Source organism: Sebastes umbrosus, chromosome 2 (genome assembly GCF_015220745.1).
Source record: "Sebastes umbrosus isolate fSebUmb1 chromosome 2, fSebUmb1.pri, whole genome shotgun sequence".
NCBI lineage: Eukaryota > Metazoa > Chordata > Actinopteri > Perciformes > Sebastidae > Sebastes > Sebastes umbrosus.
Genome location: NC_051270.1, coordinates 11,836,158 through 11,908,246, shown reverse-complemented (window position 1 = coordinate 11,908,246; position 72,089 = coordinate 11,836,158). Strand labels below are relative to the sequence as shown.

At 42.3% G+C, this 72,089-nt stretch overlaps 1 long non-coding RNA gene across 1 annotated transcript; it reads right to left on the bottom strand.

Annotated features, from left to right (window-relative positions):
• Nucleotides 1–39,980: 39,980 nt before the first annotated feature.
• LOC119479977 lies at nt 39,981–57,085 on the bottom strand. The gene is made up of 3 exons (XR_005204790.1): nt 57,015–57,085; nt 52,918–52,923; nt 39,981–39,992 (listed from the first exon to the last, which is right to left on the bottom strand). It is a non-coding gene; the product is annotated as an uncharacterized LOC119479977 (long non-coding RNA).
• Between the last annotated feature and the right edge of the window lie 15,004 nt (nt 57,086–72,089).

The following is a 72,089-nucleotide window of genomic DNA, read 5'->3' as shown; positions in this document are numbered from 1 at the left end:
TTTTGAATTATATTGCATCATCTATTTGAAATAGTACACAGAATGTTGAAACATAGAGGAAATCACTAGTTGGTTTCATCTGGGTTTAACTGCAGGATACCTCATGCAGTCGGGGCTTAGGCGTCTGAGGTCAAAACCAGCATGGGAAGACTTTGACACACCGATGCACAGGGTCGCTCCAACAGGAAAGGCTTTGAGAGGTGTCTGAACGCCAAAAAAGGCATTTTACAGTGCCACATCAGAGAGGTGAAATAAAGACAATATTGACCTATGACCTGAGCCATTTTCACCTCGGCGCAGACCACCTGGAAAAGCAATGAGTTAACGTTAACTACCATTTATGCAACTTCCCCCCGCTGCCCATTAACTTAGGAGCATTTCTGCTGTCACTCAACTCTCAAACAAACCTCAGTGTTTGTAGAGATTTACAGTGGGCATGCATAAAGTCCATTTTATTAATAAGGCACACAAGTAGCTGTTTTAGAATTTCTGTGCTGTACTACACCTACAGTACATTGTTGGCTTGGATTTTAAAGAGTTGCTAAATTCAAATGTTATTTTTTCATGAGCTGAACATAATACTGCTAATCAAAAATACTGACACTCACAGTTGTGATTTTTAGTTGTTTATTCAGCTTCAAAATATGCGTGCAGATGCCAACCTACTGTGTAAAGTCACTCAGTAGAATATACACCGATCAGCCATAACATTAGGACAGCATGGGCACCCTGACCGGTCTGCGGCTACGCAGCCCCATACGCAACAAACTGCGATGCACTGTGTTCTGACAACTTTCTATCAGAACCAGCATTAACTTTCTCAGCAATTTGATCTACAGTAGCTCTTTTATTGGATCAGACAACACGGGCCAGCCTTCGCTTCCCACGTGCATCAATGAGCCTTGGGTCTCTACCCTGTCGCCAGTTCACAGTTTTTCCTTCCTTGGACCACTATTGGTAGGTCCTGACCACTGCAGACCGGGAACATCCCACAAGGGCTGCAGTTTTGGAGATGCTCTGACCCAGTCGTCTAGCCATCACAATTTGGCCCTTGTCAAAGTCACTCAATTCCTTACGTTGCCCATTTTTTCTGCTTCCAACACAAAGTTCAAAGTTCAAAAATGTTTACTTGCTGTCTAATATATCCCATACACTGCCAGGTGCCATTGTAACGAGATAGTCAATGTTATTCACTTCACCTCTCAGTGGTCTTAATGTTATGGCTGATCGGTTTATTGTACAAGTCAGTTGTATAAGGGATTATTAGTTCTTTACAAACTAGCTGAGAAGAAACTTATTTGCCTTATCATTAGGGCTGTCAATCGATTAAAATATTTAATTGCATGATTGTCCATGATTAATCGTGATTATTATTTTTATCTGTTCAAAGTGCACCTTAAAGGCAGATTTGTCAAGTATTTAATACTTTTATCAACATGGGAGTGGACAAATATGCTTGCTTTATTATATATATTATCGCGTTAACTTTGATAGCCCTACTTTTAATACATTAGCTTGATTTTGCTCAGTGGCATTCAAGAGAAAGAATATAGTTATATATTTTAACAACCCTGTTATCTTTCCCCATATTGACCATTTGACAATGAAAGAATTTACAACAGTAACGTTCCATCTACTTTGACCCCCTTTAGTCCTAGCATATTGAACATTGCCGAGGAGTACAGTATCAATGCAAAAACAGCCCAGTACCTGGACATGATGAAATTCAGATTAGTCATCATCTAGTCCCCCATCCTGACTTGTGTTGACTTGAAGTTTGGCTCACAGGCTGGTGGCAGGGCCAGCAGTTTGAGGTTCTGCTGTGGGGCTGCGAGGCTTTTGAGTGTGACCTCATGTTCCATTCTGTTTCTGTGCCGCTGTGCCTCGGCTCTCTGTCCTCCTGGGCTGACACTTCACTGTAGCTCCAACAACTGCTGTGGGACACTGAACATCTGTAAGCCACCGCTCCTACTCAGCCGCCTCTGCACTGGGCACATGCTCTTTGTGCTGCTGCTGCGTGTGTGTGTATTTCCAGCACAGCTTGTGAGGCAGTGTGCAGCATACTTTGATGCTGGTCATATTTGGTACGAGTTGTGAGCCAGTGTGTCCGCGTGTGTGCACAGCATGTCATTGCAACGGGGACTTTTTATGTGACTGTGAGAGTAAACAAATTAGCAAACTAGTGTGTCAACTACAAATAGATTTGAGTTTGCCATATGTGTGACGTGTGTTCATATGCTGGCAACAAATCTCCTTCATGCGCACTGCACTGTTGCCTTCAGTTGCCCTCGCATTTCCACAATCTGCAGGGCAAGCCCATCCCGACAGAAAATGACTGGACTGTTACAACTCTTCTCAGTCAATCATGTGACTCAACAGTTCTCGCCTTTTTATTTTTGTTGTGTCGTGCAAGAGGAAAAAACTGAAAACCTTTGTAGTGAATTCAGCAAAAAAAAAAATGTTTTATTAAACGCCTTATGTTTATTGACTTCTCTTTCATGTCAGTTCTTTTGTTCTGCCTTTGTAGTGGCAAAAGATCTCTGTGCATCATCATTTGTGAGCAATCTGAGATGTCAGAGGTGTCCTTTTGATGTGGAGTGCAGACCTCATACGAGGCACCACCTGTGCAGCTCTCGTAACGCGCCCGTGAATGTTTCAGTGTGCTCGCAGCCTCGCATATGTGTGAATAGCTGCATGTGGGTGTAGATCTTTGTGTGTGTTTGGGAGCCTGCATGCACGTGTAATTATGAGTATGTGCGGGCAATCAGTCACCTCCAGCTCCTGTTCCTGAGGGAGCAGACTTGGTGTTGAAACATCACAGTTCTTCTTCCCTTACCTTACCTCCAGTAATTGCAACAGTCTCATGCTCATTGGCAGTGTGTGTCGCTGCCTTTGATCCCAGTAATACCACACACAAGTTCAGCAAACGCACAGTTTGTGACGCATTAACACAGATGAACACAATTTCACAAAGGTTTTTTGTTTTTTGGAGTCCCTGCAGCTCTGTGCTGTTGCCCTGTGTGTCATCATGCAGCAGATGACCTCAGTGGTTGTCGATGATGGAGAGAGAGAATGGAATCAATGTCAGCGAAGCTCACTTATGCAAGTCTGAGTCATGTTTTCAGTGTAGAGTCTGAGCAAAATCTCAATTTGCATAAACCAACAAATCTTATTTCTTAAAAATATGCTGTTGATTAAATGATGTCTTGTTTAGCTGTTGAATTTGTCCTCATATATTAGAAGCTTATTTCATTGACGAGAAGTGTGCTCAATCACATATTACCTTAAAGCTGCAGTCGGTAACTTTGGGCAAATATGATAAAAAAGTTATTTTTATTAAACTGTATTAGTGCATGAGACAGATAATATGAAAAATATCATGTTCCTCTGTGCCTCAGAGCAGAGCAGCCGTTGGCAGCTGTCAATCACTGCTCGCAAAACTTGCAACTCAAATCCGATCAAACTATCAAACTAGGCAGTGCTGATCAAATATGAATCACGGTTCTGTTACTCTAATGCCTATTTCTCGCATACAATGTTTTCAGAAACATGTTGTGTACTGTTTAGCTGTAAAATGAGAAAGTTTGTGACCCGGCCGCCATGTTGAAAACAGTCGAGACAAAACCAAGCACCGCCCACTTGCTAGAGCAAACTCTCAGTTTACAACTAAACAGTACGCAAAAATATGTTTTTGAAAACATTTGATGTGAGAAATAGGCATTATAGTAACATTTTGCCAGTTTCGAAAGCAGTGATTCACAGCTGCCCAGAGACTCCTCGGCTCTGATTGGTTGTTTTTTCTTCGGCCTTGAAATGTGAAAATCTCATTAGTATGTAATATCAGAGGACGAGGAACCTATAGATTTTCTTAATGAGTTTTTTGAGTGTCTCTTTCCAACCCTACTATCTGTTGGTTATGATCTAAATGCTAAGGTACGGTTAAACACATTCACACCTACTGTGTAGTCTCCAGTTCACATAAACCTGCACGTTTTTTGACTGTAGGAGTGAACTGGAGACGTTCACAACACAGTAAGAGCAAGACCTGTGAGGTGACAAACTACTGCCCTTCTGTGTTTATTATAATGCTACATGGAAATTATAGAGAAAAAATTCAACATTGTACGAAAAAATCAATTTGAATTAAAGCCATGTTTTACATGTAATCATTCTTCCTTGCAACGTTTTGCTGTTGCCACCATGATAAATGATAAATATTTCAAACTCAAGAGAGATGCCATCCATCTCTCAGTAACATTTGACAAGTTTGTTTCCCTTGAAGATTGTTTTTTATATATATATCTGGGTCAGCCTTTGACTCCCCCTCCTCCTTCAATGTCATCTGGAAAGAGGCAAGGCGACAGCTTTTTCCCTCACTTATTAATGCTTGTTAACTAATTACTTTTAATTATCTAAGAAAATCCCAGATTAATAAGAATACTCATATATTTATAACATGTTTACGCCACCATGTTTACTCAAATGCAAACAAGCCCCACAAATGAACTATGCCTTAACATTTTAAATGAGGCTGGTTTGTTTGTGTTGAATATCTACAAATGATCTTTTAAACATGCCATTGGTACAGCAGAACTTCTCTAAAGTCACTCCAGAAAACAACCAGAAAGAGGCTACCTGGGGACAATTCCTCGAGTGCTGCTAATGAACAGAGGACGGGAGACAACAAACATGTTTTCTTCTTTAAATCTCCCGGCCTTCGCTGTTTGATATAAGATGTATGCCAAGACCTCTTGTGGTTTGGTGCAGTGCAGAGGGGAGACTATAAAAAGAGCAGCTATTAGACAGGGCTTTTTGTCTCTAGTATGCATGCTAAAGTAACACAAGAACGCAAACAAGAACGGGGACACATAGGGTCAACAAGCCATACCCCTATTTGTTTGACGTTTATCAAAAAGCAAAAAAAAAAAACAACAAAAACATGCATCATAAATCTATTCAAGTTTCTCACCCAAAACTGTATTTTACAAGATTACATTTGAACACATCATGGAAACATAACGTAAGAATTTACTTTCGCCCCAATATTCATCAATACTCATTTTGTTTTTACTATTTTTACTGAATAAAAACACTCATAATGTAAATCAATGGCACCTCCAGTTAACGTTAGCTCTGTGGACTGTGCTGCTTACTGGCTGCTAACAGCTAACGCTAACTAGTTCTCGTCCTGACGATTTCTTCTCAATGTAGCATTATCAGGGAAAAATAGGATGCATCCCCTGGATGCGTCAAGAGTGTGTTTATTGCTTCCCAAATACATTTTCTATTGTCCCCAGGACGGCGTTAGTCTCGAGCCCTGGCGGTACCTCTGGTACCTGCGGTACTGTAGAAAAATGAGTACCGTCACGTTTTCAGAATTATCGACTTGATATTGAAGTATCGGTTCTAATGACATCCCTACATCATACACTAGCCAGTCCTTATTGCCTTCATCTTCCCTTTTGCTCTCTGTAAATATTTGGCTTTTTTGTGTATTGTTCTTGTCTGTATCCTTTACTGTCTCTTGCAACCTGCTCAGTTTGAGGGTGACTGTTAAAAGATTAAATCTGTGTAATTTGCCCTTGTATCCGTGTGTATGTACATGTGTTTATTGAGGTTGTGTAATCTCTTTTTGACTTTTTGTTGTGAGAACTTCCTCTTGTCATTTGTCAGATTTAGCCTTTATGACATGTCAATTATCTCTCCCCTCATCATCATCATCTCTTATCGTCTCTCTCGGTATGTTGCTTTATTGCTCTCGTTGTCTGTCTCCATCTACTGTTTGTGGTGTTCTGTTAGAGACATGCTCTACAGACTCTCGGAAATGCAAGGGACCTCCCAAATACACACACATACACTCGCACACTCCTCCTCTGCCGTCAATCAGCCTTCCCCATCCTCTCTACTGCCACCTCCTCTACCGCGGGGAAAAGGTCCTGCTGATTAGAACAGGCCTCTCACTGAGTGCCATCCATCATCATCTAACCTACCGGTCCTCCCTTCTGATTACTACGAGTCTCACACACACTCACACGGGCGCACACATACAAGTAGCGCAAACACACACGCAGAGACACACACACAATATGTGAATAGTTCACATTGATTGAATCAGGATTAATTAGCTATGAGGTAATCATTGGCTGCAAACAAGGCTGTATGTCAGGAGAGTTGACATTTAGTCGACACAAGAGGGAAAGAGGGGAGGGTGTGTGTGCATGTGTTGGTATTGAGGAGCAGTGTTGCTGCTGTTTGAAGCGTTACACAGAGTCTGCTCCTTTTCCACTGTCAGAGAGAGGGTCTGACTGAGGCCTGTTTGGTTGTAAAAGCAAGCTGACAGCTTTGTTAACAAGTCCGAGCAGATGAGAGGGATTATTTTATTCCATGGCATGAGGACGGTATTGAGCAGACAGCCCTCAGTTAGCTTTGGATTTGTCGGCTTCCAGTGATTCACTTGTGATTTTTCATAAATTTGCCTGTTATACAGTACTAGGCAGTCCTAGCTGTCATTACTAGAATAGTCGTGTTAGGGTTGCAGTCATCTTGTTCAAAGTTGCATTTTGAAACATTAAAATAACAGTAATTTTAGATGTAATGGTTTTGTAAAATTACTTTTGTATAAGACATGGACTCCAACTAGCTTTGTTTACCCAGCATGCATCCCTTGAGAAGGAGTAGGGAGGCACTGTGGTAAATCTTTCTATGTATCTCATCCTCTTTGCAGCCTGGTGACTAGATATTTACTGTTGTTTCTGGAAGTGCTTCAATGATAGCAAATTAAAGGCACAGTGTGTAGTATTTGGCGGCATCTAGTGGTGTGGTTTCAGATTGCAACCAACTGAGTACCCCTCCATTTACTCCTCCCTTTCCAAGACTGCTGTAACGGGAGCCGACGAGTGCAAAACTGTGGTAACGCCGGTCGCCTTGCTCAGAGGCCATCCTTACCATAATAACACTACTTTAGGAGCAACGGAAGTCAGACAGCGACCGGCGGTATCACGGTATCGCACTCTGCGGCTCACGTTTCCGCAATTTCACAAGTGTGTCGGAGAACTATGGTGGCCTTCAGGTAACGGAAAACGCAAAAGGCTCTCGCTACCTGGCGGAGCAACATGGTGGACTCCATGAAGAGGACCTGCTCCTTATGTTGATATGAAGGGTTCATTCTAAGCTAACGAAAACACAACGTTTCTTAGTTCCAGTATATACTAATGAAAACCTAGTTATGAATATTTTATTCTATCTCTCCGAGTAGATCACCCAAAATGGCAATTACATGTAAAAACATTTCCACTATTGGTTTCGTCTTTGAACTTTTCCATTCACACTGAAATACCCTTCCGCAAAAAAAAAAAGAGTCAACACCATTTGGTTTCTCACTGCAAAACAAAAGTAACACTAGTGAGGAGAGAGCTGTCTGGGTTGGGAAAAGTCAATGAGTAACATGCATTTACCTCCCTTTCAACCAACAAGAAACCAATCTTGCCCAACATGACAAAACTGACATTTTGGTGGGCATTTGTTTTGAATAAATGTGTATGAATGCAAGTAAGGCTTTTTTGACTCCGAGCAAACCTTCCAGAATAAATTACACTTTTAAATTGGTTGTAAGGCAGCTGTGCTGACTGTCTGGTGAGGATTAATCAAACCACAACAACACTTGGAAAGCAATATGTGTATCTGTATACCAACGGTACTATATAGTATGCCTATGTGCCTGATCCTACCAACCCCTGTTCTAGTAACAATATCATAATCACGTATGGACAATGTAGTGTGTGGTTGTAGTTTATAATATCTTTGAGTGTGTTTCTGAATGAATTCCCACAAATACTTGCAAATCGTATTGATTTTATTCTACTTGCACATAAAATTCATTAAGAAAGCTGGTGTGTGTTCTACCCTTTACTGGTTTCTGTGAGTCACAGCAGTGTCTGAAGGTAAAAGATCGTCTTTTCAGTGAGCATAGACAAACAGTCTGAAATATCAGGTTCACTGTCTTCTACAGATGGTTCTTCCTGCTGTGCTTAAGGATAAAAAAACAGCCTTTTTTCATAATTATTTCATCACAGTATTGTTAACTGAACACGCAACACAAGGTCAGAAAAGCAATTTTTCTAATACATTTCAATTATACATCTTCAGAGATCTCTCTGTGCCTGTGTTTGACATTTTTCTTCATAGCAGAACATGCTTCGAGGATGTGTGGGAAACGTGCTAACACAATAGAGCACCAAGCTAATTATGTTGCTGTCAATTATTCATCGGTGACTCAGGTTCGCGAGCTCGCAGACACATACAGTTTCCTCTATACCCAGTGTGTCTTAAAGGCTTGCTCACAGGGACCACAGAAGAAGTTATAGGCATCAATATTTCATAGTTAATTACGACACCAAAGCCACTGACTTTAATATTCCTGGAGAGGCGCTTGTGGTGGGTTTCTGCTGCTCATTGTTGTTAGTGACACGCCGGGCTGGAGGAGTGTTGGATGAATTAATAAATATAGAAGGATATGGATAGTCAAACCACTCCTTCCCAACCACACGTACGCATACAAGTGAACACACACACAATACACACACACTCTCAGGGAAATTAGTTCATAACTTACTGGTTACGCCTTCAGAATAGTGTTCCTCACATTAAGACTTGATCTTGACAGACAGAAACATCTTTTTTCACTTTATTTAAAATAAATTTGGAGTTTCTTTAGCTATGATCTACTTGCCAGACAGTATAGTTTAGGGCTGCAACTAACAATTACTTTCATCGTTGATTAATCTGCCGATTATTTTATTGATTAGTTGTTTGGTCTATAAAATGTCAGGAAATTGTGAAAAATGTTGAGTGTTTCCCAAAGCCCAAGGTGATGTCCTCAAATATCAAACCGATTTATCGGTTATCAAAATATTTGGCGATTCATTTAATAGTTGACGACTAATCGATTAATTAATTAATTGTTGCAGCTCTAGTATAGTTTCCCTTCAGGAGATTTGCATTGTAGTATTTATTCTTCAACTAACTGCCAGGGGGAACAAACACTAATGTCAAATAAAAGATATAATTCATAATAGATAAAAAAATAAATGATTTCACAATATGTAACTGTGAACGATTAAGCCACCAAGCTGTTTGTCAAACTAGCATGCCCTGCTATTGTTTTTCTGTAACACTAATGTCAGAAAAATCTGCAAATGAAGTTATTTGAACACAGCCAAAAGGCAATAAAGTTTATTTTTTCTAACAATTCATACTAGAATGACAATTTCTCAATGTGTATTGGCTGTGTGCTAAAGTAGAGAAAAAAGCAAGGCAGTAATAGACAGCTGGCCTCAATTCATGCATCCCAGTTGAAAAAATGCAAACTACTTTGAGAGGGCAAACAAAATATACAAATGTCACCCCATTGTCTGTCTGCATGTATTGTACCCCCACCTGACTCCACCATTACCCCCCAGGGTCAAAGCTGGGTATTTGGAAGTGGGCAATGTTAGTTTAGTCCCGCCTCTGGGACTAATCACCTAATGAGGGCATTAGAGGAGTGTTAGGGTCACAGTGATTTGTATTAGCGTGTGTGTGTGTGTGTGTGTGTGTGTGTGCGTGTGCGTGTGCGTGTGTGTGTTTGGTGCAGGTGGTATCCCTTGACATAGAGGGACCCCAGGGAGATATTCAGGGGACCAGAACAGGCTTGAGGGCCTAAGCTGTGCCCAGTCAAAAACTGCTTGGACGGTGATGGATACCTTGCCCCAGGGAGAATGGCCACGAGAGCACTTAACCGTAAACACACACACGAATGCTCCACAGACAGAGCAAGATCCAAGTCCCAGACACGGAGCAGACACACAGCGCACAGCGAGGTGGAAATGAGATGTTTAGCTTGATGATGCGTGACATCTGTAATGCATTCTAATTCTCCCCATCGGAGCACTAGTCTTTAAGAATGATTGATGATGTTGTTTCATCGTCTCAGTAAACACAGCTTAATAAATGAAGACCATGTCTGATCATCCTTGAATGGAAACACCACTTCAATGATTCAAACTGAATTCAGCATTGTCCTAAAATTATAAAAGGATCATGTAAATTTCACTCATTTTTCATTGCTAGGAAATGCCGAATCCCCCCTTTCCTCTCCATGTTTGTTTGTGTGTAACAGCATTCATTCATACGAAGGAACATTGAATTTAATTTCCTTGTGACTACGTGTGTAAGCACTGTCAATGTGCGTCTCTGATGTGTGTCATTGTGTATGCCTTTGTGACCGGGTTGCTTGACAGTAAAACTGCTTGTTTGACTGTTCAGTAAACGGCGCAGAGAGTAGCAATTTCACAATCATCACATCACGCTTTGCAGACAACATTATTACAGATGCGGTGTGGCCAAGTCTGCTATTATCATTACTTAACCCCGGTGCAGTTGCCCCGAACATAAGCCTACCATTAACATTAAATGTTAATCAGCCATGCAACCAGCCAGCTTGCTGTCTAGGCCGGCTACAGTATCGTATTCCAATGTATTCTGCATATATTGGACAGCTACCGTGTAATTGGCTAATATATTTCAAACCCAGGTAGATACTGGATGGTGTTTAGAAAAAGGAAAGCATACCGGCTGCATGGAGCTGACACACTGCATGTTTGTGTGTGCGTGCGAGTGTGTCTCTGTATGAGTCCTTTGTTGAAAACATTTGCATTTTTGGGTTGTCGAAGCAGATTGTGTATTCGCAGCAGGCAGGCTTCTTAGCACAACTTCAGCTGCACTTTTGTATGCTAAATTCATAACATACTGTACACAACTCACCTCTGTGTATTTCCTCCACGGTATTGAACTGCTGTATTGCATGATGCTTTACCCATACAATATTATTCTCAAAGTATTGATGGATACAGGAGGCACTATGCACTGCAGTGCAGTAGCTATGTGTCAATACCCCGAGACGTGAGTTGACATACACACCAGTACAGTGAGCTGCTGTAATCCTCTGGGGAGGAGGGCATCGAATACATAACACCGCAGACCTAGCAGTCAGTGACATCAGAGGGTCTTGTGAGGTTCCTCCACAAGGGACCATCACCTCATGGGACACAGAGGATTAGAGTTGGGGTGTATCAGCTAGGGTGGAACTGTATTTTCTCCATATGCTGTATTTGGTATAAGAAGAGGTTTTGGCCGTCAGATGATTTTCAAGTCAGCTTTGCACAGAAAAACTATACCGGCCTATAGGAGGATCTGCTCTGGCTTAAATTACATAGAATGATAACATGCTGCTAAATATAATGTATTTGTACTTGTTATTAACATAACGGGAACAAAAACAACACTTTTTTTTCTTCAGCACCTTTCAAAACATGTATTATGTAATGCGCTGCTAATTTATTAACCTTTGAACTCTGCAATAGAAATGGTCTGCCAGTGCCTCCATTGGTAATTTTGCTTAGTGTGATGTCATCATCTTCAAAAGCTTCATATCCCTGAAATCTTTACAACCTAAGCTTAAAGATTATACAAGTCAATAAACCATAATAATTGATAAAAGTATTGAAATTGTGTCATAAATTTAAAAAAATACAACAATCTGACATGTTTTTTTAATAAAATGTTACGAAATAAAGACACCAAACATATTGATCCAAAAGATTTCTAAATGTAGAAACATGAACTAAATATTTATTAACACTCTATAAGTTATTTGACCTATGCATATTTTTTTAGTTTTTGAACTATGCTCATTTTTATAACCAGATTGAGTGCAAAGTTATTTTGGTAGTTCTCTTGAACGCATGTAACGTAGTGTAATGACATCATCATGAGCGTCGCAACGTGATGACACAAAAAGAAGCCATAGCTTTCTGCTGCAAAAAAAAATAATGCTTCAGCTATTACAATTTTTATTTTAGAGCGATTTAAACAGAATAATGAAAACAACAATTTCCCGCGATCACTCACTGGAGGTCTGTTTTTAAGGGGTAAAGGACGAAATTGATGTAACTTGGCACCTTATAGCAGTACTTTCTATTTCTCTGTGATCCTCTTCCTTCATCCATTTCATGTACTGTGGTTTCAATCAGCCTTCCCTAATACGGTGTTGACAAAGGCGTGGTCTGCTTCTGTTATTGTAAGCTTAAAAAAGGGAACTGTTTAGTATGGTGCTGACAGCCTTTAAACCCACATAAAATAACCATAAATAAACCAGTTCTACTGAGCTGCAATTCTGTGATGGCCATAACAGTGTGCTGCATCGCAAATTACAGTAAGAAAATAAAGTCTCTTGCATAATGCAAACAATAATTGGATGTAATTGCAGGTTCTGAATCACAAACTTTCTTCTTTCTATAATAAATTCATGTAAACTCCTATTGGTATTTTAAAAGGAAATGTGCCTTTCGACGTCTTTTCTTCTTCTCGCTCCACCTAAACCTTTAAACTATATTCTCAGTAAACATTAGATGAACTGTTATGCCGGGATGCAACTCCAGCATCAAAGTTTAACTTGCAGTAAAATTAGGCACTTCACTTACAGAATATGACAACTTTTAAATGTGCATTGAAAGTTAAATGTCCTCTGGTTATTGAAGTGAACACTAAACCTGTTACTGTCTTTGGGAAAAACCTGTGTAGGAAGCTGTGTAGTTCAAATGCTATAATGAAATCGTAATACTGTGAATGTGCAATGGCCTCACCCAGTACCAGCACAATGTTTTGACTGACTGAATAATTGTAGGATATGTAGTACTGGACTATTTCTTGGCCAGGCACAGTGATTTACTCGAGTCTCCAGTAGTTGCCTGGTAACCTCATGGTGATGACAAGAATCCAGGAAGATATTGTTTACCCAGCCAATAAATAGTCACATAACCCCCCGTAAATCACAACTTGTCATTTTCGCATTTCAGCGTTTTGTACAGGATTAAACAAAACATATATTGAATGTTAATAAGTGAGTTTTCGAGGTGCTGGTAGGATGATTTATTTTTACCTTTGGACAGAGCCAGGCTCGCAGGCTACCCACAATTTTCAGTCATTATGCTAAGCTAAGCTAAATGTCTCCTCGCTGTAGCTTCATACATACTGTAATGCACAGACAGAGAGTGGTATCAACCCTCTCATCGAACTCTTGGCAAGAAAGCATACTTCATAAAATGTTGATGTACTCTGTAATAACAATTTTGCAATCCTGCAACCTTTTGAGTAACATATTATAATTATTAGCTGTGTTTGTTCTCTTTTTTTTAGTAATGTATTCAGTATAGTTTTACTATTTGCACTATTTTACTAGTACAACATGGGAACCTCTGCCACATTTGTGGCAATCCTTTTGTGGTTACGCAAACATTAATCATTTATTGGTGGAAAATAATGAGCAGCATTTAATGTATCTTGTCAAATAATTAGTGTTCCAACATATGTTTACTTTTTTGTAATAAGATGTACCGGCCTGCAAAGGCTACTGACAAATGATATGAAGACACCATTAATACCCTTGGCTAAAAGCAAAGGAAACATGTACTGAAAGAACGCTATGACAGGAGCAGATAGTTGATGTGGTGTACAAAACTGACACGGTTTAAAAGAAATCTGCACTTGCCAGCCACTGGGACATTCTTCCCTACAAGGTTTACAGACTAACAAATTAAAGGAATAGAGAATGACAATGTGACTACACATGCTTGCCTTTAGTGTCAGTTTCTTGGCCCAAAGCCCAAAATGAAGAAAAACCAAGGAAAATGCACGACATGAAAGTTCAGGTTTCGCAGAACAGTGGGTAGCTTATTAAATCCTCTTTGATCCTGCTGTCTTTGATATCTGTGCTCTCATAAAGAATTCACTTTCAGTAGTAAATATAGGTAGTTCAGAGAGACATCATGACACACACCCCTCATTCCCTTACAGTCTCTTTAAATTATACAAAACAACCTGGGAAAATATGCAGGTCATATAAAAGAAAAATCACCAAAAAGGGATGGGAATATTCAGTTCCTTGACTTAGTTACATTTGGGATTTGGGGGGATTTGCAGGTTATGAGGGTACGGAGGTTTAGTGATAAGTTCAGAACAAGTTCACTTGAGCATTTGGGAGCGCTTTAGTGTTGCTTTGCACGTAATTCAAATAAATTAAATGAATGGGTCCTCATTAGGTCTTAATGTTTTGCTTAAAAATGTTAATATTTTCAGAATGTCCTGGTGGGTCAGATAAAAAGTAGGACTGTCAGTCAATTAAAATATTTAATTGCATGATTTTCCACAGTCAATTGTGATTAATTGCAAATTAATCGCATATTTTTTGTCTCTTCAAAAGGCACCTTAAAGGGAGATTTGTCAAGTATTTAATACTCTTATCAACATGGGAGTGGGAAAATATGCTTGCTTTATACAAACGTATGTATTTATTATTGGAAATAAATTAACAACACAAAACAATGACACATTTTGTCCAGAAACCCTCACAGGTACTGCATTTAGCATAAACAAATTAGTTCTTATCATGGCATGGCAAACTCAAGCCCAACAGGCAACAACAGTTGTCAGTGTGTCAGTGTGCTGACGACTTGCCCAAAACTACGTGATTATCATAAAGTGGGCATGTCTGTAAAGGGGAGACTGTTGGGTATCCATAGAACCCATTTTCAAGATCAGAGGTCAATGGACCCCTTTGAAAATGGCTGTTCCAGTTTTTCCTCTGCAAAATTGTTGCATACGTTTGGAGCGTTATTTATCCTCCTTCACGACAAGCTAGTATGACATGGTTGGTACCAATGGATTCATTAGGTTTTTCTAGCATTATATGATACCAGTATCTTCACTCTAGCTTCAGCCCGCTACAACCTCCAAAATATCAAATTGCTTCATTGCGTTAAAGAAATTAGTAGCATAAAACATTTTTTTCTTTATCGCGTTATCGCGTTAACTTTGACAGCCCTAATAAAAAAGCAAATACTGTTAGAGTATTTGTTTCATGTTCTTGTCATCCTGCCTCTCTTTACTTCTGCCTATGAAGAAAGCATATGCATCTGGTGTGTGTCACAGTCTAAACTTCTAAAATGTTTCTTGTGATTATAACACAGATACACTGCGACCATTGTGGTACTAAGCCCATAAAGTTTGTTGGTCAATCAAATGTTAGAAACTTTGCGTGTGTACTTGTATATTTGTGTCCGTGCGTGTGTGATCTTGAGTTGACATATATGGCTGGGTTAGCTCGGATGAAAAGCCCTCTGCCCGTGACCCCGCATCCCAGTTGCCATGGCATGTCTCTGTTTGTAATTGTCCCAGTTTTCTTGGGTGAAAATAATGAGCAGCATCTATCAGGGGCCTGCCATCCCGTCCTGTCCTGTCCAATGGCTATACCCTGACCTGACAATGCCACCCCGCTGAGCCCACCTTGCCCGGGGGGCCAGGCCTGTTTGTTTGCCCTGCCCAAAGGATGACACCGTGCTGCGGAGACGGAAAGGTCGTGGCTGCCCCTGACCTGACCTCTCACCCCTCCTTCTGCTTAATGCCAGGGCACTGGGGCGGTGATGACTGGATAAACACACATTTACTCACAGTTAAGATAAATGAGCTTGCACACATGTATTTCAGCACATAGATTCACACACACACACGCAGGAAAAGAAAGCACATTAACCCACACAGTCAAACAAACTTTAAGATGTGTTTCCGTTTCTCCCTCTGCTACATTTTTCAACTGTTTGATGGATATAGGTGTTCTAGTCGACATTTGTTGGTTTTTGTCTGGGAAAACCAACAACAAACACGGTTTCCACAACAAAGAGAGAACTACTTGATGTGTAAATGAAAGTTTACTTAATTTGAGCTGTAATCTGCCATGTTAGTGGTGCCAGAAAGATTCAGCCCCCGTGTCCTCATTAAAAAAAGTACAAACCTACTTTTGAACAGTAAGTTGGAGAATTGATTAAGGAGCTAACGCCTGTTGTGATATCCATTTCTTTCATTGTTCTCTGCTGGCTCAATACGGCAGGCATTTTCGCTGTGCATTCCAATTACCTCGGCGCAGATCAAGAAAGGTGCCAGATTAACTAGAGAAACCTTGCTAACACAAAGAGAATTCCTAACTTAACAAGATGTCATTTCTCATTGATAAGCCCTGTCAGAATTGCTGTGGCTTCCCTTTCTGAATAATTAGGAGGTTTGGATTTGAATACATATACAGAGACTTCGGGAATCGTTAGATACAGTGCGCAATGCTCTGTTTAATATTTCACAAATTTCTTTCTTCAGTCAAGTCCATGAATATTTGTAATGGGTTCTTTCAACTTCTTTTTTTCCCGAGCTCCTGCTCAAAAACATGCGAAGAGGAGAAAGTTGAAGCATATCCAGATTTGATGTAATGTACAGTGTGTTGCAACTGGTAGAACTCTTCTTGACATGCAACTTCATAATTAAGCTTAGTTCACATGTTGCTGTGGAGTCACTTAAATGGTGTGTCAACCCTTTTCTTTTCATGGGTGTTATTTAATGCTAATAAACCAGTACACGGTTAAGATTTTGTTCACAGTTCAAGTTTCACTAAGTAGTTTCTGCAAACTGCACTTCCTGTCTTATCCAGGTTTATGATTGTCCCTGCTTTGCTAACCATTGTACTTTATTATTGTCTTTTGTGGCCGCTAGTCTTTGTTAGCTGAGTTTAGACCTCTAATGGGCATCAGAAGCCTACAGAGGCAGAGGTCCACCTTATTTGGGCCACTTTCTTTAATGGGTTTCACCAAAGACTCGTCTACACGGAAGATTTGGCCTCACACAGTGCCTCACTAGTGTACATTTGCTGCGATTGTCTCATTTTTGTGGAGCTCCGGGGGCATTTTAAGTGTCATCATTTAGGCTTCAGCAGCCTCAGTCGAAACGAGGAGGGCCCTTATGATAATGACCATCACCCTTCCCTGTATGCTAAATGACATTACATCTTTTCCCCTCAATTTGAGATTTAAAATAGATTAGTTTCCCCCGAATAATGTCTGTAAGTAATGGAAACTCTTCAGAGGCTGGGCTGAAAATACACATTCACACATAGGCCCACACACACATACATCATGCTATTATCACACTCCAGGGGAAGTCTTATTAATCTTCAGAGTTTTTTTTTTTTTTTTTTTTTGCCCTTCCTCATTTGGAGGCAGCTCATGAACAATTCAGCTTCTGCCTGCTAATGGTGTTTCACAAGGCTCTGTGGGATATCTTTTATACATCAATAAGGGCAATTATCAGCTTAACTGAGAAAGCAGTGTCGCCAGCTCAGCCATGCCCTTCTCTTCTGTGCTCTACACCAGCGTACCGTCTTGACATGCTTTAGTAAAGCAATGCACCGGCACTGCCAGAATTAAGGGTTTCGCTTACCGCTGGGCCAATCCATTAAAAGCGAAGCATAATAAAATTTTTAGTTAGGCACTTACTTACAGGTTAAAAAGTGTAACAAATAGTAGCAAATTTAATTTAACAACTTTAACATGACATACTTGGCATGCCACCGTTAAGAGAATTTAAGCTTTGAGCGAATATATTGATTTGATGATAGATATAACTAAGGTGCCTTTGAGGCTGTTAGCTGTTTTGTTAGCTTTTTAACCAAATAGATATTTATGATTTACAAATTATTTTTGGTTTTATTTTTTATTGGATTGGATTAATCTATTATTTTAACGTTTCAATTATATTTTGTTGCCACTCTACTGAATAACAAGTTAAAGCACTTGGCACAAGAGGGCACTACAGCCACGCATACCCCCCGGGGATGCCACTCCACCCCATCCCAACTGTCCTGCCCACATGCCGCTCCATTGTTCAGAAGGGATTGGTGTGGAGGGGGCAGCTGCGCACAGCTGGCAGCATTATTGGCTTAACCCTTGATGCTAATGCTAATATAGGATTGGGCACGGAGCAGGCATTGTGAGCCATATGACCACTGGCAGGCAGGAGTTAAGAGGGGGCGAGGGGTTGCTGGTGGTGCGCTGATCCATGCATGGATTAGTGGGCACCATGGCGGAGTTAGTCCGCTGGAGAATGCCACCACTTGGGTTCAGCTCCGACTGCGCTAATTAGATCAAGTCTAGGAGGAGATGGCGTGTGTTTGGGATTCAAGACTGTTATCGCAGTCAAACTCTGCTCGGTTGGTTTGGTCAGCGTTGCTATCATCTATCAAGTTATCGAACTCAGACATTCTGGATATTATCTTTTCCTTTGGAAAGGACACATCCACTTCATTCCACTCTCCAAACTAAATCTGTTCTAAGTAATCCTCAAGCCTAATTTCTTTTAAACAGTGCACCAGTCAATTTGAAGCAGTGCCCTCCGGCCTCTCTCCGCTCCCATGCTCCAACCCTCATATCTCTGCCACCATCTCTTCCCAGTGCCAGCCGTTGCTTCATCCCTCTGTTCTGTCGTTCAGTCCTCTTATTGGCTGCCCAACTGTCCTCATCTGGTGAGACACCAGCAGCTGGCCAGACAAACCTGAGGTAGTATAGTGGCTGCGGAGCTCAGTTGCCCTCGGAGGCCCACAAGCCTTTGTGCTCAGTTCCCACAGCAGCTCCAAACCTCTGTTTATGAACAAGAGGGATCAGACCAGGGCTTATATTTATAACCACACCACCATGACCGCCGCCGCACCATCGCAGTAATCACCACTGTGCATTGAGCGTGAGTGGAGCAGACACTTGGCCCGCTCCAGATGGGCACCGGCCAGCTTGGCCCCTCAGCCCAGCAGCTCTGAACTGAAATCATAGATGGGCTTTGCCCCTGCCAGCTCTGAACTGGCAAACCAGTTGTTGTGATCTCTGGGTGGAAAAAAAAATAGGGAACATGATGATAATGTTTCAGCTTAATCATTTGAAAGGTCAGTTTTGCTTTGTTCGCTGCTGTGCTTTGTACGGTGATTTGTGAGTGCAAGGTTTCAAATAACTGGACTAATGTTCTCATGGAGAGCGTCTGTGTCATGCATTTTGGCAGACTGTATGATTTTGTTTTAGACTGATGAATTTAAACGACTGCCAGAAATGCTATTTATATTTCCAAACCAGAAAGATTAAAAGGCTTAGTGCTAGTCAGCTGTTTTTATTTTTACCTCCTTCTATGTAGAACTACTGATCTCTTCCTTTGTCAGCTAATTCTGGTTTTCTTTCTCTTTCCAAAATCTCTTTATCCAAGCCTTAGTTGAGTCAAACAATTTGTATCCAGACATGGGTATTTTACAAGGTCTTGGAAGAACATTTATTCTTTTTTTCCATTCAAACTAATGTCTTTTCCTGTCTTGACCCCTGGAAAGATGCCGTTGTGGTGGCTAGAAGTAGGGGGGGAAAGTGAGGACCAGTTTCACCACACAGCCCGCCACAACAACCTGACAATGCTACATTTCCTCACTCTTAGTGATGTAGAAGACACATCTGGCCATGGCGCATCAGCAAATACATCCCTTAAATCATCGCTATGCATGTCGAGGTCAGCTCCAGTGGTCCCGAGGTGCAGGAAAGTACACTCCACTATGCCAGTTTAAACTTAGCCCACACTGACATGCCCATTTGAGGTTTTAGGTTGCGTTTCAACGGTTTTCTGTGGATGCCTTAAAAAACGCCCATGGGGAGAATTAGTGGGAACTTTGGCAGTATAGCGGAGCCGCAAGTAGGTGAAAGGCAAACAGAGCTTGCGGATTGGCCTTGTCAGTCAAATGACTGTAGAGCACTAGCCATTAGCTCATTAGCAGACCCCAGGTCCACAGCAGGCTACATGCTGGGTTTGGCTAGTGTGCATAAATGGTGAGGGGATGATAGCTGTTTGCTGTCCAGACCATGGGAATAAGAAAAACTGGGACACTGGAAAAATAATGTCTATTCTTCTCAGAGTTCATACTGATGTCATTTTATAGGCTCATTGTTTCAATTATACATGGGCTACAACAGTGATCTCAACAATATTATCAATACTTAACCTTCCATTCACTCAGAGTTGGCATTTGTTCTCTGGACTCAGAGTGTAAAAACATTTTAGAGCGCAGACACAAGGCCTGTAAACCAAACCGGTTAAGGATTAGATCGAAGGCCTCAGCATAAATAGTAAATCCCCTGGGATTGACTGGCATCAGTCAGATTGTATTGCTGACTTTTTGGATCATTGTAGACACAGTTCACATTGACCATTGTCCATCTGACAGGTGGTGTCTATGTAGCTCAGCTCATAGCTTTCTTTGAGGAAAAGTTGGCTTGCGAGTACAACTTACATATTATGACTTTATATGGAGGATTTAATAGAACATTTTTCTGAAAGGTACAATTTAAGTAAGAGGTTAGTTTTGTTTAGATTTGATTAGATTTAGGTGCAAATATCTGGAGAACTGAATTCTGAATTCAGTTGAACCTTATGTGTCAATTGACTTGTAAAATCAAGGGGTGTATTATGCAATTCAAGTGTTACCAAAGGTCCTGACAGTGTTTAGTGAGAACAGCAGACCAGGTTTTGGAGAGCCAGACTTGAAAAGTGAGTTCATTTGAAAGTTAAAGTTTCAGCTACTAGGGATGTCACGAGAACTTCAGTACCAAGTCGATGTTGAAAGTCTTAAAACACGACCATACTCGTTTTTCTACAGTACCACAGCTACCGGCTCGAAACCAATGCCATCTCGGCATCCTGGGGACGATAGAAAAAGTGTTTGGGACGCAGTAAACTCACTATGGACGCAGTAAACTCACTATGGACGCATCCAATTTTTCACTGGTATTGGTATTGACTACTAAATTTCTGGTATTGTGACATCCCTGTCAGCAACAAAAGTGGTTGTTGACTGCAGGAAGAGTAGCCATCACCTCTGGCCCAAAACCCTAGTCTACAAAATCACTTTCCACAGTTCAGTTTGACATAAACTTGCCCCAGGCTTGGCTCTTCTCTGTTTTGTGTGTCTTGGATCAGTGTTTTTATTATCACAGCCCACTCATCATTCAATCATTGTCATTTATAGAAAATATGTTACCTGTAAGGAGATATTTGTTTGTGTGTGTGTGAACACATGCACATTTGAACATTTTATTGGACTTTTCAGTATAATAGCTCCATTAAAAAGGAGAAAAAACAATATAGCATTTAGAGAATGATTACAGGGATGCTAGCAGCTCAGTAGCAAGGCGCGTGGTGGCAGAGCTAGTGAAATGTGTGTGTGTGTGTGTATGCAAGCATGTGTTTACAATCATCTGTGCTTATAGTGTTTAGATTTTAATGTGCCTCATCATTGTCTGTCTGGGAATGACAAAGGCATGTACACGAATGCAGCCCAGTTGTCTTGTCATCTGTCTAGTGTATGTGTGTGTGTGTGTGTGTGTGTGTGTGTGTGTGTGTGTGTGTGTGTGTGTGTGTGTGTGTGTGTGTGTGTGTGTGTGTGCGTGTACCAGGTTTGGAAAGCTTGTAGTGTCAGCTCCTGGACGTAAGGGTGTGTGTGTGTGTGTGTTTGAGTGGAAGAGAATGAGATCAGGTTACGCTAGGGATAATCCTCCCAAAGCCGTTTTGTTCAGGCCTAAATCACTGGATATTACCCTTCCCATAAGTGATTTTAATTGGTTGTCTCATATAACACACGCTCCCGCCTAACGCTAATGCCGCCCTGTAATTGGCTGAAGGCTGCCTGTGCCTGTTAAGTTCATGGGACAATAATGGTTTAGGTGGCAAAGTTACTGGATATTGGAAGTGATCAAAGGATCAGACTCTTAACCATCTCACATTCATTGTCTGGCTCTGGTGCTGTTTTGGGCCTTGGAGGCTGAGGGTGTACAATATGTGTGTGTTTGCGTGCGTGCGTGTGTGAATTTTTACAGGGCATGCATGTGTGAATGTAAGCATGTTTGTGAAGCACTTGTGTCCATTGTTTAATTCACTGCTGTCCCGCCTGGACTGGAGATAACACATTATTGTCCTCTTGCCTCCCACCTCCGCTAATTGAAGACTTGGCTCTTCAGATGATTCCAGATCTCTCCGTTACCATAGTGATCATGGTTGCTTTGATAACCACGAATGGCTGTGATGCCGCCTCCTGCAGACTCCATTGACCACAGTTTGGCCAGCCATCTGGGGTTCTAGCTGGCTGGCGAGAGGGACTTTGGTGCATGCTGGTTGGCCGCTGGCATGTTCAACCTGCCACTTGGCCCGTCCATTATCATCTTTCAGCAGGGGGATTCCAACACAGTCTCATATAATTTAGTAATTTTGAGCACAAACTTTGAGGATGCGAATAATGTGAAGATTATATGTTTTTATATGTACTGTCTTGCTCTCATCATCTGATTTTGTTACAGCCTATTTTATATGTTGAGTAATTTTACCATAACTTCTTCCTAACCTTTGGGTGGGAGTATTGGGGCCGAGGACTCCTTAAAAACCAAACAGCCTGTTGTTTTATTGGGTGCAAACCAAATAATTCTTTTGTGTAGGCATTGTTTGTCTTCCTCACATCCGTGCACCGAGCTCCTGTTTTCCTTATTAGAGAAGCTCATTTAATGATACTAGTGCAGTGCCTGTTCGGAGCGTGTTCCCGTCTGGAACGGGCCGATGGCTTGGCCCCCAGAAGTGCTGCTTGCAGCGTTGTTGAGAACCACAGTATGGCTGCTTTTACCTGTCAAGTGTGAAGTTGAACAGCGCCACCTTATGGCCAAATGGTACCAAATTTACCAAGATCACTCAGACATCATATCTACACATGTCTACCAAATGTGGTTGCAATAGCACAAAGCGTTCAGGAGATATGATATTTTTTTGTAATATAACCCCTGTCCACAGCATTTGAGCTAACTTTGGGGGCCAGCTATAGCAAAACTATATGGAACATCAACAATCCCAAAAAGGATTTTTTTCCGGCTTGGTCTAGAGATGTTCTGTACCAAATTTGGTGACGATGGCTCAAAATGTGTAGAAGGAGCAGCAAAAACTTGGATTTGGACAACATTCAAAATGGTGGAAATCCTTTCTAGAAGCAAATGGGCGTGGCTTATATAGATAGATTTGCTGGACCCACAAAATCCACGCAAAAAGATTTTGTTTCTGAGATTTACAGTTCAAAAGTTACACGCCAAAATGTGAAGTTCATTATTATAGCACCACCTCTGGCCAATTTGCACCACATTCAACACTGTGCTCCATTGGATCCTGAGCTATATACCTGCCAAGTGTGAAGTCAATCGGATGAGCGGTTCTCGAGATATGTGAATAACACACAGAGGGACGGAAAAACAGACAGAGATTCCTTGCTTTGTAGTTAGATGTTGGAATGGTACGATGGAGTTGATGGTTGTTGAACACACAACATACTTTAAAATATATATTCCTAACATCTGAAAATTTAAAAAGGTTACAGTTCATCAAATCCCTCTCAGCAGTTAGTCACTTATGCTGAGACTCATGTTACTAAGGGCAAACAATGCCACAAGACAGTTCATCCCCTCCTCTCTTCCCACTTCTCTGCCTCTAGCCTTCACACCAAACCCTCTGTCTATTGTCATCTGTTTCAGACAAGGCTAAAAGCATCTATTTCTCTCTAATCCCCTTTAAGAGTGGTGCACAATTTATTTTTGCGAGGCCATTTGTCCCAGACAATATGCGCTAACAGGCTAGACTATGTTGCTCAATTGCTCCCCCATGCCACCCACCCACAAAACCTCCACCACCACCGCCACCGCACAGGTGCATGTGTGCCTGCCCTGACCTTGGGAGCAATGCAGAGCTTGTCTTTATGAGGCCTTGAGACATGGCATTTGTGGCATTTAACCCCCTCATCACTCTGTGACCCCCATTCACCCCCTCCCTCTGCTTTGTACTGTCATTCTCTCTCCACCCTCCTTCCTCTCTGCCCCTCTCCCTCACGTTCTACTCTTCCTGCATATTCATCCTCTTCCACCTTCCTCGCTTCCTTGTTAAATCTCCTTCTGTCACTGACTTCAGCCCTTTAACCTGGCAGGTAAACAGCTATGGTCCAAGTGTGTGTGTGTGTGTTTATGTGTGTGTTGGTGGTAACCAGACAGCCACAGACTGTACCCCCTCCTCCCATACACTGGGCTAGCTTGGAGAGGTTAGAGAGATCTTGACAAGGTCAGTGAGCTTTGTAGCTCATAATTACCCAGCCTGGGTCTACAGTAGATATGTCAAAGCAGCTGGACCATGCAGGGTTCACACAATATAGAAGGACCTGTGGGCCAAAAATGGTTAAAACGGATCTGTAGATAAATCTTAGGCTATACCCTGTGGGAAATTCTCTTTACACTGCTGGTAGTGTTTCCCCTTTGGTTTACAGTAAAAAAGAGTTGCTTTGTTAACCATGAAAGTCCACTGTACATCAGGTTAATTCAGATTATGAGTGGTCTTGTGTACAAAGCAGCAACTTAAATGAAGAAAATATGACGTTTGTATGCGCCTTCCAAAACTGTCACAAATTACAGTTGCAAAAAAATCTAAAACGGCTATGCTTGGTTAGGTTTCGGCTAAAAAACAACTTGGTTAGGGAAAGATCATGGTTTGGGTTAAAATAGATACTCGGTTTAGGTTTGGGTTGCTTTATTGTCATGGTTAAAGTAATAGCTACATGGTTAATTTTGGGGAACAATCGTGGTCATAGTTAAAAGAAACCAACATTGACTGTCAGTTGAAAACAGGAGTTTAAAAGCAGTCACCCATGTCAAAGTTTTGTTGACCTGTCCACCACCCCGACCTCCTCTTTCTGCAGACTTTGTGACTCTTTAATGATTTCATGCTACTTCGTCCTTTGCTCTCAATGGACAAGAGTCATAATTCCTACAGTTACTATAGGCCTTTGTCACTTGAACGCAAATATATCTTGTTTTGGGCATTTTCTAATGTTGTCATTTTTTGTTGATGGACAGTCTCTTAGACATTTTTGCCTAAAGCGCATAGAAAAGGACATGTCCACGGGTGTCTAAAACGGCAAGGGTTCACCATGTGGGAAATGTGTATCTGTCCTGTAAATGTAAAGACAATCTCCATATTTGGTTTTTGCATATATTGTGTACAATTTAAAAATGTGGATCTAGTATTGACTTGACTGTCTTAATAGTGCCAAAGTCGAAAAAAGGTCAGGAGGTCACCATTGTCATCACCATTAATGGGTAACTATGTAAAGTAGTTGTTGTTGAGATGTTGAGATATCTTGCTGCGGTCCAACGGGTTGAATGGACTTAAAGACAGACTGACAATCTTTGGCTCCCTCACATAGTGGAGCAAAACTCAAAACATAATAAATGCTAGCGAATGATTACTATGCTTCAGATGAATTTTTGATAGGTACATAGTAATTGCACAATCCACATATTGTAGTGTATACTGTACCTGCCTGCCATGATGGAATCTCGTTCTTTTCTTTACAATATTTCCCCCATTACAAAGTCCGTACATAATTTATCTTTTATATTTATTTTTACCAAGAAGACATAGAGCTTTCAATTGCAGATTAGGGGAAATAACCATAAAATCCTCATAGTCAGAGAGATCTGTATCTGATTGTTGCACACACCTTCACTTGCTGCTGTCCTCTGTGGATTCCCGGTAAAGCAGCCCTCACTCACCTGATGATTAACAAGATTTAAGATGGAGGAAGCCACATGGGGCCTCATTACCATCGTAAATACTTATCCCAGTGTTCCATTTTTTTTCCCAGTTTTCCATTTTTCTATGGCATAGTGAGAAGAGGAAACGGTAGAGAGAGTTAATAAAAGTACACAAGACGATGTAAGAGGAGGGGAGGTTATGGTGTTTGGGGAATGCAGACCCACCCTTCTCCTCCTCTCTCCTCCAAGGTTGATTCCCAAGATGTGGTCTTTCCCTCCTCTACAGGTTCCTCTGTGGGCCCCTACAGTGGCCCCTTGGCCCACTATTTCCCAGCTCCCTCTCCCTGGGCTTAGACTCAGGTTTTTACAGCAAATGCAATTACGGTCATCATCCACAGACACAACCACTAATGAGGAACTATGGAGGCAGCAGAAGGGGAGGAAGAGTATGAGAGAGAGACTGATTGAGAGACCCTGAGCTAATCATAAAACCTCTTTGAATCAGTGGCAAATAGTGAAGTATAATTTAATAGTTTACACTTCTTTCACAGTTTTATACCACATTTCATTTGATTTAAACTTTGCCAAGCTACAAAGCAAAAAAAAAGTTATTTCTCAGCACAACTTTTAAAAACTATCTTACTGTCATATATTGTTTGAATGAGGACCGAAACATCCTGCTTTTACCCCGTAGTTTTGCAGACTTCTGATTTTATGTCACAGTCCTGTAACTGTAACAGCACAAAAAGGGAACAGCTTGAACAAGCTGACATGAAAAAAAAGTGTACGAAACAGATGGGTGAAACAATAGAACTTTAACGACATGTGATACATAGTCTCCTGACTTCTTCTGTGATTTCACAAGATGCCAGTTCTCCGCTTTTCAAAGGGAATACTCAAAATGGTTATATCAGGATGAATCAAGACAAAGGTACGACATGACTCCTGTATCCAGTATGCCACTTTATAGACATGCCTGGTGTTTTGATCTCTGCTTGCATCTATGTCTAAAAAAAAAAAAAAAGATAAGAAAAAGGGGATATGTTTCATTTTAGTGTTGCTGATAGATTCAACAGACAACCCTCATTAGACCAATCCTTTCAGTTGCAGGTCACCCGGGAGTCAAAATACGTCGGATGGATGTTTTTTTTCTCTATTTTTTGGTCATCTCTCCATTGGAAAACATGTTTCTTTTCCTAAGTATTTTTTTATACATACCTTGTCATGTTGTAGGTCAACTCATGAAATCCCTCCCAGAAGTAATATTAGGTGACAGCACACATATAAAAATGACACTTACCTAGAACATCTTATTTCTTGTTACACTTTCTTAATGATATGCTGCAAGGCTATAGCTCAGGCTTGTGTGTGTGGATTCGTGTGACACACCAACGCAGTCATCAGCTTCAAAGGACCTACATCCACAGTCATGTCATCCAAGAGAGCAGTCGAGAGATAGCACATTTAAAAGAAGGTTCAATCTGCCTATTGATGATTTTAATACACTGGCATTACAAACCCACAGTATCATGTCATATTTTAATAAAACAACCTGCCTGTTAGACATACATGTCGAATCTTTTTGTCAACGTCTTCACCCCAATACACTCTTGTTGAAAAGTGTGATATAAGATGGATGCTCTCCTTCACTGATACCAGTGCAATGCAAACATTTCATCTCTTTGGGGGATAGAGAGCCTACGGCTGCATCCTGTTTTGGCAGCTGTAAAGATAGAAGTGCCTCTTCTTCGTTCTTCTGGCACTTTGCCTTCTGGGGGAAGAAGCTAGGGGACAGGTGGGGACCGACTGGCCCACGCCAGCTGACCTGTCAGCTTTAGACCCTGTGTGTTTGAATAAAATGAGGGGGGGGGGGAGTTTGGTGAGAGGATGATGGGCCTTGGTAGTGTATGCGTTCAGCGTCTGCTGTGTGTGTGTGTGAGAGGAAAAGAGATGGAGGAACAGAGGATGACAAGAGAGGGAGACAGAACAGGATGGTACTGCTGATGGAGATGGGATGTGACAGTTCTCCCTGGGATTGTGTGATTAATTGGGATCAGGTCACCTCTTCAATGTCTGGACAGTAATGCTATGCAGTCTCATATGGCTATTTACATACAGTGGGCTCCCCGGGCTCCACACACACACATGGATGCGCGGCGGGGAAACAAAACACACACTCCTCTATGTGGAATACTGTCATTATTTTAAGCTCAGATACTAGTCCAAGTTGTTGTAGTAGCAGCAGTGGAGCTTGTTGGTTTCCATGTTGTATTCAGATACAACTTTTTTTCCCCTTGTTTTTCTTTTTCATATTTTCCTTGTGCCGGAACAAATATATGTACTTGACAAGAGCTCCTACTAAGAAAGTGGTTGTCGGTGCTGAAGTTCCTGTGTTACCTTTTGCAAACTCTGTCTCAAAGCACCAGCCCCCTCTCGCAGAGGAGGGGATAAGATAGCATCCCAACGGAAAGCGCAGATACTAAGAAGACACATGGCACTGAATAATTTATGGCCCAGCAAAATAGAGACAGCCACTTGAAGTCCTGAGTAAGTAGGAGATAAAGACAGTGGTGACATATCAAGCCACAATAAAGACACAGGGAACAGTGGAGAAGGCAGGGGGAAAACGTTCTGTGAATTTCCCGAGTTAAGAGTTTGTTTTGGTTTCCCTGCACTAGCTGCCTCTCTGTTTGAAAGTTGCATTGCTCTGCCTTGTTTACCAAGTCCTCTTGCTGCTCGCTCTGTCACACCGGGGATAGTACCCAGGTGAGCGCTGCTACACACAAGGAAGAGAGAAGCCAGTGGCCCTTTGATTCCGGGCCGCTGGTTCCCTCAGATTAGCTATTCTCTCTATACCCTGACGAATCCACTGGCAGAGCAGCCGGTGTAACGGAGGGAGACACTTCCATCCCAATCGGGTGGCAGAGGCACGGTGGCTTGCTGGCTGGCTGGCTGGCTGGCTGACTGGCTGGCTGGCTGGCTGAGAGGCTGCCAGGTTTGGGTGCTGGCTGCTTGCAGGCTAGGTGGGTGTAACTTTTAAGACTCGGGCCCCTGCTCGGCACCGAGACAGACACCCCAGACGGCCGCTGGAGCTTCCAGTCTCTCCCCATTACACCTCAGCAGCGTTGACGATGGCAGGTCGCGGCGGAAAGGCCTCACGCCGTCCGTCATATCCCGCCACTTTCATCCCCTCGCTCACTTCAAACGTGACATCTGTCATCACTAAGAATCTCGGAAGCGCCGTGTTCCTGCGACGTGCTGCTTTGATGGTGATTTGGCCCCAGGCGTTTGTCATACATAACTTAGGTGGAGAACAATGTGAAATCAGACTTGGATTTTAAAGGAGAAAAAAGGAGTCTAAGCACACTACAGGCGGTTAAAATCTAAATCGCTCTAACCACTGGAGGGAGCGAATCAAAGTGCAGCGCGAGCTGGTAGAAGTATCGTTCGTTGCTCGTATCACAGTCTTGTCAGTTTTCTTCTTGTTCGCCTCGTTACTGTGTCCCCATCTGTGGAATGAGGCGGCTGCCAATGGCAACCGATCAGCCTGGTGGTACGACTATGTGCCATTTGGAGAGCTTTCTGATTGTATGCTGTTGCGCTGCACCCACAGCACACTTGTAGCGCATGACTGCAACCGACAACAATATTATCAACAACAGCTTGTCAACAGGGTTCATGAGGTGCAGTCAGACATAGTTTAGTATGAAGGGTATAAGTGTGTGTTGGATGCTTGTGGAATTTGGATTGTACCGTTTGTGAGACAGAACGAATAGATGGATGTGTAGCTCTGTGCATGGTTCAGTGTGTTTGGTTGATGTTTGAGAATACCTCTGCAAACGTGTGTTCTCCAGGGTGGCTGTGTGTGTGTGTGTGTGTGTGTGTGTAGGTGTGCAGCACAAAGAGCGTTGTGCGTGTGTGTACATGTGGCTATTTGTAAAACTGAGATATGATGACCCTGACAATGCTTTTCACCAGAGCTGTCAAAAACACGCCTCCCTTACTGACCTTGTTTTGGCGTCAGTGATACTTGACCCCCCCCATCTTTAGCAATGTCCAAATCAACTTCTGTAGTCTTCATATCTGTCAATGTAACCTCTAGACCCAACTTCTCTCACTGTCTTTCTCAACCTCGATTTCTCATTGTCCTCTCCTTGTTTTTTTTGTCTCTGTTTATATCCTTCTCTGTCTTGCTGTCTTTCTCTCCCTCCTTCGTTCTTCCTCTCCTCTGGGGTTAACCCAGAGTTCAGCCATCCCTCTTTCTCACCTCTCTGTGACTGACAGCCCTGTCTTCCAGATGGCTGCCAGATTGCCCAGCTCCTTGTCAGTTCATATTAAGATTTGTTGGATTAATGCATAATTTAAGGGCCTGTTAAGTTTTCCTCCACAAATATATGTGTATCCAATTAGCATTGTTAGGTTATGTGACATCACCGCCTTACTATTTATTATATTTTTCCTTCATGGCAATGTTTTCTACTTATAGCCTGAACTAGGGTAAAAACCCTGCCGCTCCACCTTTCTCATCTCTTCCCAGTCTGTTAACGTAAACTGTCAGTGGAACCGACGTGGAACAGGATGATTAAACTTGTTTACCTCCCACTTTTGGATACACACATACATATTTGGAAGAGACTAAACACTTTGTTCATATGTGTTTGTGTATGTATTTATGTGCCGTGTGTGAGCGTGCGCCAAGCCACAAGTTATCTGATCAAAACAGCGGTCAGACCTGGAGCTTACTAACACGGATCTGTTTGATTTTGTTTATCTGAATTAGCCTTTTAGGCTAAGGCTATTTTTAATACAGCTCAACAAACGAATGGGATATTGAGCAAACCTGTTTTATTTCTTCTGCCAACCAAAATACAGCTAGTATTTTGTCTGCAACAGGTGGATATTTTATATATATTAGCCTGGCAAGAACCCAATGAACCTTAATCACCCTGGATGCCGTGGCGTTTCTAAATTACTACCCCTTGCCCTCAACCTCAATAGATCACAAAACCATTTTGACGTGATCATAAGACAGTTTATGAGACAAGTAAGTACACATCCACCTGTGATTAAGATATTCTCAACATGATTTTAATATATATGACAGGCCTATTCAAATACTTGTTTAGAAGGGACGGACATTTGCATTTCTGTGTCTGATGTCTGATCTGCAAAGCTAGGAATTTAAATGTGAAAACAATACACCTTCTTAATCTGAGTAGGTTGTTGTTTTAATATACACAATGTTGCATTTCATTTTTTTTTTTTTATTCGGTTTGACTCTCCTAAATTCCCTCTGCTTAAACAACCTTGGTTAAAACTTTAAAAAAAAATAAGTATTTCTCATCTTAACAAGACGTAACTAATGAAATGGCTAATTAGCCTACCAATAAAATGATGATCTTCTGATAATCTAACATAGTAAACACCTATAAACTTAGATTGTAAGCAGGTTATTTAAATAAATACACAGTGATATTGCTTTTCACAGTCCGTAACAGCATCAATAGTGTTAGTGGTATTATCGATGAATGGGAATAAACTCTCTTATTGGAACCCACTTTTGTCTTTTTCAGGGGGGGGGCGGGGGTTCTTTAGGGGGAGATGGCAGGTCAGCAGTTAATTGATTAATTAAACACATTTATAATGCCTGCAAAAAAATGGCATGTGTTTTGCCCAAAACTGCATGGGATTATCATAAAGTGGGCATGTCTGTAAAGGGGAGACTCGTGGGTACCCATAGAACCCATTTTCATTCACATATCTTGAGGTCAGAGGTCAAGGGTTCCCTTTGAAAATCGCCATGCCAGTTTTCCCTTTATCAAAATTTAGCCTAACTTTGGAGCGTTCTTTAGCCTCTTTCCCGACAAGCTAGTATGACATGGTTGGTACCTATAGATTCCTTACGTTTTCTAGTTTTACAGAATACTTCATTCTAGCTTTAAGACTTAGCCCGCTACAGCCTCTTGAAGACAGTAATGTCGGCCTGGAACGCCAGGGTCTCAGAGGGTTAAATACTTTTTCCAATTTATAGATGATCAAATGGCTGAGGCTGGTAAAGGGCCGGATTTGGCCAGTTGAATAGGCCTGATGTATGACGAATACCTCATTTGGTGGGGTTGTTTTTTGACGTGTTTTTCTTGGCCTTTAAGCTTTTTTAAAACAATTTTCAATAGTGAAAGAGCTAAATACGTATGTTTAACATCAAAGTCCATCTCAAACCTTTGTCTTTAACGAGGTAGCTTATTAATGAAATAATTCACGGTGAATACAGATTGGAGTGCACTTGAACTGCTCCAACTTAGCAAAACAAATTCCTCAGCACTTGTTTGACAGAGTGTGCGCCTACTGTATGCCTCTCTGTGTGCATGGTTTCTGTGTGTGTTTGTGTATCCCTTAGGCATTCCAGTGTTGCAGTTTTGTGCTATAGGCCTCAGTGCTTTGTGTGATTGATGCTCTCCTGACTCACACCCACTATTATGTTTATTATTCATCTGTTCCAATGCAGTCACTCCAGGGGAAACAGAAGCTAGAGACACAGGGCTGACACCATCAGCATGGTACACACATAACACTCTCGTTCACCAGAGAGATACTTCTGTCCATTTTTTTTCCCATTTGCCTGTCGGCCAATCTACTCATCGATCTGTCAATCTAAGTCTTAAAATTGTGGGGGTGAGTAACAGAGCAATGCTGTCATCTACACCTATAATTAAAGTTGTGTGATCCTCAACCTAACTGCTAATTAGCCAACAGTGAAAGGCTGCAGTAGGAGTTGCCACCATGGGTCAGATTATGCAGAAACAGCCATGGATGAATAAAGGCAAATTTGGAAAAAATAAAAAAAAAAGGACATGAGTAATACACTGATAGAGAGAGCGGGTTGGTGGTGGTCTTTCAGGTTTTCAAGCAACAGTAGCAAAGTGATGGTGAGGGGACCAAAGCTAGGCCAACCTAGACACAATGCCCCTGGGCTGACAACACACCTGTATCTGGTCAGAGCAGAACAGCCTGCAGGTACTAAGAACAAAATACTACCTGAACCATCTCTCTCTCTCTCTCCCACTCACACACTCACTCACATTGACATTCTCTAATACAAATACTCTGTGCTGCCCCTCTCACATACTGTACATGGGTGTTTATGCAAGTTGGATCGATGGTTTTCTTCATACACTATTTGAACTGGATACAGTTTTAGAACTTGTCTGTGGAGTGATAAAGGTTATAGCAGGGCATCTGAAGTATTAATGACAAAGTTTCATAAGTAAAAAAATCTCTGTAATCAGCCTATGAAAATGCAGATGTTGGAGTGTCTGCTTAATGTATGTGTTGTCGTCACAGCAACATTCCATGTGCACAATCATAATCCCAGCATAATAAAGGCTGTTACACACCGGCAGCAATTTTTTCGTACGATTAATTTACACGTCAATATATTTTTTCGAACTGTTGTTGTTGTCACGAGTACTTTCACACAGAAAGAGTATATTACACAGCAAAAAAGGGACTTAATTTTTCTTTGGAACGAGGTCGATTTTTCTAAGCTTTCACACCACGAATAAAGGCATCAACGGGTTGAGTTGCGCCTATACATTTATGAAACAACAACATAGAGTTTCTGTAGTCCGAACCAAGACGTAATCTTTATTACTTATTTCAACCTTGACAAAGGCAGCGCAGACTAGATCCACTCTTTCCGTTCTTACCTTTCACAATAACAGCCCTAGACATATACAGTAATAAGCACAGGCGAGTATTTCGCATTTTCGTGTCATTTATTCCTCATGACCCAGTGTGTAACGGCCTTAATAATAATAATAACAACAATAACTAGGAGTTTGGAGTTTGCATGTTCTCCCCGTGTTAGCGTGGGTTTTCTCCGGGTTTTCTCCGGGTTTTCCAATTTCTCCCACAGTCCAAAGACATGCACATGCAGGTTAGGTAAATTGCTCCAAGGTGTGATTGTGAAGGTTGTCTGTCTCTATGCGTCAGCACTGTGATAGTCTGGCGACCTGTCCAGGGCGTACCCCGCCTTCACCCAATGTCAGCTGGGATCGACACCAGCCCCCCTGCGACCCTGAATAGGAAAAGCGGTTACAGATGATGGATGGATGGATGGATAATAATTATAACAATAATAATAACACATCAATAACAATGAGACCGAATACATTTTCTGAGTAATGTCGGTACAGGCCAATATTATTGGACATAAGTGAAGAGCTAGACTTCCTCTAGTGCCTCAAGGATAATGTTGTAAATGGCCTAATATTTACTGGGGGGTTTGCAAAAGACTGCTCTAGGGTAATTTTTAGTGGATGTTTTAAATGAGTTGAAAGACGCTAAAATCTTAACTGGCATAGCAGTGCTCAGTCCATAAACATTACTGACATGGCCAATTCATATGGGATTAAATTGGCGATGCTCCGGTAAAAATTACATTACACTTCATCTCCTTGTGTAAAACATGTCTTATCCCAGTAGGACTTGTGTTGAACTGTTATCTGGTGATGACAACACTGATGTTACTGTTAGAGTTTTTTCTCCTTAGAGGTGAAGAACTCAAATGTAACTCCAATCAATTTTTGTGTTATATAATCATATGACAGATCAATAATACCACATCAGCTTTCGGCACCTGAAAAATAAACACAGTTATGCTACATGTGGTAGCTGAATGTAAATGTCACATTCCCGAGTACTAGCTCATCAAGTTCAGCGCCGGTACGCGAGGGAGGCGGAGGCCCACTTCAAACAGCCCGCCGACGCCGAGTGCTGATGAAAGCGTCGCCTCGATGGCACAAGCTGCAACTTTCATTTGTTTAGCAAGAGCACTGACAGATCTATCAGTCATAAATATCCTGGAGAGAGTGGTGGAGGAAGGAGGAGAGGAGAAGAAATGAGGGAATAACAGAAAGGGGGAGGGGGAGAGGTGAGACCTTCAGACATTCATAGTAGCGTGTGTGTGTGTGTGTATATATGTATGTACGTATCTTTCTCTTTATTAAAACCGGATTCAGGCACTGCCACCTGTCAGTGCCTGAATCCTTCAATGTATCTCGGGTAGCTGTCATTGAGATGTGGCTTTAAGAAGTTACACACCCACCGTCACTCATCACAATTGTCATACAAGATTCATTTGTACACATACATGTACAGTACATGTGAGAAAACCTCACATACACACATATACAGTAAACACACATATATGGAATGCCATTTCATCCAGCATTAAATTGGCAACTTTTCAAAGATAACTTTTCAACCCTCAACCCCCAGTCATTATAGTTCAGTAAATGAATAAATAGGATTTTATTTAAAAAAGGACGACTTTTATTTATTTCAGGGGACTTTTATTTCCTAATGCCACATTTATTTCCATCTGTTATATTCAAATGAATGGGGCGTGGTTATCTCCCTGATTCAGACCAAAGCACAAAATTAGCTAGCTAGCTACCTCCGTCTCACTCCCCGCTGCTGGGAGACTACTTTGCCGAAGTTTGCTGATACAGCAGGGAGTCCGGTGGTCTGGGATCAGAACCCCGGCGTTGGAGTTTGGACTGGCTGACTTTGAGTTGCTGCAGTGGCTCTGCCTTACTCAGACTTGCCGTCTGCTCTCCCCCTGGTAAAGCAGTCTACTAGCGGCAGGCAGTGAGTAAGAGGGACTGCGGGGTGCGCTAGCTAGCTAATTCTTATCTTATTTGTGGTCTGATAAACAATAAATTCATTAAATTCAGTGCCCCATATTGCTATTTTCCAAGATAGCTAGCTAGATAGCTAATTCTTGTGATTTGGTCTGAATCTGTGAGATAACCACGCCCCATTATTTAAAAAAATAACAGATGGAAATAAAAAGAGCAGTGAAATAAATGTGGCAAAAGGAAATAAATGTCCCCTGAAATAAATAAATGTGGAATTATGAAATAAAAGTCTCCTGAAATAAATAGATTTTTTTAACAAAAATCAATCCTTTTTTAAATTAAAAAACTATTTTTTATTGAATTATATTGGCTCATTTATATATTTATATTAACATTTCTTTATATATCTATTGACTCATTTATTTATTTCAAGATTTATTTCATAGCCATATTTATTCATTTATGTATGTATTTATTTAGTTATTTAATAATTAATGAAATGGCATTCCATACATACATACATACGTCCCCTGCCTTTTTTCCACCCGCCACACACCCATGCCAACTACACAGAACAGAGTGCTGCGGTTTCAGTCGTGCACAGCATGCATGAATCATGGCTCGTCTTGGGAGCAACATATTAATCAATGATAGAAACACAAAAACATTCCTTTGCGCTAATCATCAACACTGTGTTTGATCTATCCAGAGCTTTAATCTTGTCTTATGTGGACAGAGCCGTGCCTGTTGAGCACGAGCAGCATTGTTGTGTGTGCATCACAGCCCTCTTAGCTGTGGACAAGTTTACACTGATTGTTTCATGTATCTAGGCCTGGGCTCCTGATGCCTGCGATGCTTTTGAACCTGGCCTTTTGTGTCCTCCAACAGAGCTTTTGTTCTAGATGAAACAGACTATGTATGGTCAGCACTGAGCTCCTGTACAACCAAGTGTCAGCTCCACTACGTGCACATATACACCCCCACACACACATACTGTAGACAAGTTGGCATGCAGACCCATACTTGTGTACAACAACATGTAAACCCATGCACACACATATTTATGTGTGTGTGAGTGTGTGTGTTGGGGTGGACAGGGGCATCTGTTTTTCCTCAGCAGCACGACATCCTACAAGAGCAATCTCAATTACAAGAGAGACTCCAGAATTAAAGTTTCATCTTACTGTAACACCATGGCCTCTTCCAGGCACATCACAGCACGGCTGTTTTCTTTTCAACAACACCACCATGTTTGCTCTCTCTGAAGGATTAAGTTTACTTTTATTTAAAAAGAAATTTAAAGTAGGGAGGAACTCGCTGAATATATACGCACGCAGTTGTCCACACAAACAACCAGGCTTGTATATAACGCTGATGCTCAAATCCTCCATTCGCAGCGATAGACAAAGAAAGCTACATTCCATTTTACATTTCGGGTGTTTTACTGAGTTTCTCATCCAGAGCGACTTAAAATGAATGCAACGGTAGACTGAGTTTTAATTTATATATGCAAACAATAGTAAAGTGTGTTAGGGTCAAAGCCACAGCAACCAGTCATCAGATTTGCGACACAACAAAAAGCCAGAGAGAAAAAAGGGAGTTTTTCTTCAGAGGAAAATAGGATGCATGTCGTATAAAATATAACATTATATGATTTAGTCCTGTCAGAGAATGCCGACACCAGTGCGTGCTCATTTTGAAGAGAAACGCACACACAAACATGCATGCATGTTATTTCTGAATAACTTTATGTTGCTTTAATTCTGGTGAGCTTATTCTGTCTAAAATGTTGTCAAATAGCATTCTTTAAACAACGATTTGAGTGCATATTTACAAGTAAATGTTTACTGCAATGTTTCCGCAACATTCAGTTCAACTGTTTTAATATACTGAATCAGGACTCCCAAATTCTACGCAGTAAGAAAGTAAGCATATACATTGCCCTAAAAATCTGTTTCTTAAAAGCCGCGTATGCGACAGCGACAGTGCAGGCCTTTGGTTGTTTTCTTTTTTGATGCGGCAGAATCTTGGGCGCACTTGTTCTGGTGGTAATGTAACAAAAGCTAATACCAGAATTCTTTGTACTTGCATGTGTTCGAAATAAAGGCGGAAAAAAAGGAGGACAGCAACATTTTTTCTCCTCAAATACTAGGGGTGGTGCATGAAAAAGTAAATGAGCATCCTAATATCGGGGCCTCTTAATTTTTCAGCAGATGTGATGAAGTGAGTTTCGACTGATGTTTCCTGAAAGTGGCAACACGTGTCCCTCTTACCCGGCTGGTGCAGTCCTCTCGTCTACAGATGTGTCGCTTGATGTACCCATCGGATGGCACACTGCCACTTAATAAAATATCACTCTTGCTTTGACAGGGAAGCCTTAATTGAGTCCCTCGTCAGTTTTATCAAACTGTGTGTTATCGTCTTTTGAAACTTTTTTCCTCTCTTTCCCCCTCAGTCTCTCTCTTGCTCTTATGGAATATGCTAGCAGTTGAATCCTCTGTAACCAGAAGAGAAGGGGGGCGGTGTCGAGAAAAAGAAAAAAGTGAAAGAGAACAACACTGGGATCGAAAGAGAAGTAAAGAACAAGAGTAAAAGTGAGAGAGCGCCAGAAAAGATAGAGAGAGAGAGGGGAAGAAATAGCCAAGAGAGACGGTGCGGAGAACGAGCCTTCGGAGGCTATCTTGTCATTGGATTCATAATTCAGGTTCATGATTTTAATTTCCCTCTGTTCTTATCAAAGGCCGGTGGAGCAGCAGGGGGAAGGCTGGTAGTTAGCTGGATAACTGCATATGAGATGAGCTGCAGCGCTCCCGTCACAATGCCTGGACGACATAATAGGGATGGAAATGTGCCGAGAAGAACAGTCACTCACAGCGACTTCCTCTTTCAACCAACAAAAACCCACAATCACTCGTTGTTTACAAAAACCCTTCTTTGACATCGTCTCCCTTTTTCCTCAGAAGCCGAAAGCAATCTCTCCCCCCCAAAGTATATTCAGTCACACACACACACAGAGAGACGATAGGCTTGTGTAAAGCCCCGCGAAAATACTGCAGATGAATAATGAATTTTGACTGTGTTTGGATGCGGTCTTTTGATTTGATAATATTCTCTTGTATGTCTATAATGAAAATGCTGTTCTATCAAAGTGTATGTGTTTGCTGCAATGTAGGAACATTGTCACAAACTAATACAGCCACTGGGCCAATGTTTGAGGTTGGTAGGCAGATTTTAGATGCAAGAGTTTGGCTAAGACAATTTGAGTTGTCCATAAAGGACCCTTTGGCGATATGTTAAAAATTTACAACCGGCCACCGTCAGCCCAACATCCGCCGATTGCCGATATATTTATGCAGGTGTGTGAGTGACGCTGTTTCATTCAAACTCGACGGAAACAACATAATACTCACAAAAAACTATCTTGGTTAGTCTTTCCAACTATCACCAACTCTAGTTTGGATGAAATAAACTCATAAAAGTATGCCAGCTCTACACGCTGCTTCCCCCCGCTGTCTCTTTCTCTGCCTGCTGAGCAGTGGTGGGGGTCTTGCTTTCTTCGGCGGCAAACCACCAAAAAAATCGGCCAAAAAAAACAGCAACCGGCAAGGAACTCAGCCAGTCCCCAATAGCCGATATATTCTTCCAGCCTAATAGTCAGTGTACGCCACCACTGCGTTGTGCGTATTGCACAAACTAGAGGGCACTGTAGCAGCCCCGACTGAGAGGCATGCTCCCTCTGCTCCCCTTACTTTGAAGGCACATGGTACTCTACACACACACACACACACACACACACACACACACACACACACACACACACACACACACACACACACCATTGAATATGTTTTGATGTTGGTTTCTTTTTCTATTTTTCCTTCCTCCCTCCTCTTCATATTTCTCACTCTGGTATTCTCCCTCTCCTTTCTCTTTTGTCTCCCTTTACTTTCTCTCCATCTCTCTCATTCTCTCTCTCGCTCTCTTCCTGTCTCTCTCTCACCCTCTGCCTTTCTCTCGCTCTTTATTTCTTTGCTTACAGGACTCAGTAGTGCCACTGTACTCCTCAGTCAGCCATTTGATCATTAATTTATCACAGTTCCAGCAGTTTGTTTGACAGGTGCAAGTGCTTTCATCTCAGTAGCGCTAGGCATTGCTGAATGAAACAAGGTAACCCAGACCTCGATGTTGAGTAAGTAGGTGAGCTCGGAACTGAATGAACCGATAGGTCTCTCCGCAGAATGAGAAAGTGCGCCAACATGGGCCTTCTGGCTAACTGGGCAAGTGTGCTTGCCCGTAAACCAAGTCAGTCATCAAGTCAGTCATGCAGACCTGCCAGAAAGGGGAGTCCAGTGAGTGCTGGTTCCTCACTAACTCCCTGCCAGACTCCTTTAGATCCCAAATGTCTGTCCAGGTGCAGGCAGGATGTAGATATCTACTCCAACTGCTGTAGCATCTGCACTTCCAGGAAAGGCACTCCCATGCTCTATTACAGCAGTCCCAAGTGGGGTGTACCAGGTGTCACTGCACAGGTAGTACTGGTAAAATGATTTGTTGTTAGGTCTAGGAGATTCAATTCCCACTAAGCCTTAACACTGTACCAATTACTAACAGGCCACAACATACACTGAACTCCTTGTATACCTTGAAAGGATGAAGGCCTCTGAACCCCGGTCAGCTCGACTTGCTTTCCGCAGTCGCCGATGAGGGTCAATCATTGTCCATCACGGTCTCAACAAACAGAGTTACACTCTCAGCAGCACACCACTCTTCCTGTACTCTCTCTCTCTCTCTGACATCTGCCCTCAGCATTTTAGCACTTTCGGTTCCCTCGTCTCAAAGTCATTGGGTTTGTTGAATGGGTTTTTAGTTAGATGCCTGGAATAAGGTCTGTGGTTAACACAAGCTTAAGGGATTTTAACATTTTGTTCTATGACATAAAATACATCAATAAATACCCCACTTGTGAATTTTGAAGCCTTTATATATCTTAAAAAGGTGGTTGCTAACAGTTGTTTAACCGACTCGTCCGGCTTTATAGTCTCGTTGTATACTTGCACTTTTGCGACCGTGGTATTGTTCATCTATAGCCTAACGTTAGCTTTGTACTTCTGGTGATTGCGTTCACACTTCAAAAATCATAAAAGTGGTGTTCATTTGTGCAGATTATCTTACGGAACAAAATGTATAAGTATCATAAACGTTTGTTTGACACAGAGCTTATTTTCTGCAATAATCCAAAATCCAATGGAAAAATCCCATTGGCCTTTTGTCGAGGGAACCAGGGCGATGCTAACTCCCTGGTTGGCCTACAAAATTATAGTCTATAGAAGTCTATGAGAAAGTGGCCCTACTTCTCACTTGATATATGTAAACATTATAAACATGAGTTTATGGTCTCAGTTGCTAGTTTCAAGTCTTCTTCAATACAGCATTATGTTCAAGGTCGCTACTTTGTGATTGAGAGGTCGCTACCACGACGTTGTCCAGTCTGGGAGTTGTCCGTGTTTTTGTCTTACAACCTTAACCCTTTCACAGTGTGTTTTCAGTTCAAGAAAGTTAATTGTAACATTTTGGTCGCCTACAAATGTTTTATTCAGCGTTTGGTTGTACCTAGCTCCACCCTCTCGTGTCACTTCTGACTGCAAAACACCAAGATGACGACGGCCAAAAACCTGAGCTCAAGGCTTCAAAACCGTTGTCCACAAACCAAAGGGTGACGTCACAGTGACTATGTCCACTTCTTATATACACTCTGTGGCCTCATATAATTAGCAATAAAGTTGGTGAAGGGTAAAAGTAAACGTGTCATTTGTGAGTGAAGGACCAAATAGTAGGTTTCTTTACAGACCTGAATTTGGATGTTACACCCTCCCAACACTGACACATGGTGTCTCTCCGTCTGTCTGTCTCTTTCTCTCTCTCTCTCTCTCTCTCTCTCTTTCTCTATCTCTCTCTTCAGCTGCAGATCATTAAAAACAGACCATCTCCTCTCCAATATTCAATATATCTTCTGTTCTCTACACTCAAATTCCTATATTGGAGCATTATTTTGACTCAGATGCCATGAATAATATTATGTAATTTATTTAGGCCTACATATGGTGCATACTGGATGCTCTGTAAGAGCCAAGAATGTCAGAGGACACTCACGTGTTGGCTGTCCCGTGAGGGCCTTTGACACCTTTTGTTCTTCATCCTGTCCTCCAGCGCCAAATATGTCTGAATTTTTTTCAATTCAAGATTTATTTGCTGGTCAAGATTGAATCGTATTGCCTGAGCGGTTTGTAGTACACTTCAGTGTTGAACAATCATGCGAAACCCATACATTTCCCCCCTTTCTTCCTTTCCCAATACTCTAGTTCTCCTGTGTTTTCACTCTTTTCAGCCTCTTTCTCTCTTTCCCCTCCCTCTATCCCCGGAATCGAGGTCTGCTGGGGCATTTTTAAGACAGAGGCTTCCTGGACTATTTTGGTATCAAAGCTTTGAGGCAGCAAGAGGCATGCTCTCTGAAGTTGACATGTAAGGAGAGGAGGGCCTTCCTCTTTCACTGGTTTGTAGGGGGCAATGGGAGGGGAGGCACTCAGTAGCCCTGCCAGGAGCGGTCTCTACTGGGGATATGAGCCTCAAACGCTCCCCTTCAAGCCCAGACCCTCCCGAGGCACCGGGGAGGCTTATGTTTCACATGTTCGGTGCCCAGTTGACTGTATGGATGGATGTATGGTGTTAGGACGGGTGTGGGTGCATGAATACATTTATGTGTTTGTGTGTTTACGTTAGCACAAAGAACAATTGTGGCGAAGGTCTCGAGTGCAATTGTTTCCAACGTTTAACATTTGCGACCGAATTAAAGCTTCACAAAGCAACTTCATGCATCGGCGGCCCCAAATGGAAGCAAGATGTGACTTGTTTTTTTGTTGTTTTTAAATCCAAAAACATGAGTTGATGTTTCAGAATGTGATGGCACTGGTCTAAACAAAATTTGTTTTAGTAGCAGATGACGCTGTGGGTCAAGCTTTCAACATATTTATGAACTCCTACTTAGAAAACAGTTTGCTGTTTTAGTCCAGATGTTCAATTCATCGCTTTTATGTGTGAACAAAATAGTATCGGTGTGCCAAACTGACACTAGAAATCAATTTTGGTCAAACGGGGTGAATTTCAGTTTCTCAAATTGCCGACTGGGAATTTAGTTTCTGGTCTGCTCCATTATAAGGATGATTAGATGTTTTATTTTTACATAAAAAATCTTGCCTGCAGCTGTGATGTGAATTTAACCAGCTCCAGCCCTATATGTGGTAGACTGTTGTCCAGATGACCCCCTTTTTTTTCTATCATTGCTGAAGAAGCCCAGCCCGCAGAGGATCTGACTGTGACTCGGTCTGACCTGGCTAGTCTCTCTACCAACACACTGCTCCCTGATTCATCTGCTGCCAACCCCTTCAAGTTATTCATCTGGAAGAAATATGCATTCATCATTGTATTTTTAATCACACCAAATAGATAGACAAAGAGAATGCCTTGGGGAGAGGGGGAGCAATCTGCAATTCCCAGAGCTCAGATGGTATTCCTGCCCTGCATCGCCAAACATTCCCCAAATTGACTCTGAATGAATTTATTTTTAATGTGTGGAAGATGCTCTACCACAGAGAATAGAGAGGTGTGTATATGGGTTAGTGTGTGTGTTGTGTTCTTGTCTGTCTGCAGAGTAGTAGCATGTTTCTGTGCGTATGCCTTTTTTTGTATGTGCATCATGTATCAGTAATGCAATTGCACATTGTGTACACATTTACCTGAGTTCACGTCTGGATGCAAGTGTGTGTGGTTTTGTCTCTACGTTTGTGTGTATGTGTGTTTTTTGAGAATACGCTGGAAAACATGAACAAGAAAGTAAGATTAGATAGTAACCTAAACAGAGCACTGAATGCAGTTTTTTTTTTGCTTAATGTTACACATTATGAAACGCTGATTTAAAAGTTCTCCTTCGCCACAAAGCTATAACAGTGTCCATTGCATAATCCCTGTTTGACCCATCTCCGTCCCAATGAAAGCCTGGTATTGTAGTGGAGCTGTTTGGCCTAGCCAGCCCCGAACAAATGAGCAAGCTCATCCCTCCGTTCTCCATCCCATTGTATTCATTAATAAATTAATTTATCAGCTCGTCTTGGTTCCAGCCTAATTGAGTCCCATCGCAGCCTTCTAAGTAGGACACTTACAGATCCGACAAATGGAATGGTATCCGGCCCTCAGTCCTTTGGGCTATGCCTTGGCCCTCTACCCTAGAACACACTGCTTTGTTAGCTGCTCTGTGTGTGTGTGTGTCTTTGTCTGTGTGTGTTTGAGTGTGGATAGATCTGATACCTCTTTCATCTGCTTTGAGCTATCTGTTGATTATCTCAGTGCAGCGTCGTCGTATTCTGTGCTAGCATGGGACGGATTGGAAGGTGGGGGTGGGGGGGGGGGTCGCTCTGGGAAGAGAGGAAGAAAGAGAGAAGAGCAGAGGGAGGATGGGGGCTTCCTGTTACTCCATAAGAGATGAGCCCCCACAGTGTTGTGTCCCTGCATACACACATACACGAGTGCACAAATTCGTGGCACACATCGCAAAACAGATGTGGGCTCACAGAAAAGGGAGGGTCCTCTATAGCTTAATGCCATTACATTAAATTTTAAATAATGTTATGCAAATCAGAAATGACAGGAGATTATCTCCTTGGGACCTTGAAAGGGATTCGTCAGTTCTTATTCCAATAGCCCTGGAAAATAGCCCAGACGTCCTGAGTGGAGAAATATGGCAGGGCGTGACGGAGCCTGCCGCCGCTGAAAGAGGAGACCGTGAGAAAAGGCCCCAAGTGTTGGCTATTAAAATCAATTTGCCCAGGAAGTCAATGAAGAGAAATCCCTTAGTAAAGGCACCTCCCAGGACAGCTCAGGGGTCCTGGAAGAGGAGCACAGGCGAGGATAGAGAATATGATCGCCGCATGCCAAGGTGAAGCTAACACACGCCAGAGGAGGGGAGGGTGAGGCAGGGAGGGTGAGGACCGTCTTTCATGTTTTCCCCTCGTTCCTAAAGAGCTTGGCCTGGCGTGGATGCTTCACATGGTGATGGAGAAGTTCTTTGTTGTCAGAGTTGGATGTGGGTTTACAGTAGGGCTGTCAAAGTTAACGCGATAATAACGCGTTAAAGCAAATTAATTTTAACGCCACTAATTTCTTTAATACATTAATGCAACTTGCGATTTTTAGGTGGTAGCAGGTTCAGTTTTAAAGCTAGAGCGAAGATACCGAAGGAATCCATTAGTACCTACCACTTGCTTGTCGGGAAGGAGGCTAAATAACGCTCCAAACGTACGCTAAATTTTGGCGAGGAAAAACTGGCACGGCCATTTTCAAAGGGGTCCCTTGACCTCTGACCTCAAGATATGTGAATGGAACTGGGTTCTATGGGTACCCACGAGTCTCCCCTTTACAGACATGCCCACTTTTTGATAATCACATGCAGTTTGGGGCAAGTCATAGTCAACCTGTTGGGCTTGAGTCTGCATATTGTTTATGTAAAATGCACTACCTGTGATGGTGTCTGGACAATATTTGTCATTGCTTTGTGTTGTTAATTGATTTCAAGCAATACATATATACAGTACATATATTTGCATAAAGCAAGCATATTTGTCCACTCTCATGTTGATAAGAGTATTCAATTCTTGACAAATCTTCCTTTAAGGTGCATTTTGAACGGATAAAAAATGTGCGATTAATCGTAATTAAATATTTGAATCGATTGACAGCCTTACAGTGCTGTTAGGGAGCGATGGATGTCCTGTGGTTTGTCCTTCTACCAAGAGCCAGTACGTACTGATATACTGTATATGCACATCAGTGCTCATCACATGACTCTCCATTTCCCTCCACTACCGTCAACATCCCTCTCCCACCCCTTTTCCACTCTCACCGCAGGTCAGGAGTGCGGCAGCCATGCTTGCACAACAGCCAGTCTCAATATTGTGTTAGGGACAGAGCCATCCATTACTGAGAAAACAAAGTCTTGTCTGTCTCCAGTGCTTTGGGCCAACAATTAAAGACATCACGCCAGCACAGGGGCACCGGAGGGGTGGGGGGAGCAGGCCTTATCAGAGCCATTCCATCAAATATTGATGGACCTAATTGAGGTTTTTAGGCACTACAAAGCTTCCTGAAGAGTGTGTCTGTTTTTATGGCAAAGTACAGTCCTGGTCTACCGGAGCAGACAGCGAGAAGAGTGCAGTCTTGTGTGTAAATTGCATGCTACGTAGACTAACTGCAGGCAATTGCATGTTATTGAGATGGAAGATGAGGCAGAAACTTGTACCAATGAAATTCTTCTCCCACGGATGGAAAAGTATGTCAACACCAAGTTATTGTAACCGACTCTTTATTATGATATAGCTCAAAGAGAAATGTATGAGGGACATTTGAAATTATGATCATGTCATGATATTTTTATTCTCTTCTTTTTAAATATTCTACCCTATTCTGTCAGAAAACAGAAATAGCATCTGGGCTCCCTTTTGGTGTGTATGTTTCCCCGGCTCTCGTCTCTCTCTCTTTCAGTCATTTTGAGATAATGCAGGATTACGTTTCAATCTTTTTTGCTTGAAATATAAAACTTTACTGCCGCAGTTCTTACCCTTCTCTGTCTCTCCGTGCTGCTGGTCCCTGGTGACACCAGACTGAGAATGGCAGCTTTAATTTGCAGGAAAACAAGTTGAGAATATTGATTTCAAAAAGTGCTCTCTTCTCCCCTTGGAAAAAAAAAAAACGAAGAAAAAAAAACCCAACTGTCTGCTATGTGGAAACCTGTAGCCTTCAATTAAGTGGGGCTTGTAGGTGTGTGTGTTTTCATTTGGGCACGGTGTTCACTTGAAATGACACATTAAAGGCTGTGTTTTACTTCAATCAGACTGTGAAAATATACACACAGACCTAAGTGTCTCTTGAAGGGCTCCGACGTTGGCACACACACACCCCGCCGCCATACAGCACCAGACAGATGGGCGGTATTTATCTTAGAATGAGAACCATGTTCTTCCTGCTCCAAGAAGGGAAAACACTGCCTTTCCCACTTCTGAAGACGACACGTGTCCTGGAATTCATGTTGGTTGATGTTCACAGGTCTCAAGTCTCACTTCTCCTCCCTAAGACTTTTTGTAAATCACAATAATCTAATATAGCCTTTTTTTCCCACATGCACAAAACAGAAATGAGAGCTTTGGCTCCTTGGCTCCATCCCCACGCTGGACTGTTGAACCACTTTCTATTTATTTCGACTCACAATAAACCTTCAGTGATTCATTTGATCTTGTTTGGTGAATAGTCTGTCCCTGTGGTAAGGCTTATCCCCTTTAATGCAAGGCCTATTTGGGGTTCTGATCTGGTGCTTAGGGCCAGGCAGAGTTGGGTATCTGCTGGAGCTAGTGGTTGTTAGACGCCATCCCAGAGGCTTTGGAAGTCATCCCGCTAATACAGACATGACTAAAGCTCCCCATCATCCCCCGCAGAATGACACGGCACGGCTCCAAGACTTAACTCTTACAAAGAGCTTAAATATCTTAGATGTGTAATGCATAATGGAGGTGTGTTCTGTACTTTGGGGCGCAGTATTCCCATCGCTGTACTAGGCTGTACTACAATAGCGTACTGGCTCGTTCACCGTATCACACAATGGTGTCAACAGTGAGAAGTGTTTTCGGATGGCTGAATAATGAAAGGATATCGGCCACAGTGATGATAAAAAGTGCATTACCAGGTATACCCATGCCTGAAACGGACAATTTATCCACCTCTGTTGAGTAGCATAAAATGTGTTTTCCTTCTCTCTTTGTTTCTCTTTTTTTTTCTCTATCCTGTGTGTGTCTGTGTGTGTGTGCCATGCGTTCCTCTGTGTTTGCACACACTGTGCTGAAGTTTGCTGAAAAGGGGGTTGGAAGCTCCCCTAGTGGCTCCTCCAGAGAATTGCCTTAGAGAGTACCGCTCCGCTCAGCAGCAAGTTAATGGCACGAAAAATAGCAAACACTTACTTTTTTGTTTCCATATCAGCGGTCCAACTGTGTACCTTCTATTTTTGTTTGCTTACATATATATGTAGAGGGGGAAAGGCTTGTTTGTTGAAACACTGCAAGCTCAGAAAGTGTGTAGGTATTTAGTGTTTGCAATTCAAGTACAATGTTCTCATCAGCCACTACTAAATAAAATAAATGTGTTAAGGGAGAGAGTTGTTTATTTTCATATACATGGTTTTCAACTTGCAAGATGGTAATTTTTTTTTTTTTGCTTTCACAACCACTGTGATTCAGCCTAATATATTCTGTTTAGTAGCGAGAAAAGTAGGCTGCAGGATAGAGCCTTGGAGAGTAGCACATAATAATATGATCTGCTCTTTTTAAACTTGGATATTAATGTTTTACCCAGTTTAATCCATGCAGTATTACTGGGACATACTTTCAAGAAGCACACACTTACAAACATACTTGGTAGTTCAATCTTAATTAGTGCTGCAAACAGAGTTCCCAGCACTGTTGGGTCAGGAGACAATGAAATGGATTTCCACACAGACCTGAATGTCTGATGGTGGTAGATAGTCTCCCATTGGGCCTGTAAGCAATCCTGCCCTCCGATTAATGAAATGTAGATGAGATATATGGAAACATACAGGAGGTTATATGTATGTCAGCGTGTGTTTGCATACACAAACGTAAGTGCGAATGTGTTCCTATGGGCGCGTGCCTGCGTTATGCATATTAATTGAGCCTTTGGCTAAACACAAAGTTGTACATCATCTCTAGCGTACACCTCGTGAAGACGTGAATCGTCTCCCTTGGCAGGATAGTACTGATAAGGCTATGATGACTTGTTATCTACACTTCACCTTTCATTTGTTTTGATCTGTAAGCAGTGTAACATCATATATGTGTGAGAAGAGGGGAGCAGCGGGGGATGTTGCGTCCTGATGTGTTTGTTCTAAATTGATTACCTGCTCCCTTTTTTTTTTTTTTTTATCATCCTGTTCTTCCTCTTTGCATGTGTTGTGTGCTGCTGGCCGGCTGATTGTATCAGGAAGCGGTCAGCAGCCCAGGATATTTCACTTTCATTGGATTTAAAGAGGACTGGGAGGAGGTGTGCACATTAGCGCCTTCAATACAATCACATTTGTCAGCGTGATCCTTTTTAAGTGCATTTCAATTAGGCCCTGATTCTTTGATTTTATTATGCCCCGGCCTTGCCGGCAAAACGCTCGCCGCTGGTTGAACAAGGCTCCGTCTAATGTACACAATTTAATTTTCTTAATTGAGCTAATGCGCTTTTCATATCCTAATTCCTAGAATAATCTTTGATTCCTGTATCTGCTGCGGGAGGCTTTTAATGAAAGAGGGCAGCCTAAAAACATCTGTTAGACCCGTGATTAAATCATCCGCATAACATCTGCATTTATGAGGGTGTTAGCATGCCGCCTGGCCCTTTATCTATTTTGGGCAATTATCTCGTGTGACTGTAGTAATACAAGATATTAATATAGATGTGTTTGTACGGTTGCCCCCTCTCGTTCGCACTGATGACTGTCATCTGGCTTTGTTTCCACAGAGAACTCTGGCTATTGATACAATGTACCACAAGTCTCCCTTAAACAAAAGGAGGGGGAGATGCTTTGTTCTTTGTTTGAGCTGTGTGCGTAAGCTATTTGTGTAGACTCTTCTTCTGAAAGGTGGGAGTAATGTTGAGCAAATCCTGTTTCCTCTTTGGCAAGTGGTTAGGTAATTGATTAAGCTGTTAAATACACACACACACTGACACTCGCACACACACCGTGCTCAAATATACATCCTCGATCGCACTAACACATGGATGTGTTGCACAGTGTTTCCATACCTGCTGGCTTCACACAGTGTCGCTGGAGTACCAGCAGAGAGCCTTATAGCCCGCTGCAGAGTGAAACAGAGTACGTCTTCTTTCCGTTCCTCATTCCCTCCCTCACCACCTTACATCGGACCGACTTTTATCAAGAATCACACGAAACGAGATATCAAATGAAAGCCATCGCTTTCCCCTCCTCTACTTCCTCGCTCACCCCCTTCCTTCCGCCTCCTCCTCCCACCTTCCTGGTGGCGTGGTCATCTGTCCATTAAGAGGGGGTGAGTCAAGTCACCTGCCGTTTGGCCCCCTCATCGTATGACACACGGTGGCACAGCACGGCTGTCATCGCCTCCGCCGAGCCCGGATCAGGTGACCAGATTATCTCTCCGCCGGCTTCCATTTCCCACATTCTCGTGCACTACACTGAAAACAGATCACACACACAATCGGGATGAAACCAGCCAAATTACCGACCAGTACCGCAGCCTGCGACGTCCACGACATGTGTCAGAGAAATGCTCAGGTCAGGCCTTGTTGACTCAAAGGTCTTGGCATCAGCGTTTGATGGGCGATGTTCCAAAGTGAGTAATGCTGCTTGTCAAGCATACACCTCTCTGAGCTGAAACCATGTTGTTTGGGGTGTTGGCGTGGCCTTGTGGTTAGAGAGATTGTTGGGTATCTAGAAGAACACAGGTTCAATCTCAGGCTGCGGCGACCACTGTGCCCATTCTGTCCAATTGTCAGTTACCAAGGCATGGCAAGATACTGCTTGTTCCGTGGGTGACATTTCTGCTGTCTGCAGGGATTCCTTGGAGACATATGTGACGAAGCAACATTTTTCGAGCTTAAAAGGGTACTACGCCCATTTTCAAAATTCATACATGTTATTCCTTTAGTCTAAGAGAGCCCTAAAAATATTAGTAAATTTGCAACTCTGAACAACTCCAAAATCCCAAAACTAGAGTGCTAAACCTCAAACTCATGATGTCATAGAGTATAAAGTGTGGAGCGCTTCATTGACAATGAATGGGAAGAGATGTTATAGATGATAATGGCAGCACACGGGAATGTTATTGGAGTATATGGACAAAGAGTATAGAAGCAAAGAGACAAAACTCTGGTCTGAGGACTGAAAACGCTTATTATATTTATTATATTTTATTGTTCAACAACGGCCATTTTGGTAGAATATGACAATAGACTACAAATAATGTTGTTTTCTTTTGTACAGCACTTTTTAGGCGGACGCTTTACTGGCCTCCGGTAATCGCTTTCAGTCCAAAATTGTGGAAGTGTAGCTTTGCTGCTGGGCGCTGAAGTTGCAATGGAAGGATCAATTGGTTTCACTTCTTAGCAATATACATTCTTTGATATGGGTACATTTCCTGTTTCACAACTGAGAACACTACAATAGACTAAAGGAAAACAAACATTCTGTGTGTCTCCCATTCATCATCTATGAAGTAGCTCTAGACTTTATACCCTATGACATCACAAGCTTGAGACTTACTTCTCTGTTTTCTGGCTTTGAGAGAGAGTAGCTCATGTTCACACATATTGATTGAACTTTCCAAGGTCATGGAAATAATAAATACTATTTAGATGGTGTTCCCCTTTACCTTTTCACTCTGTGGTGGTCTGTTGGTTTGCAAGAGGTCATTGAAATGATTGCAGAGCATCCAGAGTTGTACTTGTGACATTGCCTCTCAGTGTTGTTGTGTGTACTGTGACAGGCTTTCAGAAAAAAAAGTCCTTGACTGACCATGTAATGCATCACATAATTGATTTGCATGGAGTTTTGACTTTTATGCAGCATTTATGACTTTTTGACCAGATTTTGGAATTGTCAGTCAGGAAGTAATCAAGCCACAACCCTGAGCAATGACTCTAAAAATCCAACCACTGTAAATGTGTTAATCATTCAAAAATAAACATTTGACCCGGCAGATGATATAAAATTCTGACGTTTTAATTAAAAGACTCTGTGTATAATGTCAGCTTTGATTGCAGTCGCTGTTGTTTAAAGCCCGCTTTATGACCTGTGAAAGGTCAAGGGGTCAACAAAGACGCAGGGAGTTGTCTAAGTTCAGCCAGATGTTGTTTATTTTATTGTGTCACAGCAATGCCATGTCATTCATTACACGCCTCTGTGGTCGTGGACAGATGAGTGTCTTCAGAGCGTATAGCCACACCCAGGGATAAGGCTAATTGCTGCTGTACTGCCATTGTCTTTAAAGCCCCATTTTGTGGCTGCCGCGCTAAGTGGTGCTGCAACAAGGGACACATGGACGCACGCTGGCAGCGCCCTTCATGTGGCGGGCGCCAGTTTTGTTTCTGATTATGGAACATGATTTTGTTTTTTCCTTCTCTCATCTTGTGTTTTTCTTGCTGTCTCTCTTTGTGCCTCTGGTCTGTTTTAACTGCTTGGGTTTGGCTCTCCATGGGCGGTGCTGTGTCCCCAGTGCCGGCATCATGGATGGTTTTCTCTGCCTCACTGGTGCCCACATTAGGGAAAAACTTTCCCCAACCGCTGAACCCACCCAGAACCTTTCTGCCTCAGGCTCGTTTTCCCCTCGGTGACTTTCATTCGCAGAAAACTCGCAGCCAAATAATAATTGAAGCGGTGAGCTTGAAATTCAACCGTAAGACTGGTACAGCAATACCACCTCAAGGTAGTATGACTGACATTTTTAAACAATAATATATCATTCAAAAGAAACCTCATTAAATGTGTTTGGCTCTGTGTGGTTAGCATTGCAAAAGAGGAATTATCTGCTCCGTCTGGCTGTGTTTGATGGCGCGTATTCCCCCAGGACCGAGCCTGTGAGAACTACTTGTCCAGCTACTCCTCACTTTAATGTGTAAAATGTTTTTGGCAGATGCTCCAGTAAAAGTCCAGTGCCATCAACTCATTCCGCCTCTTGTGCTCTCCCCATAGACAAATCACAGCGTCAGTTTGTGTAGCTCAAATCCTTGACCTGCCCCCATCCTGGGACCTTCTCCTGGTGGAGTGCAGTAATCTGACCAGTGCACTCCTTGCAGACACAGTTGAGTCCCCCCTCTGTTGTGCTATTATCAGCTGAGTGTTATTACCCCTCTTCGCACAGGAAAATATGCCTTGATTTCCATCGACCCGTCCCCGAATCAATGCTTTTAAAAATCTGAGACACCTTTTACTTAAGAGCAAAAGCATGCATTTTATGTTTTGACATGGTCTTATTGATTGGGGGTGGTGGGGAGACGGGTGGAGTGGGATGGAAATGGGGTGTGGTGTTGACCTCTCTCTAGTTCTTTCCCCGTTCTCCTCCAATCTTCGCGCTTCTCTCTTTTGCGCTCCCGGTCGCTGCCAGTGTCTGGTAACACTGCCATCCTTAATGGCTTTCCTGTGCTCCATCTTCGTCCCCCACCCCCACCCCCACCTCCCCGCACAGCCATCTCTCTCTTGCATCCCCCCCCCCCCCCCCCCCCCCCCCTCTCTCTCTTGTCTTTGGAAGCCCCTCTTGCGCCGTGCACTCCCCCCCCTACCCCCACTAATCAATACTCCCTCCTGTCCACACCCCACGTCACTCACATTTGGCCCGCTGATAAATTATGGATGGGGGCCTCTCACATCACATCTAAAATTTCTATTGTGTTTGTCAATGGATGATCGATACTTCACCTCGCCTCATCCTCAAAGCCCCCCGCGCCTCTGCTCTCTTTCCACTTTCATCCCCTTGTCTCTTCTACCACTTTTTTTTTTGTTTGTTTATGATTTTGGTTCGCTGGAAGTGCTTCTGGTGCTGCTGGGGTCTCCAGGGCTGCAACTAACAAACGTCATCATCAAATAAATGCATCCGCCCTTCCTTCTCCTTTACCTCGCCCTGTCACTCTGCCACTTTCATCCCTCACCTCGCCTTTTCTTCCCACTCGTTCTCGTTCCAAAATGTCGCTAACATGTGTCGACACCGGCTTCAGACAAAACGCCAGAGTTTGAAATCTGTGGTTTGACGCCAGTTTGTGGATGAGCACTCGCGTTTGACAAAACCACATAGGTTTCCTCCGTCTTCCATTCTCCTCAGCAGCCTTTGTCCACCCCCACACCCTGAGAAATGTGAAGGTAAATCAACACTTGGGTGGATGTTTGAAGTGTGAAGGGAATTTGAAGAATGAGAGAGACTATAATCAGACAAACATGCCCTTAGCTGTCATTCCTGACTGGACTTTATTTAGCTTTCAGTGTTTTCTCTTTAATGTATGTACACTCGTATAACCTTCAGCATTAACAGAAAAAGAGAACCCTTTCACACGCACTCCCATACATCCACATGTCTCAGCTTTTGTTTCTCACACTTATACCGACAGCTCTCTCACTTTCTCCCTCTCGCACATATACAAACCACGCAAGGGTCAGAGCGGTGCTGGGGGTGTAATTTAAGTGGCATTGGGCTTATCACAGCCTAAAGCTCAGCTGTGATCTCTGGCCCTGAGCAGCACCTGCTCGTCACACCAGATCTCACCTCCCACCTGCTGACGAGAGAAACTATGCTGCCTAATAACTGCAGCGGCGGCTCCCTGCCTCCTTTTCCATGACCACTTAACCCCTGACACGGCCTTTTAAGTGAAGGTCTGGTATGCGTCTGCCAGCCTCAGCTTGGCAGCCGAGCCTTTGTGCCATTACCTTAAGTAACATGCGATCTCCTGTCAGCAACGAGGCAAGAAACTACTTCAAACTTCTACTCTTGAGTAGAGTAGTTGGACATTTTCCACATTTTTGTCGCTATGGATGCTTCATCATGATTTGATGGTCTGGCTTCGGAGTGGCCAATTTCATTTTCTGGCCTTTTGTTTTGACTTATTTGGGCAGCAGGGAAGTTACAGCAGCAGCAATAATGGCAAGGAATAAGAGAGGAAAATGGAGTGGAACATGCAGCAGACAAATTCCATTCAGAAAAACTAGCTAAACTTCACTGTTGCTGTCCGTAGTTTGTTTGCATCTTCTATAATGCATGACATTCCTGTCTCCTAAAAATTACATTGCCATACAGCTAAACTGCATTCTCAATTACGTTTGGAGAGAAACATATTTAGTCGTGGATTACGCTTGTCTTTGACGTATCACAAATAGTTCACGGATGGCTGCAGCAAGTGACCTAGTACAACAAACGGCACACAGAGCAGGTGACGTAGTATATCAAACGACCATTAATGAATGTTACGTGTAATAATAACCTTATTGGTCTAATAATGAGTATCTAAAGCGAGAAAGTCCACTACGGGCGGGTGGGAGGGCTGGTAGATGGGTCAAACAAACAAACTTTCACCCGGGATGCTGCTTGTGTCCCGTGTGAAACTAAAAGTCAACGTTCACTTACATAGTCATTTTAAGCCATACCGTGCTTCTATTTTTTTTACTAAACCAACCAAGTAGTTTTGTTGCGTTTTTTGTTTTGTTTTGTTTCAATTTACAACGTTAATCACGTGTTTAAAACTGAGACCGTAATCTGGAAGAAAATACGTTTCCTTCCATACGTAATGTGATTTATGGAAAAAAAAAGAATGCAGTTTAGTTGGGAACGTAATTTTGTAGGAGACAGGGTTGTGTATTGAAATTAAAAAAAAAAAAAAAAAGAAATTGGATGTTATAATTTTAAATAGAGCTTGGATGGTTTATGTATATACTTTAAAGAATTACGGAGCAGGGTCATTGTAACTCAATGCTCTCAGGGAGGGTCAAAAAGGGCCGAGACTGTCTGGGCTCGGCCTCTCAGAGTGTGATCTGCTTCCTGTCTGTCTGCACCTCCGCACCCTCTTCATCAGTGGCATGGCAACAGTCCAGCTTTACACGCACCCAGTTGTCCATTCCCATGCACCCCCTCCCCCCCTTTCCAAACCAGGCAAGGTGAAAATCTTTAAGACCAACCTCCATCTCCAGACTGCCTCAGACACGCCTTACTGGCTTATACGAGGAGCGCAAGTTGACCCTTGCTACATAGACACAGCAACACACACATTATCTTAAATAGACTCGCACACACACACACACACACACACACACACACACACAGCCCCACTGACAGACGAGCTACAGAGCAGCACGGCATGCCGGGCAGGAAGAGAATCTCTCCCTGAGCAGAGGTCAATGGCTTTTATCTTTAGTATGTTTGACCTCAGCGTGGGGTCTCATTCATCTGAAGGTCTCACAGGCATGAGAGTAGCTGCTAGTAAATGTTGAATCATGGGTATCTATTCCTGACTGTGAAAACAAGTATAGCGTATATTATCTGTAACATAGTAGGCAAGAGGGTGAGTTGAGATTTAAAAGATCACCGTGTACCTAATATAATTGGTAAGTTTGATCCCCAAAAGCCGTAGGTCAATTATAAACCTCATGCACGTGTGACTCTAAAGCTGCTGATCCCTCACTGTACTGTCTGGATAACAGCATCAGAAACATTTCAAAAATGTAGAAATGTTTGTTCAGAGATAATGTTCCGGTTAATATTATATAGTATTCATGAATTCCAGTTCAGAAAAAAAATCTTCACACAATGAGAGGTAATGATTGGTATGTATATTGTACTCAATGGTGTATCTCATCTATTCAGCCGTGATTGGACCATTTACTGGGCAAACATTTCAATTGTGTTTGACCTCTCTCAGAAAGGCTGACATTGCTCCCTTTCACTCTTCCACTATCCTATCTCTCTTTCTCTTCCATCCTGTTTCCCATCATGCACACGCACACACACACGCACAGACGCGCTTCCTCTCTCACTTTCTCGTCAACTGCTTCCTTCTCAGGCCAGAGTTCTGCATGTGGAAGAGGTGGTGTCATCCTCCGCTCTCAGCCGTCGGTTCAGATTTGCCTCTGAGCGCAGCGAGACTTCCTGATTCGTGTGACAAACACAAATGCCTTTAAATTCCCACAGCCCCGGCTCCTTACCAGCCTCATACCTTGTAATGCATTATTCACATCCTCCTCAGCACAGCCCCAACCCCCCACCCCCCACCACACCCTCTCTCAACCATCTCGCATCAGGAGAGGGACAGCCACACACGACTTCCCTGGCAGAAAATCCATACAGCCTTGACGTCTTTGCTTCAAGTGGGCAATTAATAGAACCGCGAGCCGGATCTATTTTCTCTCATAATTGTAGTTAAAGGTGAGGACATAATGATGCCATTAAATGATGATGTTAATTTGTTTGGCAAGGAGACTATGATCATGAATGCACGTTATTGGTGATCGTGCTGAGTCGGTTATGGCTGTTAAGAGTTGCCAAAATTAAGAAAAATTATATTTGTATATACCAGATAGTGATGGATGGTATGCATAGGATTAGAGATTTTCTGATACCATTTTTTTCCTTCCCAGTAACGATTCCGATACCTGAACTTGCGGTATCAAGTACCGATCCTATACCAGCATGATAAAATATATAGTTATTATTATTATTATTATTAGTATTACTATTATTTAACAGGTGTTTACTACTGACCGTGTATGGATGTGATATGACTAGTATCTTTGTTGTATGGCCTGGCTCAGCTTAAACCCTTTGTAAAACATAAACAAATACATACAGAGAATGAATGCAATAGGACTTTCTTTTATTATTCAGTTTGTCAGTTAAAAAATAAATAAATAAATGAAGTTAGGAATAAATAACAATTTTATTCTCAACACTAGTGCCACCCCTCAAAACAGAACACTTACATACTGTACATATCGACGTTTTACTTGTTGGATTTTTCACTGTGAAATATTAAATTAATTAATATTAAAACTACCTGCAATCAGTTCTTCTTCGATGCTCTAAAACAGTAGTTGCCAGTGGCAGCCATGACACATCCAGGGCGACAGCACAGTGAAAGCTACTGTTTTGGAGTGGCAAAGAAGAATTGATTTCTGGTTCAACAAGTCGATTTTTTTCTGGGTTGGTATCGGATTGGTGCATAGACTGGCGTACACGATACCCGATCCTGAATTATGAGCAGTATCGGACGCATTTCCGATACTGGTATCGGTATCTGAACAACTCTAATAGGAATCCCAATGCCCTTTGACATAATTCATACTGGTTGAGACATATTTCATATCAAAGCAATGGTAGCTGCAAACCCCAAACTACTCTGCTGAATGCTTGACATGGACTCACTACTTCTCATAAATGTCTTCTCGGGTTACACTTACTTATATTGCTGCTACCATTCATTCTTCTCTTTCTGAAAGCACTGAAAAACTGGCACTGGCTTTTGTTTTTGTGACTTTTATGTGAGTGTTCTTGACCGGTCAAATTGCTGTTCTTGTTTACCGAGCGCAGCCTCAGAAATTTGCTTGTGGTTTCGTCGAGCTGGCGAATGTCTTAACGTCACCCCCGGTGTCGCGCCGACACATAAGCGAGCTAAGCACCCCATGCTGCGGCCGCGGCCCTCTCGCAGTACAGCCTGTCTCCCCTCCGACTCACTCCCATGCGCTGACACCCTGCTGCAGCTGAGCAGAGGCCCGTCTGCTTCTTAATGGTGAAAAACGAGAGCTGTCATGTCGTAATCGTGTAATAACCGTGCATGGTGTCACTTTCAGCAATTAATGGAGACGCTGTGACTGGGCTGCGTAAATCCTGGCTAAGTCGGCTGCAGCAGGGTACAGCGGCGGAGGAGAGTCGGAGAGGCTTATGCTAGGGTGTGTACGTTTATTTGTCCCCGCATGTGTGCCAAAGGCGGAGGAGAGGTAAAGATTTGCATGTGTCTGAGTGTATATACGTGTGATTGTCAGAAATAGAGGGATTTAAAAGTGTGTGTGAATATTAGGTGATTAGTTGCATCCATCTGTTTGCTTACACATTTTTGTGGGTGTATAGAAACATGTCAAAAGAAGAAAGAATGCTGAACAATAGTGAAATCATTTGGGGTTTGGGCCTTAGTGATGACTTGGCAGACTTTCACTGCCCTCACTGCCCTGGATGTCTTGTCACTCTTCACTGTGTACAGTGTTATTATAAATCAACAAAGCCATAAAATCTGATCTTTAGTGGAAGGTCACAGTGGAGAAATATATTAGAGGGTGCATAGGTTAGGTATTATTGCTCTTATATGATTATCCTGGGGATACAGGGAGACATTTTAGCTCTGCTGTCTTGGGTTTGGGATTATTAGTTCTTGAGATCGTTAGTATTGGTTGCTTGTTGTTGTTTTTTTTTTGTAATTTTAAACTTAGGCCTTTACACACTGGGGTCATTTTTTTTTCATGCGATTAATTTGCATGTCAATATATTTTTTTTCCAACTGTTGCTTTTGTCATGAATACTTTCACACAGAACGCGACAACAAAAAGTGATGTCATGTTTTTCCCGGAACGAGGTTGATTTTCTGAGCTTTCGCACCACAAATAAAGGCACCAAACAATCACGTTGTGTGGAACGGGTTGAGTTGTACCTATATTTATGAAACAACAATACAGAGACTCCATAGTCCAAACCAGGATGGCAAACTTTATTACTCTTTTCAACCTTGACAAAGGCAGCGCAGACTAGATCCACTCCTTCAGTTCTTACCTTTCACAATAAAAGCCCTAGACATATAATATTCACAGCCAAGTATTTCGCAATTTTGTGTCGTTTATTCATCACACCCCGGTGTTTACTCTGCTCCTGCAGTTATTGTAAACCTGGGGACATGAGATAATCTGGCCTGCACCAGTCCAAACAGTACAGCTCAAAGATGTTAAATTAAAAGAAAAAAAAAATCCTATGTAAACCTGTGTGAGAGTAGAAGTCCTAAAATATGTAAAAAAATAAACCAATGTTAGCAAATGATATTGCCAGGTGTATGATATTGTGTGTTATTTGTGAATGCGAGATTTGAAAAACTGTTTTTGTGACGCTGTGTTGAAAGCTTTAGCATAGAAGTTACTTTTGAAAGTCATGCTGAAGTCCGTCCCCAGCTATAGTGGTTGGGAATAAAAGTATCCACACCGTGCCTAAATTGTCAGAAGAGGGTCTCGGGGCCAGTGTCTGAGGAAGGTTGTGAGAAGGGGTCGGGGGCCTGCCCATAAGGCCGGTCTTTATAGAAGGGGGGCAGACAGATGAGGTGAGCAGGGTGAGCTGTCACTGAGACCAGAGTAATGACTAGAGCAGTCTGCTGCTGCCAAGCCCTCCCGATTGTTTTAAATTTGTTTGGGCGTGGGCGGTCTCTGACTTTATGAGGTGTTGGGATAGCATTGAGTTAGTGTGTGTGCGAGTGTTCAGATTTTGGTGTGTGTGTGCGTATTTGTCTCTAGATAGACCTTACCCTTTGTAAATAATACATGGATTCCTAACAAAAACACACGTAATGTTTGCCCACTGTCTGGTTGTGGATGGTTTGGAAAGTGTAAAATTGGAGTTAAAAATGTACTTTCACTGCACATGACACTTTCGGATCTACTTGAATCTTTCTCTCTTCCTGTCTCTCTAACACTAACACACACCCACACACACATACCAAATCTCTCTGTGGCCTACATTATACCCTTCTTGAGACTTATCACAATTTCTCTTTCTTCCCCTGGCTCATCAGTTTACTTACAAAATTGATTTTGTCAGAGTTATTGATGTATAATGCATTGGCACTAGCAAGCTTATTTTCACTTTAATAATACTGAAATCTTTTTTAATATTATGTGATCTCGCGTAGATCTTTGTGACAGAATGAAAGCGGCATGGAGATGATCAAACAGCCGCTTGTTTCAGGTCACGTCTCCTCCGTCTATCTGTCAAAGCCACTCCGGAGAGGGTTAGGGAATGAGAGAGCACTATGACTGGAGGGAATTTCTCCAAAACAACGCCAAATCACTCACTTTTCCTGCTCCTCCCCATCCGCCGCGGAGATGTGTCAGAATCCAACGTCTGTCACAGTATCCCAAGGCAGCCTCTAGATCCAACAACGAACTGGCGCCGCTTGTCTTGTCACCTGTTATCTTTACCATGTCTCGGAGTTCTGCGTCGGATCACTCACAGCTTTTTAAAAAAATGCAGGCTGGGAGTTTTACAACATGGAACGTGCCGTGGCATCTATTCAGGTCTATTAAAGCTGATGACCCATAATGGCTGGAAACGAGTTGCTCTGTTAAAATCTAGTCAAGTTGATGGTTTAGATCGTGTCTGTTGTTAACAACTGGATGTAAACCAACTTCTCATGAAGGATGACAGATGACACGCATTTTCTCATTAGTAACGCAACAATGTTCACATGCAACTAATTTCCAATAGAGATTTACATTCAACATTTAGTGCCAATGTCAAAAGTTATGCGATGATCATGTAGCAGAGGGAAAGTGTGGAGATCAGGAATGTAGATGGATGCATTTCACCTGAAGTCAACATTGACTTTTCAGCATTGACAAAAGACCACAATCTTAGTTTTAGCTGGCCAACATTAACCATCCTGTTGTGGTAATGACTCACCCTGGTATTTCAACATATTCTCACTCCCAAATCGTTAAATACTGCCACTTGGTCATTGCCCCTTGGCATTGGATCCCAACTCACGGGGTACCCCTCTTGCGTTACTTTTGGACCAATCAGGTACGGCGTGTCAATATACATGCATAGTGTTCTTTCAAAATACATTTCTGTTTTCACAGGAAGTTAGGTTTAGGCAAAGAAAAAGTTTCCTAATGAACATTTTTGCAGGTCTATTCAAAATAATCATTTGGTTGATATTTCTGTAAAGAAAAGAATTCAGTCCATGTGTCATTATCTTTCCCGTAGATTTGCTTTGACAACATGAAGATTAATGTTTAAGACCTCTGTAGCAGAAACATGCACACTCACTGAAAGCTGTTCTCTGCCTCTAAACACCTACCCCATGTTTCAACAGCCTTGTTTGACATGGGGAGAGACAAATGTTCTGCAATTTACATAGTTATTACCTCATCACATAAGCACGTCGCGCAGACACTGGACAGACTATCCGTGCTATTAGAAAACCACAAAATATCCACATGAGGAGTGGCTGCTCATTTTCTCACTGGCACACACAAACATTCTTGAAGACTAATGAGTTTTTTTAAACAGGTTTTACTTACAGTTGAACTGTCCCTAAATAGCAGTTGACGACAGACACGTTAAAGCTACATTAATCAATGTGTGGCCAGGGGGACAGAGATACATCAAAACAAGTTAGCAAATCCATATACATACACCACTTCTCAGAATGTTGTTGAAGATAACAGGTCACCAAACTGACTCCTAGTTTCACATCCAGTAAACAGAGCAACATTAGCAAATGCTATATATACAAGTGAAATATTTATACTTATTTTGGTCTTAGACTGTATAAAATATGGACCTAGTCTCCATGACGTCACCCATAGGTTTCTGAAGAGCAGTTGTGACGCTCAAAGTGGGTGGCTCCGGCGGTTGCCATCTTGGCAGCAACGACACCGTCTTAAAACAAGGTTGGTGGATCTGAGGCGGGCCCGGGTGAGCAGAGCAGACATCCAGCAGCTAGCTATCTGGTACGGCACCCACCTGTCACTCAAAGGGGCCACGCCCTCATTATGCCTAACTCTACGCCTTATTATAAGTTAAATGGGTGAGTTATATAAGAATTCACCCCTCATACAGTTGTCATGAACAGGGATATTGTCTATAGAGACCAAAACCATTTTTTTGTAGCGGGCTGTAAACATGTTTATTTCTGCTGTAAAGTCGGGCATTTTAACATGGGGGTCTGTGGGGATTAGCTAATTTGCTGAAACCAGCCTCAAGTGGCTATTCGAAGAGCTGCAGTTTTTGGAACTTCTGCGGTGGCTTAACTGCTCAGCACCGGAGGTTGCCGCATGGTCTCTGCCAGCTCCTGGCTAGATGTTCAACTTTTTTGAACCAGTCAGTTGCTAACTCTGAATATTTACCATTAAGTGCTGCAGGTACAGTAGTATACAGTGGGTTTCTCAGCTCTTTTTTGTATATTTGTTTCTGGAAAAGGTTTACAAGATTGATGAGAGCAGCTGAGACCTATCTATACGGTAAATGTGTCGTTTATGAAGCCAAAACAGTGAACTTTAAATAGGCAAAAAGCTCTACCAATTTGCAGATTTGCTGAGTGAGAATTCTCCATGATCTCAACACTATGAGCGTCATTTCATTCAATGCCAATGTCAAAAATATAACTTAGTGCAAGTTTCACAAAAATAAAAGTTGTAGTTATTAGGATATTTCACCCAAGTTGTTGCTCCCTGCTTGTGTTTTTCTGGAGGTGATATGCAAGGGCACTGTCAGAGTTTCCTGCAGGGAAGGAGACATCTTTGTCGATGACTCCCCCATGCGGCTTCCTCTTTTGGCATCCCCTCTGACAGGCAGATTACTTTCGCTGTACAAAATCGTTGTAGGTACAAGCATACAGTATGTACTTTGGATTAATAGAGAGTGATATATGTGTAAAGAGTAGTGTACTCTATAAACCCCTAGAAGTCCTGTGGTGAGTGCGCGGTGCTCAAGGTAAGGATTAGCAGAGCGCTTGTGGCAACGTAACATCTCTTACAGGTGTTCTGTAGCTGAATCTGTGTGTGTGCGTGAGACACATAAGTATTATGAATTACTCTAAATAGCAATAATCGTGAAATAATATGCTATTTAAATTATTATACGATTAATGTGTATTTTTATTTTTTGTCTGTGTGTATGTGCATGTTTCTGCGTGCAGCTATGGCTCTGTGTCAGACTGTCAGCATTTGTTTTACACAATGTCACATTCCTAAAGTTGTCATATCGAGTCCACTTAGGTACACAGTAAAAAACCCACAGGCATACCAGTGAGCTTGACACACCACAAATATCCACCCTGAGATATGACACAGCCCTAAAGTCAGGAAATAAAATGTCTACGGAGTGATAGGATTTTGTTTCTTTGTTTGCTTCTTTGTCTCCTTTTGTTTTTCTTTCTTTCTGTCTTGCTTGCTTGTTTTCTTTTTTCTCCCCCACCTCCCTCTTTGAGTGTTCCTGCAGATTCCCCTGCTGTCGGCTCTCGTCACATTCCCCAATCTGTTAGCCTTCTGATACCGGGGCCAGACTTGAAAGGAAGTCTTAAGGACGAGAGCTTATACACTGTGCCAGATTTTGTTAAATAACTACGAGATGTTGGTGCCAATTCATCGGTAATTGTCCCTTCTGGCACAGTCTGTTGAAAGTCCTGGAGAAGCCTAAGCTCAAGATCACTGCAAGTGTTAATCTTCTTATACTTAAGGTATCAGGTTTTCTTTTGATGTCGCTAAACATGTTGACTCCTATCTCGGCGCAGAAGGCAATCCAGACATAGCTATGAGCGAGATGGGGGTTTGTCTGCCTTTTCGTCTTCCAAGAATCTCATGGTTTATGTGTTCCTCTCCTAGCATTCATTATGGTGCTAAAATAAAACAACAACAAAACGAGAAGGAGAAAAAAAAAGGAAACAGGAAGAGAGGGATTGATTCTGCGCTAATTGTCCTTTCCTTAGCGCAATTTGGCCTGCTCTTGAACGGTGTAAAATGGCCTAATTTATTTTTAATGAGGCGAAATCCTATTTCTCAGACTAGTCAGTGTAATAGCCCAAGGTTATTTCTGAGACCTGCTTCGTCAGTGGGCTCCTTTCAAGATCAACAGAAAAGACACTTGTCTCGAAGTATAAATGATTTAGCGTCTAATTAATTTTCCTGTCCCCAGGGTGTATACTGTATATGTTTTAGGTCTGGTATGACGCAGTCGGCGGTAGATTGTGTACATACACGTAGCAGTTGGTGATGACCCACGTGCTGGGGGAATCTGCCCCAGGGAGTCAGGTGGACAAGCCCAGGAAAGGTGCACCTGCTTGGGGCCCGCAGTCCTTGGCACGCTGGGCCCCCCTCAGGTGCTCAGGTGAGCCTTGGTGATCAATCACCGACGCTTTTTGTCAGGCGAGATTCTCCCATCAGTCAGTCAGTAAGTCAGTCAGATTGGGCCTCAGGTGGTAGGTGATAGTGCATAGGCTGTGGGATCAGGGCGAGCTCCCACATGTACAACAACACTGATCCCACACACAGGTGGAGATTTGTCATGGGCTGGTAGGAGCTCATCTGTGATTGAATACGGTGTTTGAATGTGACGTGCACACACACACACACACATGCAGAGTAGAGGCATGTGTGTCTGTGTGCATTTTTTAAGGACTTTTCTGTGCATTTTTATATGTACATCAACCACAAACATGTATATATGTAGCCTATATACTCTATATATAAATACATATGTCATTTTAAATAACAATCCAAACACCCAGACATGAACTTCTTTCTTTCTTCCTCACGCTGCAATCAAAAGCAAATGTCTGCCTGCCTGGAGGGACTCTTTAAACATGCGTCCTGGAAGATTTATGGCAGAGTTTAGAACTTAATTGTGCGGGTTTGTTATTGGAAAAAGACAGGTGGGGACTGAGCCGAGACATGTTTTATCAATTTGGCTGTGTCTTTCTATGTATCTTAAAGTATTGGGCGTAATACAACCCGTGTTTTACTGTAATTCCACTTTTGATTTAGAGGTGTCTGTCTCTTGCGGGCATGTGTGGTGAATGCTCCCACTGTAACGGCTGGCTGCGGGGAAAGTGGCCGGAGGTGATTGGGGGTTACTGTGAACTGGTGTCAATCCTGTGTCAGTGAGAGTCAACAAGTAGGGTTAGGAAAAGAGAAAAGGTGGAGTGCGAGACAGTTATGAGCTTCCACATACTCTCAAGCAATTTAAGGAGGACCTATTATGCTTTTGTGCTTTTCCCCGTTCCTATAGTGTGTTACATAGTTTTTTGTGCATGTAAAAGGTCTGCAAAGTTACCAAGAAACACATTTGCATAATACCTGCCAAACAGCCAGTTTGCAACGCCCTCGAACAAAGCTAGTTAGAGGAGCTCAAACAGAGCGTTTCGGACAGAGGGTGAAAAGACATGCTGCAGCACAGCCAGTATGAGAAAAAGTGTTTTTCAAACATTACAGCATGTAACATGTTCTAATAGAAACCCAAAATACAAGTTTGAATAGGTCCTCTTTAATAAGTGTCCACTGTTAAAATACCTAAGTATCATCCCTTTTTTGTTTGTTTTATATACAGTAACTCTTTGATTATCAGTTGCCCATTTTCATTTATAGCTTCTAAAACTTTGTGACCAAAAACAATTGATACTTCCAGGAACGTTTTGTCCGGTAGAAGGAGAAGTCCACACACGTGAAGTTCCTGATACCCTAAGCCGATATAGGCCAAAGTGAGCTGGAAAAAAACCCCATTACAGAGCTCAAATGACGCTTGGTGGGTAGACTGGCATCAGTCAAACCCACAGGCTGCCCCGGGGTCACACCAAAGCTGGCACTTAGAGTTTTAACACACAGACAGCACACACATTATCCAGCTAATGACGGAATTACAGCACTGACTCACCGTGTAGCTACATGTAAGCGATGGGGGGATGGCAATAGATTATCGTCTGCAGGAAAAGAGGCACTTTCCCAGGAAAAGCAGCTGTCAGTGTGAGAGAGAGAGGGAGAGACAGAAAAAAAAGAAAGGTGGGGAGATGGACATAAACTCCCAAGAATGGAGGCTTAGATGATTGTAATTATGACTCTATAAAACGCTCAATACTGTCATTATCATTGAGTCATATGTCCATGCAAGAGAAAGGGATGTTTAAAAGGATGTGTCATCAGTGTCTGAGGTTGAAATGGGTAGGAGAGGTTTACACTGGGAAGGAATAAAATATATGGACTGTCCTTTAAAACTGGCACAGTTAATAAACATTTATAACTTATCCAAGAGGACGTAATGGATTACGGTAACTGTGTGTCTGTGTGCTTTTCCTGCGTGCAGATATGTGCACGTTTTCATTTGTTTCTGGATGCTTATGTTCCCCAAATGGACACATGTGGATATGTTTAAATGTTTATATGCTTGTATGAATGTGTACTCATGCTGTGGGTGGATGTGTGTGTGGAGAGCCTAAAGTGTCTGCGCCTTAATACCAAGAAGCTGTAAGTGCGAGTGCAGCGACTATAGGCCTCGATGTTGCGGTGACTCTGTATAAACGCTGCGGTTGCTCTGTTTTCTTACTTTGGTCTCAGAGCGAATGTCTGAAAAAGTTCATATTTTCAATGGCAACTCCTAAGGAACCATAAATTCACAGCGTGCTGTATTTTTATCCTCGTCACATAATGAAAGTTCCAGAGGACAAAACAGTCCCGGCGAGGGTGGGGTGGGTTGTGAGAAAGCAGCACGGGGGTTGGAGGGCGTGGGGTTGATTGTGGTTTTGGGGACATAAGAGAAGGGTGCAACTGTACTGGACATGTAGCCATTTGGGAAAAGCGACTCTTGAGAAGTGTTCCCCAGCCTGTGTTTCCTGCTCAAAAAAAAGGAGCCTCTGAGCAAACAGTGTGCGGGATGTCTGTCGGCTTTTTCCAAGTGAAATCCAATCGAGCTGGGTCTGAATATTCTCAAGCAAAATGGCTCCAAGTTCAATTACACATTACAAGCCGCATGACAGTTTCCATTGTGCAATACTCAATCCAACAAGACTGCGCTAAATCGGCCAGGCACCCCTGTTCACACTGGAGTCAGTGTGCCGAGACAGGAGGGAAGGGCCCTCGACAAGAGGCCCTCTTAACTACTCTATTATGGTAACACATACCTGTAGAGGAGCAGACACCTGAGACCCAGAGCCAAGCAGCTAGAGGCAACTAGCTAACACCGCTTCCCTCTGGTTGCACCCTCTTGTACTTGGCCGTTGTCAAACTGTTATGGTTCTAATGCTATTGTGTTGATTGTGGGAGTCTGAGTCATGAGGAGATTATCTGGTGGCCCTATAGCCTTGGGCTTAGTTCTTGTAATGAATCCAAAAAAGCCTTCTCTTTAATCTCTGCTTAGAAGACAGAGTTTCACTTTACTGTACGCAGACGATTCAGCGCTCATCATGATAAATATCATTTAATCAACAGTGGCACTTCACAGGTCCTTGGCATCCAAGCTGGTTTTGCAGCTTCGGCTGTTCCAGGGTGTAATTCGCAGCTCATCCATGTAACCTCCTTTCCCTTTGGTGGCGGAGAGAGGGAAAGAGAAGCCCCTCTTCGTAGTTAGTGGTGGTGGTGGTGGTGGTGGTGGTGGGAATGCTGGAACCAACCCTGTTAAAACTTGAAAACATTCCCCCTTCAAACCACCATGACTGAGTAGATTAGGCCCCCATCCGCAGGAAAACAATCTTATTTCCTGAAGATATTTGGGGCGTTTAATTTCGAAACAATGCCGGCTGGCGCGCTGAGCCTCTTTTTATTGCATGCTTTTTTATTACCATTCTAGGAGTTATTCAAATAAAGTAAATGAGTGGTTCAGTGAAACGTGTTAAGATGCACACCAAATACATCGGTGTCAGGCTTAATTATTCCCCCAGATGAGTCTTTTCTTGCGTCGGCACCAATTAAAGTCAAGGGAATAGAATCAGAGAAACATGCGTTCCTGTGTACTCGCTGCAGCCTTTGTAGAAGCCATGTCATTGATGACACACGGCTATATACATATTTCATTGGGACATGCATATTTTACAGTGTAATCCTTGGCACGCCACTGCTTTGTTCGCAGTATGCGGAGAGGCCTTGAAGAGTAGGAGGTTTTCTTTGTGGGTCGTGTTATATCAGTGAGAGAAAAATGAGAAAAATCTAAATGCGTTCTGACAGTCTGAATCATTTCAGTGTTAGTGTGAAGTCTTTGATAATCACAGGAGTCTGCAGGTAGAAAAAATGATATAGCGTCGACATTGTTATTTCATTTTTTTTTAAAAACAGGAGCTCTATACTAATTATCAAACATCAATTCATCATTGCTATCTATATTCCACATTATTTCATAGTCTTCTAATTATTTGACACCATTGACATTACTGGAAGGATAATTTCTATAATTAAAGCATCTACAAAGAGCACTTACTCACAAGCCAACGCGAAGTTAGCGGCAGACCACGCAGGAGCCGAGCGAAGCCAAAATGTGTTTGTGCAGCAAACGCGATTGCATGTGGTAATTTCCTGCTCTCTGTCTGCATGGTGTTGTGGTCGAAGGAGTGATTATACTGTGCCAGAGAAATGCTAATGTATATGTTCACAAGAGACATAACATCCAGACACAATTAAAAGCGCAAACAAGTGTCAGCCAGTGTTTGTGTTAATAGCCGGGTTCGGTTGGAAAGGGAGCGAGAGGGCGAAAGACAGAGAGGGAGAGTGCGGTCACAAACACGTGTTGCCTCTGCTCAATGGGGGGAAAGAATGGCAGCACTTATAAGTGGAATCCAACTGGAAACAAGGAGGGGAGTTGTGTGGTGCTGGGATAAATATCGACTGTTAGGCCATACACCCCCCCTCACACTCCCAACTCAAGTGGTTTCCCCCCAAGAACCCTCCCCCCCCAAAAAAAAAGCAGTACCAAGCGTCTAGTCACGGCAAAGTTCACAGGAGTAACTTCAACCGTATCACTCACATCTAATAGCCCTGTGTACTCCGGCTACTCATGCTACCAGCACTTGATCATTGTGTTGTATTAGGTGCCTCTGGTCCTGCTTCCTTTAGACTCGGCCGCATTCACCCATACATACAGACAGCGAAGACGGACTTCAGTAAAACGCTGCCCCAGCAGCTGGTCAAGAAATGCCTGCGGTCAGACTCGGCTCGAGTGGAAACACGAGACTCTGGACAAGTTGATGCAAGAATAATGCTCTACTGGATAACATACATGACTGACAGGGAGATCAGAGGGGTTTAAATGATTTCTGTATCTTAATCAACGCTTAAAAGTAATGTCTTTGATGCTTACATATATCCCCCCGAGTGTGTCGGAGTGTTCATATTAATTTGCGAACGCGTGTATTGTTGTAAAATACACATACGCGAGTGTATGCAGACACGTGTAGACATGCACACAGGAGATCTTTATCAGCAACTGATTGACCAGTGTCTAATGAGGCTGGGAGTTCTTCCGCTCTGATGTTTTCTTTATTGATCTCGGGGCAAGTACATCTTAATTGGTCTCCCACAACTTGAGATGACTGATCAGTGCTTAGTGTATTCACACATACCTGTGCATGCACTGACAAACATATATATTACTGTGAAAAGATACGTCATAGCCAGAAAATAGAGATGAGATACAGACCTGAAATATGCGCAAGCTATTTACCTGCGGTGTGTCTGAATTTTAGTGTCTCGTATTATCTTACAGTGACATTTTTGTTTGGTTTTGGGGGATGATCGCGCCAGATGTTGGTGTCTGATCGCCTACGGTAAAAACATGACACAACACGAATCAAAAACAGATCCCTCTGTCTTAAAAACACTATTGCTCATTCATTCAGGGGGAGATCACATATCGTGTTCGTCTGTTGCCAAAACACAAAGTGTCTCAAACTATTCCAAGATTACAGCCTGAGATAGCTCTGCTTATCCATCTGTCACCATACAGAGAGTTATCTTCTCCTGTTTAAGTCACTCAGGCTCAACGTCTAATCTGATGCGCGTGTTTGTGTGTTAGTGTGTGTGGGTGTGTGTTTGTGTCACTTGCTTACACGGCAAAAGCACTCCAAAAACAGGCCTTGTGTTAAGAAGGAATGTATAGGCCAGAAGCCCAGTCAAAGCCTCAAATCTTTCCCTTTCCCACATCGTTACACCCTTCCGTCTGCCTGCATGCTTTCAATTTGATGTCATTGAATATTAATTGTTCGAATAGCCAGACTACAATGCATTTTCATTTTAAAACCGCGTTTTAAAACGAAAAAAACACAAGCAATTTAGCACCGTTTTAGAAATAATGTCCATCCATATAATATGCCTGAAAACGCATATCACATGACCATTCAGACACTTGGCATGCATGTCAGTGTAAACAGGAAGCAGATTTGTCTACTCTAGGGTTGGTTGCACAGTTACAGTAAATACAACAGAGTATTATTGTACTTCCTTTTAAAATGTCTCGTTTAATACTTAAGATCTCCTTCTATCTTTCACACACTCAGAGATGAATTTAGTGAAAAGAAACATGTTACAAATCAAAAGTTTTACTACATTATGGGTCAAGAAATTTGGTCGACAACAAATGTCTCACTCGTTTCCGCTCAATTTCGTTATCTGTTCTCACAGACAACACAAAGTCCCTGTCGTACTGGAGAGCAGCATTTATTGTTTGTTTCTTTGTGAACTTCTCAATAGTTGCGCATAACAAAATAAGCAAGAATAACAAAAGGAAAGTCCTCCGTTTTGTCCATCGCCCTCCTCCAAATTGCTCGAATAACAGCTTGCCTCCTGCACAAGTAGGCAGTAGTAACATTATAAAATGCAGAATATAACTGCACAAAAATTGCTAGCATAGACAACTAGGTCAGCAACGCCTGCAATTCGTTGTCCATGTTGAATTTACCACTGGTAGTCGCATGGCAATCACGGCTGATTGTTGTTGGTTTTCTTCCGGAAAGTGTCGCATGATAGGGGCGTGATGAATCATGGAAGGACACGTAGTGACTAATAAGACCCAATTAAGAAGCGAACGTGGGTGCCCGCATTATTGTTTTCAAACGGCTCCGTTTCTGCCGGTCCAGACTAAAACACAACCCCAGAGTTTTCTTCTTTTTTTTTTTGATCCTCATGAGGACATTATTTATTATACAGAATCTATTATTTTACACCACAACATGTAGAGATATACAGTATATTTAATAAAAGTACTAATGAAACCTCCGTTTGTTTGCAGCTGTGTCTTCGTGTGGCGTCTCAGTCCAGAGTTGACCATCAGGATGCGGCAGCGACTTGCTGACCTTCGACCTCTCAGCAGCACTCAGATCTCCCAGAATGCACCTCAGCAAAAAGTGGTGAACCTCAGGTAAGTGTTCGACTTGTTTCACAGCTGCTGTTCATACCTGATGTGTGTGTTAGTGTTCATTTAAAAAACTAACCTTTATAAACACAGATTATGTTGAATTACATAACCCCAGAGTTTTCAAACTAAAACGGCATCAGCAGTGTTTTCAAACGTCTCTGTTTTAGGGGTCCTTAAATGCCAGAGTAGTGTGGATGCCAGGCATATTACACCTGGCCATACAAAGCCTTTTTTTTAATGTTGACTCATTGTGTGATACATCTTTACAGAAGTGAATGTGTGAGGAAAAGGGGTGCTCATAGTCTGTAAAAGTCACATATATACTGTAGATAAAGTGTATCAGTGTGTCCTGTGCGTCTGCAGTACGTACCTGTGTTTGCGGTCCTTTATCCTTTGTCCTCCAGCATCCTTGTGCCCTTTGATCGTCTCAAGAACAAGGAAAGAGCTCTTCCTCACAAGGTCAAACGCGTACACTGTGCCATCGATGGCTGGTGTCTTACAAATCATAAGTATTGATCACGGCAGCGATAATACTGAATGTAGGGCAGATAGTAAAATCATATCCACTTAGGCTTAATAGCCCACATTAAAGCAATTATGCACACAAAATAGGACTGTCTAGCTGTACGCATATTATGCCGCTCCATATATCTTTTTTTTTTTTACTTTGCATTTTTATCCATGCACTTTTGATAATGAATCAGGGTTTTACTTGCTATTGACTGCTTCAGGTGGAACAGTTGTAATTGGTTGGGCGACCCCTCATCAACTCTGTAGCCTTGTAGGTAACACCGCTCTAGTCGATGACATAATGTGCTTAAGGGTTTTTACTGTATATGAGGGTGTCAATACTCGTGTATTTACTAATGACAGTGCGAGCGCCGACTGGTGACCTGCTAATGAAGTTGGTGCATTTGTGAGTCAGTCAAGGGGTCAAGGACTGAAGGAGATATCGCAATCGTCCTCTACTAGTACGCTGCCACATTGGAAAGCAGTGAAACCGTTTTTAGTTTATTTCAGGCAAACACTTAAAATTATGGCTAGGGCGATATGGCCAAAATCTTCTATCCAGATATAGGTCATTTCATATCTTGATAACAATATATATCACAATGTAGGATGTTTTCTGGTAATTCAATAAAAACATAGTCTATATGAAATAACCACATGGTAAA